At 44.7% G+C, this 71,735-nt stretch overlaps 3 protein-coding genes and 1 pseudogene across 4 annotated transcripts; 2 read left to right on the forward strand and 2 right to left on the reverse strand.

The window, feature by feature from the left end:
* Positions 1–200: 200 nt before the first annotated feature.
* On the reverse strand, positions 201–10,923 carry LOC101286154 (zinc finger protein 548-like). Its single transcript, XM_049703277.1, is given in 5 exon segments — positions 201–1,857; positions 1,860–3,383; positions 4,905–5,031; positions 6,607–6,685; positions 10,099–10,923. Coding segments are annotated over 4 exon segments (1,773 nt in total). The 5' UTR covers positions 6,619–6,685; positions 10,099–10,923; the 3' UTR covers positions 201–1,747.
* A 12,519-nt stretch (positions 10,924–23,442) lies between these two features.
* LOC101285899 (zinc finger protein 501) lies at positions 23,443–32,852 on the forward strand. Its single transcript, XM_033411869.2, has 4 exons — positions 23,443–23,699; positions 25,746–25,784; positions 27,603–27,729; positions 29,066–32,852. Exons 1-4 carry the CDS (start codon positions 23,685–23,687, stop codon positions 30,445–30,447), a joined length of 1,563 nt encoding a protein of 520 aa, XP_033267760.2. The 5' UTR covers positions 23,443–23,684; the 3' UTR covers positions 30,448–32,852.
* On the reverse strand, positions 32,421–50,096 carry LOC101286153 (zinc finger protein 304-like). 2 transcript variants are annotated; one of them, XM_049703257.1, is made up of 3 exons: positions 48,911–50,096; positions 47,450–47,576; positions 32,421–38,780 (listed from the first exon to the last, which is right to left on the reverse strand). In XM_049703257.1, exons 1-3 carry the CDS (start codon positions 48,941–48,943, stop codon positions 38,746–38,748), a joined length of 195 nt encoding a protein of 64 aa, XP_049559214.1. In that variant the 5' UTR covers positions 48,944–50,096; the 3' UTR covers positions 32,421–38,745. The 2 variants fall into 2 exon arrangements, with proteins under 2 accessions (XP_049559214.1, XP_004283304.2); XM_004283256.3 differs by lacking the exon at positions 32,421–38,780 and adding an exon at positions 43,537–45,497 and having other exon boundaries at positions 48,911–49,834.
* A 15,304-nt stretch (positions 50,097–65,400) lies between these two features.
* Positions 65,401–70,262, forward strand: LOC101285648 (zinc finger protein 154-like; annotated as a pseudogene).
* The last annotated feature ends 1,473 nt before the right edge of the window (positions 70,263–71,735 follow it).

Raw genomic sequence — 71,735 nt, forward strand, 5'->3', positions numbered from 1 at the left:
TAAGAGAAAAATCTAGAACGATGTGTCAGTGGAAGCTTGTGTATGACGCAGATGGTTCAAAATTCTTTCTTTTATAATGAATTCATATGAAACTGAATTTCAGTTTAAATTACTTAGTTTCAACTTCACTTCCCACTTTAAACAACTTATTCTCATTGTCAGAAAAAAAACCACGTTTCTTACAAACAATGCAGCTCTAATACATAACAAAGCCTTCCTTATTTTTATTTAGTGTCATTCCTTTGCACACACATGAATAATACTAAAAATATATTCATGCACTCAGTGAAAACAGTCATAACAAGGAAACCTGTAGGATTCCCTTTATATGAAATTCTAGAAAATGGAAACTACAGTGTCTACCTGGAGATGGCAACTTGGGTAGGCTTGGGAGAGAGAATACAAAGTGGCTAATGGAAACTCCATTAAGTAATGGACATGTTCATTATTGTGACTTATTTTTGTTGTTGTTGTTGCGGTACACGGACCTCTCACTGTTGTGGCCTCTTTCGTTGCGGAGCACAGGCTCCAGACGCGCAGGCTCAGCAGCCATGGCTCACGGACCTAGCCGCTCCGCGGCATGTGGGATCTTCCCGGACCAGGGCACGAACCCGTGTCCCCTGCATTGGCAGGCGGACTCAACCACTGCACCACCAGGGAAGCCCTCGTGACTTTGGTGATAGTCCCATTGTGCACACAGATGTGAAAATACATTTTACAATTTTAATATGAAATTGAGTATGTCAGTACCTCAATAAAGCTGTCAATAAATATTCCATATAAAATCTGGATCTCCTCTTTCTCTAAATAGCATCATATCAGGCAAATTTGTATTGACCATCAGAATCCTTCCCCATGTCTTAGGTCAATTCTGATTCCTTCTCAAAACAGAAGAAAATGCTGACAAGTGCTTCCACATGGGGAAATTATGCTAAGCTAAATAAGCCAGTTGCAAAGAGGTGAAAACTGTATGATTATACTTGTATAAAGCATCCAGAGTAATCAAATTAATCGACTGAGTGTAAAAAAGAGGTTGCCAGGTGAGGTAGGGAAGGAGTAGAAAGAGATGTTGTTTAAGAGGCATAGTTTCATTTCTGCAAGATGAAAAAAATTCTGGAGATTAGATGTGAATTTTTAAACACACTACACCCAACAATTTAAAAGGTAGAGGGTAAACTTTGTTACATATATTTTACCACAATCAAAGAAAAAACAATAGTTCTCAGGGACAGATTAGAGCAGACGTTTTGCTAAAGTCTTTCCACATTTGCAATACTCTCTCTGGTGTGAACTTTTTGGTGCTGAATGAGGTGGGAGTTTTGGCTGAACATATGCCCATATTTGCTGCACTTAGGCCTTTCTCCATTTTGAAATAGATGTTTAATGGAGTTGGAGTTTCACCTGAAGACTTCCATTCACTGTACTTAGAAGGCCTTCGTCTGGTGTGAACTCGATGTCTAACGAGTGGGGAGCTGTACCAAAACAACTTTCCATGCTCACTGTACTGAGAAGGCCCACTCCAACATAACTCATGAGGTACTTCTTCAGTGTTAGGAGTAGTACATAATTTACCATAACCTCTGCACTTGTAAGGTCTTTTGTTTTTTAATTGAAGTATAGTTGATTTACAATGTTTCAGGTGTACAGCAAAGTGATTTAGTTTATATATATATTATATATATATAATTCTTTTCCAAATTCTTTTCCATTATAAGTTATTACAAGATACTGAATATAATTCCCTGTGCTATACAGTAGGCCCTTTCATAAGGCCTTTACCACTGTGAATTCTCTGCTTCATGAGGTTGGAGTTGTATCTAATGAATTCCCCACATTCACAGCACTCATATTGTCTTCAGTGTGGATTTTCTGGTGATGAACAAGGTGGGACTTCCTAATGAAGGCTTTCTGACATCTACTGCACTCATAAGGCCTTTCTCCAGTATGGATTTTCTGATGCTCAACAAGTATATGCTTGTGGCTAAAGGCTTTCCCACACTCTCTGCACTCATAAGGCCTCTCGCCTGTGTGATTTCTCCAATGTTTAATGAGGTTGGAGTTGTATCGAAAGAATTTCCCACATTCGCTGCACTCGAAAGGCCTCTCTCCACTGTGAACTCTCTTATGTCTAATGAGTCTGCAGTGGTACCTAAATGCCTTCCCACATTCACTGCACTCGTAAGGCCTTTCTCCAGTGTGATTTTGCCAATGTTTAATGAGTTTGGACTTGGACCTAAAGTATTCCCCACACAAGCTGCACTCATAAGGCCTTTCTACAGTATGAACTCTTTGATGTCTAATGAGGGTGGATGTGTACCTAAAGAATTTCCCACATTCAGTGCACTCATAAGGCCTTTCTCCAGTGTGAACTCTCTGGTGTTTAATGAGTGTGGAATTATACCTAAAATATTTCCCACATTCATTACACTTATAAGGCCTTTCTGAAGTATGAACTCTCTGATGTCTAATGAATGTGGAGCTGTACCTGAAAAATTTCCCACATTCGCTGCACTTATAAGGTCGTTCTCCACTGTGAACTCTCCCATGCCTTACCAGTCTATAGTTGTACCTAAAGAATTTTCCACATTCTCTGCACTCATAAGGCCTTTCTCCATTGTGTTTTCTCTGATGTTTCATGAAGTTGGCATTGTACTTGAAGAATTCCCCACATTTGCTGCACTCATAAGGGCTCAATCCAGTGTGAACTCTCTGATGACTAATGAGTGTGGAGTTGTACCTAAAGCATTTCCCACATTCACTGCACTGAAAAGGCCTTTCTCCAGTATGGATTCTCTGGTGCTGAACAAGGTGAAACTTTCTAATGAAGGCCATCCCACATTTGCTGCACTCATAAGGCCTTACACCAGTGTGGATTTTCTGGTGCTCAACAAGGATCTGTTTTTGACGGAAGGCTTTCCCACACTGAGTGCACCTGTAATCACTCTGCCCACTATCAAAAGCTTCCCCACACTCAGTGTCCCTGTGTGGCTTCCCCGCATTGTGAGGGGTCGGCTGCTTCAGAAGGCCTATGCTGCCTGGGAAGTCCTTTCTGTCTCTGCTGCATGTCAAGGTCCTCTCTGCCGAGTGAATGTTGCTGTTGGTAAGAAATGAAGGCTGCCCCTCATCCCTTCTGGAAAGTTTGTCTCTAATCTGCTCCTTCTGGTGCTGGAAAAGGTTTGCCCCACAAATATACAGCCCTTCATCAGGGTACATTCCGTCATGCTCAGGTAGGTGCAAATGGTCTTTGGACAGTGGGTCACACATCTCATAGGGCTGGGCCTTCTTGGTGGATGGATCTGGCTTTGGAGTCCCAACCTCTGACATCCCTACAGAAACACTTTGCTCAGAAGGTGCCTCCTCATCCTGTGCTCCATGCCAACAACCTGTAAGCAGAGAAATGCCGATGAAGTGCATGATTATTTTGGTAGAAGGGGCAGCCCCATCAGAAATGACACACCGAAGACTAAAGCCAGAGAGAGGAAGGTCTGCTGTGCAGAGATGGGCCTGCATAGCTCCCATGATGAGAGAGCCCTGACAATAGGCAAGGACTGAAGGATGAGTTACTGTCTCAGTCCATTTCGGATGCTATGACAAAATACCAGAGACTGGCTAGCTTATAAAACCAGAAAGTTATTTCTCACACTTCTGGAGACTTGAACCCACAGATCAGCCTGTACTCTCCTGGATTGCAGACTTCTCATAGTGTCCTCACATGTTGGAAGGAGCTAGGAGGCTCTGTGGGGTCCCTTTCATAAAGGCACAAATCTCATTCATGAGGGCTCTTCCCTCATGACCTAATCACCCCAAAGGCCCCATCTCCTAATACTGTCACTGCATGGGGTTTTCAACATATGGAACATGGGGGAACACAAACATTCACACCAGAGCAGGGAGGAGAGGCAGGCCTCCAAGTCAACATGGCCATGGCTACTGGTGACAGATGAGCACTGTGTCGAAGGTTGTGCCCAGACCTACAAATACTTGATGCAAAAGAAATGCTAAAGTTCAAGGACTATATAAGGATACATGCAGACCTCACGATATCTTACATATAGGTCAAATGTTGAACATTGCAAAGGGAGCAATGAAACAGAACATGTGACAAGTGAGAGTCACAAAAGTGTGGTTGGAGTGTGACAGAAGAAATAAGAGTGGGGAAGAAATGAGGTGTGGCACTGGTCCAAGCATCAATCAATAGTGAACGCAGGACTGATTCCGAGCTCTGACATCACACCATTTCCCAGGACCTCACACCAAGCCCGGGTACTTCTGAGTGTCTCCTGCCATTGATGTAGTAGTGACCACACTAGACTAGCAGGTACCCAGAGTCCTCCCCATTGCTGCAGGTGAGCATTGATGTGGCACCTGAAAGAGGTTAGTCTTACGTGAAAGACAGAAAAAGAAGGGGCCAGCACATGTAGACAGAGATCCAACACAGGGCTTTCGGCATTCTAAAATTATAAGAACTTCACAGGGGAGACTGTAGTAACAATCAGTGGTTCCCCAAATTAGTAATTAGGTTGGTGCTAAAATTCCTGGCACAGAAGGCCCTAAGAAAAGTCAGCAAGAGGGAGGGGTAAGGCCTGGCACAACAAGAGTCCAAGCATCTAAACTGAGGACCCAACCAAGAACAGGCCAAGTCTGAAGGGGTCTCAGACAAAATCTAGATTTCTGACCCCTGAGCCCTATCTTGGAAGGACTCAGAGTAGAAGAGATGGGGCTCCCTGTGGAGAAAAATGACACTGTACACACAGTCCAGCCCCGGCACCAACAACACGTATGCCAGGAAACAAGGAAAGGAAGCAGTATCCGTGGTCTCAGTGTGGGGAGTACAGAGCTGCCCCCTGGGAAAAGGGAAAGAACAGAGCACAGCTCAGGGAACTGGCTGAGCTTGTGGACCTTACCTAGGGAGGTCACAAGTGCAAAGTTCTCCGTCATCACAGCATGGTACAAGTGTCTCTGAGCTTCATCAAGGAGGCCCCACTCCTCCTGGGAGAAATACACAGCCACGTCCTCAAAGACCACACGGTCCTGCCAAAATTGGAAGAGTTTGGTTCATGGACAGCTTCTTGTTTTAACTATATTTTTGTGGATTCTGTATTTATCTATTTGCCATCCATTAATTACAGGGCTAAACTAATGCCCAAATTTGTTTACATCTCCCTTGCAATCCAGAGCCCATACTCTCAACCAACTCCTTAACTAACTCTCACGAACCAGGTCAGTATTTCCCCTGCCCTAAAGCAGCCCAGGGCCAGGTAACAGACAGCTGGGGACAGTTCCCATACCCCAGGTACACAGAATTATACAAACTAGTCACCCATAAACTTTTCATCCAATCCTCCCTGCATTTCCCTCAAAAGTCTAATAAAGGCTCTGACCTTTGGTGTCCCTTAGCTTGTGCTCACGCCTCCTGACCGAATCTGGTGCTTCTAGAGGTAGCTCTGTTACATAGTGTACCTCCTCCTCTTGGGAAATATAAGTAATAAAACTGTCTTTTAATGTCATTGGCCTCTCTGTATCACGACTCACTCGTCTCCACTAGTTAAAATCCTGTGGGTGCAATCACTGATGCACTTCCCTTTCCAGGACCTTCAGCCCTCCCCCTACACATCCATCCCTGCTCATCCTCCTCCCACACGTCCCACCATGGAATATATACCAGGTCCCAGTGGCACCAGTGCCTGCTCTCTCCTTATTACCATTGATCACTGCGTCCGGCACACAGCATAAAACACATGGGAGAGGGAGCAGAAAACCACCACCTAAGGTGTGGAACTGCATGCATGGCCCTACCCCTCTCCTGCCACACAGTTTCCCTGGGGTTCCCCAGGTGTTGACCCTCAGACACATTCAGACTCGTCCCTGTCCTCAAGCGCCCAGTGCCAGGGCCCAGGGCCAACCATTCACACTCCTCCTTACCTGCATCTCACTCGTTGGACTGCACCTTCCTCATGACTCTAACCCTTCCACAGTGACAGTTCCACAGACAGCCCCAGCCCACACCATAGGCACTTCCTTCACCTCCTTATAGGGCACTCTGCACATGGAATCCAGGCAGTGAATGGAAATGCATCCAGCATTCATCTCAGCCCAGTCCTGCCCCTGAACACCAAAGTCCCCTGGGGCCAGGGCTTGCCCCAAGCCCTTCTTAGAAGGCCTCACCACCTGGCCCTGTTTTTTCCTTCCTCCCCAGCCACCCTTTTTATGTGAGACCTCATGTCCCCTTAGCCCTCTCCCTCTTCCGTGTTGCACGAACTGTCCCATAAGCAGTCAGCACCTTCTCTCCTCACATGAAGCCCAGGTACACCGACCTCCCCACCCACACTGTGACTGCACCCTAAGTCTAGCGACTCTCCTAGCTGATCCCATTTCCTCCCTCAACATCCATCTCATGTTCGCTCTGGCCTCAGAAGACTCTCACGCCTACATCCCGCTGTCATGCACAGACAAGGACACTCTGCTCCCTCATCTGTCTTTGTGATGCGCATCACCACCAGCCAGGTACCCAACCCACAGACTTAGTCCTGAGGCCCTTCATTCTCACTCCTTGTCCTCTAGTGGCATCACCACCATAAACTAGAAATGATGCCGCCTAAATCTTACCTTCGGCTTCATCGTAGTCCACACAGCCACTCTGTTGTGGCTGTCTCCATCCTGAATCCGTCCTCTGAACTCCAGCTCTCTGTGTAAAAGTGCCCACTCAACACCTCCCCTTGGGTGTCTCTGGAACATTTGTGACGTGGACAAAAACGGACTCTCCTTATTCCACCTGCAAATTCCTCCTAAAGCTGACTTTGCCCATTTTAGTTGATGAGGCATCCATCCTTCCTAACAAGTCCAGAAACATGAAGTCATCCCCAATTCTTCCTATCAGCCCACTTTCTTGAGTCCCTCACTCTCCATTAGATAAAATATGGACAGTACAATACTGTAAATCATCTATACTTCAATTAAAAATATACTGATACATTTTAAAAAATAAATAAAACACGGGCAGCTCTAGTTCAAAACACATCCAGAAAACAACCACTCCCTATTTCCATAGCCACCACTCGGATGTAGCCACCACCAACATTCACCTAGATGACTGCAGAAATTCCCCTCAGGTCTCCCTACCTTCACTCACACCGTTGTCTGTCTTTTATTCTACAGCCAGAGGGAATCTGTTAAAACATGAGTCATAGCACCTTCCTCCTCTGCTTCAAACCTTCCATACCTCCCATCAACCTGAGATGAGAGAACCAGGACCTCAGGCTATCATTCAAGGCCTGATACCTGTGAACCCCTATCCCAGCTCCCCATTCCCACCAGATATAACAGAGACCTGCAGTTCTCTGAACATCCCACCTCAGTATCACCTGCAACTGTCTGAACATTCAGAATCCTGAATGTAGTCAGGACTCTCTGCCACATCTTACCCCATCAATTGTCAGAAATGGAACTATTCTATATAACCTGGGACTAAATATAGGATCCTGGACCTGGTGAAAGCACAGGGTCTACAGAGGCAAGAGACAAAAAAGGGATAGAAGTCCTGGGACACTACCATTCCCTGAGGTCATACAGATCAGGATGATAAAACTATCAGGGTGATAATTGGGATGGGTGAGAGGTGGGACCCCTCCATTCACCTGTACAGGGTCCATAAGCATTTCTGCCACTGCCATGGGACACTGGGGGAAGGAAGCCATGTGAAATGGGTAACAGTGGCAGGATCCTACAGCAGAGCTGGACCACCACTTCTGCCCTACCCTGGTGTAATTAGATCTCAGCCTGAGAGTCTAAGCTCAGTTCCTCACAAAACAGTATTGTCTCTTACTAGCTGAGTGACACTGGAGAAGGGTTAAACCTCCCTGAGCCTCAGGGAAAAGAAAAAGTTTATGAAGATTAAGAATGCTTCCAACCTCACAGGGGTCATATTGTTATCTAACGTAAGGAGTACATACCATGTGTCAGCTATGACTGACCATAGGAACAACGGTTTTGTATATATTTTCAGTGCAACTGAAGTGATACAGTTTTGAAAACTGGGGTCTTTATTTTTACTGCTTTTTTAAGATCTCAGAGGATGTCATATATAAAACTTTACATTGTTAAGCAAATACCTAGAGGTAAATCAATGCCAAGCCAATTACAAATAGTTTGCATAAATTTAACTGAGTGAACAGGCTTATTTCTAATTACCTATGTGTATGTATTTAGAGGAATATTGATAAATTAGTGTTTAAATTAATTTTCATACATTCGTTTTGCTGTACGTGGGCCTCTCACTGTTGTGGCCTCTCCCGTTGCGGACGCGCAGGCTCAGCGGCCATGGCTCCCGGGCCTAGCCGCTCCGCGGCATGTGGGATCTTCCCAGACCGGGGCATGAACCCGTGTCCCCTGCATCGGCAGGCAGCTTCTCAACCACTGCGTCACCAGGGAAGCCCTCATACATTCTTAAGTTAATAAGTTGTGGCAAGGGGTTGAGCAGGCAGCTCAGCTATTAGTTCATTCAGCAACGAGGCCTACCCATTAAATAATCCTCAAAAGGGAGCAGTGGATCATTCCTCTTGCCCTGAGGGTTGGAGGTGATCTGGCAGTGCCCTCGTCTAGGACCCACTGGCTGCACCACTCTGGCTCACCTTCCCCTTGCTCCATCAGGAGTGGCCCTGAGAATCAGTAGAGCCTGCAAGTGGAGAACCCACACCAGCACACACTGCAGGCTCCACAGAAGGGACGTTCCTTACCCCATCCAGGCCTCCCTTCCTACAGACACAGGCCAGAAGCCCTCCTATGTCAGGTCTGCTCTTTTCTGAAGGGAGCACCAGGGATGCCAGCACCCAGCCCTCATGTCCTCCCCTCAAACTCTCGCCCCTCCCTCACCACAGGGCCCATCTCATGTAACAATCTTAAGCCTCCCTGGTGACGCAGTGGTTGAGAATCCGCCTGCCAATGCAGGAGACACAGCTTTGAGCCCTTGTCCAGGAAGATCCCACATGCCGCGGAGCAACTAGGCCCGTACGCCACAACTACTGAGCCCGCGCTCTAGAGCCTGCAAGCCACAACTACTGAGCCCACGTGATGCAACTACTGAAGCCCGTGCACCCTAGAGCCCATGCTCCGCAAGAAGAGAAGCCACTGCAATTAGAAGCCCACGCACCACAACGAAGAGTAGCCCCTGCTCACCGCAACTAGAGAAAGCCCGCGTGAAGCAACAAAGACTCAATGCAGCTAAAAATAAAAACAAACAAACAAAACAATCTTAAGCCTCCCTCCTCAATCTGATCCCCAGGCCATGCCCTGGTCCAGTCCACATCCTCCATGCCTTTGATATTTCCAACACTGTCCCCTTCCTCTACTTCCAGACTTTATGTTCACCTCCACATATGGTATCTCCATTTGGTGACATCTCCATCTTGATACACGTCAGGATCAACATGTCCAAATACAACTCATGATCTTCCCCCGGAACCTGCTCCTCGCGCTGACTTCCTCATCTCCCCAGTTTCATATGTTCAGGCAAAAAAATTTGGATGGTACTTCATTCCCTACTTTTTCTTACAACCGTATTTTATGCAGCAGGAAATCCCATTTACTCCAAGTTTGAGATTTCTCCAGAATCTCATCCCATCTCCCAATGTCGCACTACCTTCCTGGCCCAGCCCCTGCCATAATTCTCCTGGGGTCTATCTCGGTGGTCTCCTCAGCAATCTCCCTGCCTCCATTCGCATCCTATTCTCCCAATTTTTAACTTCTAACTCTGAACACGGTTCTCCCATCCCCAATCACTTCACAACCTTCCATGGATTCTACCTGCTCAGGTTGCCGTTTCAGGTGAGACACCTCGTCCCCCTCTGTCCCCGACAAAAGCGACCCCAGGTTTCCCCAATGCTTCCGACTCCGTAGCACCTGCAATCCGTGCACCGGCGGCCCCGAGGGTACTCTCTCCCTCACCCCAGTCCACTGGTGGAAAAGGGACCCCTCCCAAGGCCGCCCTCTGTTCTGGACTCTGGGGCTGACCGGCAAGGAATTGAGCGGACCCACCTCCTTCCGGATTTGGGACTCGGAGGCGGGGGTCGGACCGGGTGGGGGCTCGGGAGACGCAGCACCCACCTGAGCCGGCCTCATCAGGGCCGCCTCCGTCACCGGCCGGTGGGAAGAACGGAGCCGGGAGAGGCGGCGAGCGGGGCGGGAACTAGGGCACCGTCGTCAACTACGGGCGCAGGGGGCCTCACAGCCGCCTCTGGGCAGCGGGGCCAACTTCTCTCCTCCCGCTCTTCGCTCCGTCACCTCGGTGCCCACCAAGCGACGCCGACACCCTGAACCGGTGAACAGCCCGACAACCACCCAAACACTACCAGAGACAACGCCGGAAGTCCCGCCCCCAGGCGATGAGCACGCACGTATGCGTCCCCCCCTAAGCTTTCATTGGCTCAGTCACCGCCGCTTCGCACCGTAGCTGCTTCTGGGTAATGTAGTTTCCGCTGCCACCACTTATGTCTAAGATCTGAGCAGAACTCACTCCCTAAGTGGCTGGTAGTGGCTTTGAGACTCCTTCAGGGGCTCTGAGAGGCGGAGTTTCCTGTCTCCAACGGTGGGCGGGGCGTCCCCTTATCTTAAAGGGGACGCACCCAGATTTCTGGAGAGCAGTCCAGGAATACTTACAGAAAGTTTAGTGACGTGTTATTTCAGACTGTGAAACAGAGCAAGTTCCCAAATCTACACATCCAAAGGGACACACTATATTATAATGATACTCTATGTGCACTCATGGCTGTCAGCTATGCTGTCGCTTTTCAACAACTTGAAACCTAACAGGTCCCTATGAGACTTTCCTAGAACAGATTCCTCTCCCCCATCCCATGTCCTCTGACTGCCTGTTGTCTGTAGAAAAAGTGTAGCCTCCTAGGCCTCCCGGAGGCAGGAAAGACAGGGACAGGCCCAAGGACAGCCTCTTCATGCATAAGGATTAAGCAGAATCAAAACCACCTACTTGTTTTGCACTTAATGCGGCCATGGTGCATGGAGGAATGGCTGGGGTTTTTTTTTGGCGGTGCTGCGCTCTTGTGGGATTTTAGTTCCCCGACCAGAGACTGAACCCCAGCCCACGGCAGTGGAAGCGCCGTGTCCTGACCACTGGACAGCCAGGGAATTCCCTGGAATGGCATCTAAAACAGAAACTTTGCAACATCTCAGCAAGGAACTCTTGACGGTGAAAACCATGAAGCCAGCGTGTGCTTTGAGGTAGGAGATAGATAGGCTTCGGGGTAACCTGCTGCAACTGGTTTCATGCTGACCCTTTTGATAAACTACTGTTGGGACTAGGAGCCCTAATTGGATGAAAGATGAGAGGGTCCACCCCAGCCTCCACATTCTTGTGGTCAAGGAGATTTCCCAGCCCCACACATGCGCAGAGGGGGTTCTCAAGTCGTCCTCTAGTAACTTTGGCTACATTGTAATATCATTATAATATCATTAGCATTGCAATTTTGACACCCACCCCCAATAGGTTTTGCTTAGGTGTTCTTGGGAAAGATTCAAAATGGAGCCTGGTGGAAGCCCAAATAAGGAATTGCAGATGACACTATCGTAGGGGAGGGAAAAGGGGAGTCACCTTGGCCCAAACCCTGGGAGATTAACCCCATACTAACAACCTAAGCTGCCCCTATTGCACGCAGCTCACTCCGTGAGCTCGCCTTGTGCTTTCCCACATGTACTGTGCTTCTAATGAATTCTGTGCCTGCCTTGCAATCTTAGTCTCTTTGTTGAATTCTTTCTCCAAAGAAAACAAAGACCGAGATCACCTCGTTAGCTAAAATCATTCCCTGAGCTCCAGAGAGTAAATTTAATCACAGAAGTGAGAAAATCCAGAAGGGAAGTAAAACAGTCAAACAAGACAAAATAATAATTGTTTACTTGTTAAACAAAGTCAAGGACTTTTAGTTCCTCTTCAAGGGTTATAGATAATATTCTGAGCCATGACCTTTGAGCTCTTTTACAGATACTGAAACCTGCACCAAGTGGGAAAAATGAACTACATGCAGCCTGCAAGCACATAAACACCAGAATGGTTGGAACCAGAAGGTTGGTGATGTTGACTCCAGATTAACTCACCACCAACCAATCAGAAGAATGTCCACGAGCTGATCACACACCCTACAACCCCCTCCCTCATCCTATCTTTGAAAACCTTTCTCTGGAAGCCTTTGGGGAGTTCGGGTCTTTTAAGTACTAGCTGCCCTGAATTCCTTGCTTGGCACCCTGCAATAAACACTGCACTTTCCTTTACCACAACCCGATGTCAGCAGATTGGCTTTCCTGCCTATGGGCAAGTGGACCCAATTTTGCTTCGGTAACAGACTGAAGCTCTGTATTCGGTTTAATAACCTTCAGCATATTTGGTCCAGGACAAGAAAGAAAAGACTTCAGATAGAGCCATGGTAGGGATAATGGAGGAAGAATGACAGGAAATACAGAATTGCTTGAAAGGGTGAAACTGTGACTCTGGTTCCCAGAAAAACAGCTTTTCTGGCTGTACAGTCAGTGATTCTGTTTGAACCTAGTGAACAACACGTTTCTTCAAACAATATTTATTACTCCATATCTGAGATATTTTCCAATTCTTTTAAGAATCTGAAATCTACCTGAAAAAGAATAGTGATTTATCACATTCCATCTTCTGCTGGGACACTGTGTGATCTTTTAATAGTCAGAGCACGTGTACAAGGGGAGCATCTTGCCCCCAAGACAAATGTGTGGGATTCTAGTCTCTCCTCTTCTTGCTAGGAAGTTATTTATCACTTCACCTCAAATTGCAGCAGCAGTGTCTTCACAGGGAATTTAAATTATCTGAGAAAAACACTTGTGAAATGGAAATTACTGAAAGGTATTATTGATTATGTAGTTATTAAAATAAAGCAGCAGAAATAGTTCTAGAAAAGCATATGTGTGACATGTAAAAAAAAAAAAAGTTAAGATCTTAGCCAAGTTTAAGCAGGAGATAGTGAAGTCTGAAAAGCCAGAAAATGAAGCTGAGCCTGTGGCTTTTCTCTCCAAAATGTGCTTCTTTTTAATACTTGAAAACATGGCTCATTAACTGCTTGGAGTGATAGATTGAGACAATCTTTTGAAAGTCTTGCCAGAAACGTGAGAATGAATACGGAAGCTATGTTGTAGTGTGTATTTACTGTTCTAAGAAATGTTCAGTGAGGACCTACTGGGTTTTAGGTACAATTGTAGGTGAATGTGACACATGTGGAATAGGTTTGCCAGCTGCTCTGTGTATGCAGGAATGTTGCATATTTCCTAAAATTCTGTATTTGTCTATTTAGCATTCATTTGTGGCAAGGCCAAACAAATCATTTCTCTCTCTTGCAATTCAGTTTTCACAGGCTCTCAAACATATTGTATATTTAATATTAATATTACATATTATAAACACCCTTAGGACAAACCCTAACATGTGTTTTTTCTTCTTGCTAAATAAGGAATGTGTCCACCTAGGTATTCTGTGCTTCTTTAGCCATAAAAGCATTGTAGAAATTAAGTAACCTCCACTAAGGAAAAGTAAAAATAAGATAAATTCCCTAAGAAAAGGACATAGAAAATGGACCCAGTGTGTCTAACAGGGACCCAAAATAAAATGGAGTCGGGAGGGAGGGGCCTTCCTCCCCACCCCCGCTGGGCAGCTCCACTGTCCGCTTCTTGATTCTAAAATATTTCTAGCGCAATGATGACCCCCTTCTCTCCTTGGCCTAGGGCAGCCCGCCCCCTCCATAGAAGGGCTGTTGATCCAAGCAGAGAGGGCCAAGGGGCCAATCTGGAAAGGCCAGCAGAGGCCTCTCCCAATACTCTTGGGGACAAAATATATTTAATGGTTAAGGGACTTGTCCCAAGTCTGACAGCTAGAACAGTAGAAAGGGCCAGAGACCCTCCCACACAATCTTGAACCTACTCCAGGACTAGGATCCGAGGGCAGTTGATCTGCACCGTTGATTCAGTATAGTTCAGAACTCCGCCATGGCATAGATATTTTTATTTATTTATTTATTGACTGCACCATGCGGCACTCGGGATCTTAATTCCCCGACCAGGGATCGAACCCGTGACCCCTGCAGTGGAAGCACGGAGTCCTAACCACTGGACTGCCAAGGAATTCCCCGGATTTTTTTTTATATAAATTTATTTTATTTATTTTTGGCTGCATTGGGTCTTCACTGCTGCGCACAGGCTTTCTCTAGTTGTGGTGAGCGGGGGCGACTGTTGCAGTGCGCGGGCTTCTCATTGCAGTGGCTTCTCTTGTTTGGAGCACAGGCTCTAGGCACGTGGGCTTCAGTAGTTGTAGTACACGGGCTCAGTAGTTGTGGCTAGCGGGCTCTAGAGTGCAGGCTTAGCTGTTGTGGTGCATGGGCTTAGCTGCTCTGTGGCATGTGGGATCTTCCCGGACCAGGGCTCGAACCCGTGTCCCCTGAATTGGCAGGCGGATTCTTAACCACTGTGCCACAAGGGAAGCCCTCCCTGGATATTTTTAAAAGAAAAAAAGTTTTCTTTTCTCCCTTTTCCTGAATATATGGTAAAATTCCAAGTCTTCATCACTGCCTTTCCTTTGGAACCACATCTAAAAGAGAGTAGCTTGTCCTACACTGGTCTACACTTATGGCTAAATTTTCCTGTATTCCTAACTGTTCTGTATATGCTGCATTTAGACTTACTTATGGCAAAGAAGGCATTCTTTTAAATGAAAAAAAATCTCAAGAAATCATGAAGATATATAAAAGCTACATACACCTAAAAATCTCTGAATTCAGGTTCCATTTTCTGTTACATAGGAGTGAACAGAACTCCCACACCCACCTTTTTTAAATATAATAAAAGGGCCTTAGCATGATTGCAACTGTCATCACTACAGTAAGCTGGTTTATAGATGTTTTCCATTGAATATCACAATAAAGAGTACCTTATGCTATGAAAAAATTAAATAAAATGGAGTCAGGCAGTCATGACAGACCTGGTGTTCAGTCATGTACTCTGTGTTCTTAGAAAAACCATGACCAAAAACTGTAAGGACTTCAGATTCTGCTAAGGGTCCTACCTAGAATAGTCCCTGAGGAGAAGCTCTGATGACAGCCAATCATCAAAAACTTGAAGTCAAGCTGCATATGTTATTGAACCAAACTTGGGTCCACTTGCCCCATGCACAGTAATGCCAATCTACTGACACTGGGTTGTGGTGAAGGAAAGTACCAGGTTTATTGCAGGGCACCAAGCAAGGAGAATGGGTACCTTATGCTCAGAAGATCTGAACTCCCTGATGGGCTTTCAGGGAGGGGTTTTTAATGACAGGAGAGGGTCACAGGGTGTGTGATCAGCTCATGAACAATTCCTGATTGGTTGATGGTTAGGTAACAGGGTGGTATTTCAGAAATCTCAATTATCAATTACCTGGCTCCAACCTGTCTGGTGGTAGCATGCAGTGAACTTCCTCCACATGGTGGGGGTTTTAGTATCTGCAAAACAACTCAAGGATATGGCTCAAGATATTATCTACAGGCTTTGAGAAGGAACTAAAGGTCCTTGACTTTGTTTCATGGCTAAACTATCATCATTTTTTCTCACTTGAATGCTTTCCTTTGTTTCTACATTTTCTTACTTCTCTGATTAAATTTGTTCTTTGGAACTGAAAGAAGGCCTAAAAGGCTAAAACTTTCCAACAAGTAAGAGGCAGGGGACACAGGGGTGGGGAGTTCTCTTCATGGGAAGGCCATACAGGGTCCTGCTCCATTTCACAAGGGCTTGTGGTCAAGCTGCAAGGACCATCCATTCCCTTTACAAGTCTGCCAACTGTGGCTTTTGTAGGTTTTGCTTTTAAAAATTCCTCACCCCCTTCACCACCCCTCCCAAACGTAGTTTCATTTATAGCTGAAGGCTGTACATCTCTGGTTTGCAAACCTTGTGAACGATAAGCTGTCCTTTTGCTTTAAGATAACCCTTGGGTCTTCCCTGGTGATGCAGTGGTTGAGAATCCTCCTGACAATACAGAGGACATGGGTTCAAGCCCTGGTCTAGGAAGATCCCACATGCCATGGAGCAACTAAGCCCGTGCACCACAGGTGCTGAGCCTGTGCTCTAGAACCCACGAGCTACAACTACTGAGCCCGTGTGCCACAACTCTTGAGCTCACGTGCCACAACTACTGAAGCCAGTGCACCTAGATCCCATGCTCCGCAACAGGAGAAGCCACCACAATTAGAAGCCCGCGCACCGCAACGAAGAGTAGCTCCCACTCGCCGCAACTGGAGAAAGCCCACATGCAGCAACGAAGAAGCAACACAGCCATAAATAAACAAATAAAAGAATGATCTCTGAGAGCTGAGAGAGGCTGTGTACCTCCAAGAGTTACTGTGTTACAAAAAATAATAATAACCCTTGATTCTTTTCTGGGATTTTTTTCTAATTTAGGAGGGTAGTATAATCCCCACCCTTTACCTCCTGCATGTGACTAGGTTTCATGTGGACATCCGTGGATTGCTGAGACTCTCATTTTTAGGGTGTTGAGAGTTTAGCTAAGCTACTCCGTCGTGTTGCTACCTTGGCATCCATTTTGTTTGGCCAAGCAGCCTGCAGGGTCCTTAACCTGACACTTCCCCCTCATGAAATCACATGCCCTGTTAGCTATCCCCAACAATGCTGAGGAATATGGGACATCTTCTTTGGACAAGGGACCCAACTCAGGCTACTGCCAAATGCCCCTCCTCAAGCTGATTCTGGGAGGCAAATAATCTTCATATCCAGGGTAAGAAATTGGTGAGGTCCTTCAGACATTCCCAGGAGGCCTCGTGCAGCAATGCAAACTGAACCAAATATGGACTGACAGCTATTCTTTATCCTCTTGCTATTCCATCCTGAATAGCAAATACAAACTAGAGGTGCCCACAAAATCCGTTCACTGTTTCATTCTGTTGTCAATCCACAGCATACAGTAAATAGAACTCTATGTCCCTTAATCAATAAGAACTTTACCATCACAAACACCAGCAGTGTGAGCTGGAGAGTCCTGGGTCGGGTGACTTTGAGGGTGGAAAAATCAACCCAACCATTACAAGTCAATCAAATATACTCACTAAGAAGGGCAATCTCCACAAGCTGCCTGCAGAAGCCAGCTGGAGTCCTCTTTTCCAGAACTGGGTAATATCCCACCCAAAACAATCAGTGGGAAGGGAATGAGATATCCCAAAAATCAAGAGACGGGTGAGTCCTCCAGATGAAGGGAGGAAGCATAGCTTCCTGCCTGCTGAGCACTGTACAGATGATTCATACACACTGCGGCACCCTGCCGTGTGGCAGAGGAGGGAAGGCTAACGTAACAGATACTGGCAACAACTTATTTCTGGCAAGGACTCCAGGAAGGTCTGGAAGTGCAAGGTGTATCATGAAAGCTTCCAATATATGTGGTACTTAAGAGAATCTCCCTAGGGGACCTTGGTGATGCATTGCTTAAGAGTCCGCCTGCCAATGCAGGGGACACTGGTTCGAGACCACGTCCAGGAAGATCCCACATGCCGCGGAGCAACTGGGCCTGTGCGCCACAGCTGCTGAGCCCGCGTGCCACAGCTGCTGAGGCCCACGTGCCTAGAGCCCAGGCTCCACAACGAGAGGTCACCACAACGAGAAGCCTGCGAACTGCAGCGAGGAGTGGCCCCTGCTTGCCACAACTAGAGAAAACCTGTGCACAGCAACGAAGAAGACCCAACTCAGCCAAAAAAGGTGCTGGACTTCCTAACCTTGAAAAAATATGTTCTTGGTGACACTTGGGTAGATAAAAGGCAGAATTCTGTGTTACCTAGGGCTTAGAATGAGACAAGGGCATCAGGCAGGGCACACAACGGGCTGTACAGGGACACAGTAAGCAACCTGGAGCTGTATGGAGCACCCTATGTATAGCAAGAGGTCTGGGGCTAGCTAGGTCTCTGAGGCTCCCCATGGATGACGTGGCTGGAATAATTTCATGGTGTCAGGGGCATAGAGGCTGTCTCCAGTTGCCTGGTATCCTGACTCTAGGACATAAGGGATGGGGTATAGCAGTCCAGAGTGTGAGTGCCTGATATAGACAGTGATTGGGTGTGGACTTAATCAGCTGCTCCAAAAGGGGAAATGACTAGCATCAAGCCAGGGACTCAAAACTGGAGCAAGACAGTATTTTCATAAAACTATATATCAAAACACTGTGGTACTGTCATAAAGACAAACATTTAGACCAATGAAACAACAGAGTGCCCAGAACTGGAAGCCAATATATTTGATCAAATAATCGACAAGTGTACTAAGACAATTCAATGGGAAGAGGAAAGTCTTTTTTTAATATTTATTATTTATTTATTTATTTGGCTGCGCCAGGTCTCAGTTGCATCACGTGGGATCTTCGTTGAGGCATGTGGGATCTTTTAGTAGCGACATTTGAACTCTTGGTTGCAGCATGTGGGACCTATTTCCCTGACCAGGGATTGAACCTGGGCCTCCTGCATTGGGAGCGTGGAACCTTAGACACTGGACCACCAGGGAAGTCCTGGGAGGAGAAAAGTCTTATCAACAAATTGTAGTAAAGTGGATATCTGCATTCAAATGAATGAAATTGGACCCTTACCTTACACCACACCCAAAAATGAGCTCAAAATGGATCAAAGACCTAACAGTAAGATATAAACCCATAAACTCTTAGGTGAAGACAAAGGGAAAAAGCTTCATGATCCTGGATTTGGAAATAACTTCTTGGCATTGGAAAAGCATAGGAAACAAAAGCAAAACTCGATAAAATTACAAACTTCTGTGCAAAGGACACAATAGACAGAGTGAAACGACAACCTATTGAATGGAAGAAAAACATTTGCAAATCATATATTTGATAAGTATCTAGATATACACAAAGAACTGCTACAACTCAACAATCAGAAAATAATCTGATTTTAAAAGGGGAAAATATAGCCATTTAAAAAAAGAATATACAGGACTTCCCTGGCGGCTCAGTTGTTAAGAACACGCCTGCCAATGCAGGGACACGGGTTTGAGCCCTGGTCCTGGCAGATCCCACATGCTGTGGAGCAGCTAAGCCCGTGAGCCACAACTACCGAGGCTGCGTTCTAGAGCCTGTGAGCCACAACTACTGAGCTTGTGTGCCACAACTACTGAAGCCTGTGCCTACAGCCTGTGCTCCGCAACAAGAGAAGCCACCGCAATAAGAAGCCATGCACCGCAACGAAGAGTAGCCCCCACTCGCTGCAACTAGAGAAAGTCCACGTAACAACGAAGACCAAACACAACCAAAAATAAATAAATAATTAATTAATTAATTAAAAAAAAAAAGAATATACACAATTGGCCAAGAAGTATGTGATCATTAATCATTAGGGAAATGCTAAATAAAATCACAATGAGACACTACACATTCATTAGGATAGCTACTAGTAAACATGAAATGGAAAATAAAATTATGTTGAAGAGGATGTGGAGATACTGGAACTCTGTGGACCTTTGATGGGAACATAAAATGTACAGCCAATAAAGGAAACAGTTCAAAATACTAAAAATAGAATGACCGGGACTTCCCTAGTGGTGCAGTGGTTAACAATCTGCCTGCCAATGTGGGGGACATGGGTTTGAGCCCTGGTCCGGGAAGATCCCACATGCCGTGGAGCAACTAAGCCCACGTGCCACAACTACTGAGCCCACGTGCTGCAACTACTGAAGCCCACGTGCCTAGAACCCATGTTCTGAAACAAGAGAAGCCACCACAATGAGAAACCCGCGCACCACAACAAAGAGTAGCCCCGCTCGCCGCAACTAGACAAAGCCCGTGTGCAGCAACAAAGACCCAATGCAACAAAAAATAAATTAAATAAATTAATTTATTTAAAAGAAATAGAATGACCATATGATCCAGCAATTCCACTTCTGACTATACATCCAAAAGAATTGAAAGCAGAATCTCAAGGAGATATTTGTGCAGTCATTCTCACAGCTGCACTCTTTACAACAGCTAAAATATGGAAACTAAGGAAGTGTCCATCAATGGAAGAATGCATGAGGATGTGGTATATGCATACAATGGAGTATTATTCAGCCTTAAAAAGGAAGGGAATTCTGAAACATGACACATGATAGATTAATCTTGAGATTATTATAACTGAAGTAAGGTATTCACAAAAAGACACAAACTGGGGACGTCTCTGGTGGCGCAGTGGTTAAGAATCCACCTGCCAATGCAGGGGACAAGGGTTCGATCCCTGGTCTGGGAAGATCCCACATGCCACACAGCAATCAAGCCCGTGTGTCACAACTACCGAAGCCCGTGTGCCTAGAGCCCATGCTCCGCAACAGAAGTCACCGCAGTGAGAAGCCCGTGCACTGCAACGAATAGCCCCTGCTCACTGCAACTAGAGAAAGCCCACGTGCAGCAACGAAGACCCAATGCAGCCAAAAATAAATAAATAAAAAAATAATAAATTGTAAAAAAATCACTTTAAAAAATATAAATAAAATGAAATACATAAAATAGCAAGTTTTATGTATGTGTGTTTTAACACAGTAAGAAGGGGAAAAAAACCCCAAAGTACATAATATGTACTTCACAATGCCATTCAGAGCAGACTTTTGGCTGAAGTCCTTTCCCCATTTGCTTCCTTCATAAGTTCTCTCTCTGGTGTGAATTTTTTGGAGCCAAATGAATGAGAGTTTTGGCTATAGACTTTCCAACATTCACTGCACTCAGAAGGCATTTCTCCAGTGTAAATTCAACAATGTTTAATAAGGCCAGAATCATATGTAAAGAAGTTCCCATATTTGCTGTTCTTCTTTTTTTTTTTTTTTTTGGCTGCGTTCAGTCTTTGTTGCTGTACGCGGGCTTTCTCTAGTTGCTTCGAGCAGGGGCTACTCTTCTTTGTAGTGCACAGGTTTCTCATTGAGGTGGCTTCTCTTGTTGCGGAGCACCAGCTCTAGGAGCACGGGCTTCAGTACTTGTGGCACGCGGGCTCAGTTGCTCCGATGTATGTGGGATCTTCCTGGACCAGGGATAGAACCCGTGTCCCCTGCATTGGCAGGCGAATTCTTAACCACTGCACCACCAGGGAAGTCCCCCATATTCGCTGTTCTTATAAGGCCTTGTATCAACATGAACTTGCTGGTGTGTAACAAATCTGGCGTTTTACTACAAAATTTCTCACATTAGCTGCACTAATAAGGCCTTTCTCTAGTGGTATTTGTCCAATATCTCATGAGTGTGGAGCTGCAACGAAAGAATTTCCTACATCAAAACACTCATAAGACCTTTCTCCAGTATGAATTCTCTGATGTCTAATGAGTGACATGGTACCTTCACACACACATAAACTGACACATATACTTGAGCTGTTTTGCAGAAACTTAGACCCCCACCCAGGTGGAGGATGCTGACCACAACCGTTATATTCCAGAAACATCACCCTCTTACCTCAACACCAACCAATCAGAAGAAGGTCCACGAGCTGCATCCCTCAACCCTCTAAATGCCCGTCCCTAAAATCTATCAGGAAGTTTGGGTCTTTTGAGCTACAGCTGCTTGTTCTCCTTGCTCGATACCCTGCAATTAACACTGTACGTTCCTTCACCACAACCCAGTGTTAGTAGATTAGCTTTGCTGCACAGCGGGCTAGTAGACCCAAGTTCAGTTTGATAGCAGACATTAGACATTTAAAAAATATCTGCTACCTACAGCCTTGCGGTTTCAAGAGTCCCCCTTGTAACTACGCAGACATTTCCAACTCCAGTCAATCCTTGCTTTATAAGCACCCTTACCTCATGACAGCTCCAATTATAATTCTTCATTAAAAATTTATGGAACTAACTGTGACCTTCTGTTTTTTGCCTTTATAACCTTCCTCCATTTTGTAGTCCAGGGAACCACAATTTTAGTGCTTCTCAAAACTGTGTCTCCCAGGCTGCAGTCCTAACAAGCCCCAAATAAATGTGTCTTAACTTCAATCAGGTATTCGTTTCCGAAATTTTGGTTAACACTCATAACACATAAAAGTATTATGCAATAAACTATGTTGTCATTAATTTTTACTGTCCATCTCCTTTGACCAGAAAGTCAGACTCATGAGGGTAGGGATATTTGTCTCTTTGGATCTTGATGGGTCCCATGCAGCCAAAATAGTGCTTGGAATGGAGTAGGCACTTAATGAGTGCTTGTTAAGGAGGGTATAAATATGATGGCACAGATGCCCTGTTTTTTTTAGCATTCTGGCAAAGATATCTGCTCTCTCTATGTCACCCTTCAAGCTGGCATTGTTTGGTATACTAAAAAATGATTTAAATAAATAAATAGTAAATCAACTTGGAGAGCTATATCCACAGATTAGCCAATTTTCTTGTGTACCTACGCGCTCAGCTTCATTCACTCATTCTCAGACTTCAGTGTTCCTTCAGTCTTCACTGAGATCCTAACCTCTTTCACACGGTCAAGAGCTATTTTGGCCACCACTTTTGAACAACTAAATAATGATTGATTTCAGCAATTTCAACATTTCACAAATATTTTCCTGAGATAAGCTCAACTCTCCATGCATTTTCACTGCACTTGCAGGTGAAATTATATTGACTCCCCAGCAAGGAAAGGAGATCATGTAATCCAATCCTTTATCTCTGGGTTCAGATGCTCCCTTTCCAAATAAACTATGAGTCACTCTCCTGACAGAAAGTTACATATGGTAAGTCCCTCTTCCTTTTCAGATAGGTAGATCTTAGCTTCTAGAGAAGAACTGAATACATATTAAAATGTGGAGCAAGAAATATGTGTCGGTCCCTGAATGGGACAGTGTCACAGGCTTTCCGTTTTTTTGTGATGGAATCAGAGACACAGCGCCTGGTCCACCTGCTTCTGGCTGCCCCACATCCCTCCTCTGTCTTGCCCGGCATGGCCCTGTCTGAAGTCTTTACTTTCTTGACACCGACCTAACACAGTGAGGCTCATAAGTTGAGTCTAAAGCTTCAGCTTACATGTACTGGAAGATCAACAAGACAATGTTTATTGGACTCCAGCTCAACATGGATGCACTTTGTGTCTGAGCGAAAATCCGGTATCATGTGCCCATTTGGTTTTGCCGGTTTGGGGAACATCTGAAATATTATTGTCACTGTACCTCTCTGTGATCAGCACAGACTACATTTCAAGGAAATCTGGGTGCGTCCCCTTTAAGAAACGTGAAACCCCGCCCCGTGCTCACAGCCTTTGTACTTCCCAGCAACCCTCCGGGTGAGGCGGAACATTTCTCTGGAGGTTGGGGGTCACCGCCTCTTGCCGGGGACGGGAGCGTTGTGAACTACATTACCCTGAAAGCACTGCGCCGCGCGTCAGAGGCACTGGACCAATGAAGACTCGGGAAGAGGCACTTCCGTTCTGGAGGACGGCGTTTGGGCGGGCCTTCCGGCGTGGATCGGCGACATTTTGTAAACACGGATCTGTTCACTGGTGGTGAGGTTGAGGACGCTGGTCTAGCCCGAGATCAAGGAACTAGGAAGCTGCTGTGCCAGCTGCTCTGAGGCAGCTCTGAGGCGGGTCTAAGGCTCGGCGTGGGCGCCATCCAGCCTGACTCTGTTGCGGGGCCGGGACGGGGGCTGAAGTGCCCGGGCCCCACCTTCGCACACAGACTCCCTTGGCGGCGGCAGCGCTGATGGGTCCGATTCAGGTAAACGCTGCGCCCTCAGGGCCCTCCCCCAACTCTTCTCATTCTGCACTGTTTCTGATCTTACCAATTTTTTCTTACGCGTGTTCTATGTTTATATTTATTCGTGCCCCCAAACCTTGGTTTTCCGAATTTTAAAATAATGACCTGCGTGGAGAAAAATTGCACAGAACTTATACATACAGTTGAATAAGCAGCTCTAAAATTAGTATCTGTTAAGCGCTGAGGTCAAAAAATGCGATCCCAGAAGCCGCCAGTGGGGTCCTTCAAAACAATTATACCCATCCCTCAAAAGTTAAAGTATTGTCTGTTGTTTAAAGTAAGCGTTTCCTTGCTTTTCTTGATAGTTTTGCCAACTATGTGGAAAATATTCGATGGCTGTAGTTTAGTTCCGGTCGCTTGTTTTAAAACTTAATTAATGGAATCGTATAAGTATTATGATGTGTTTTTCTTCATTTGCACAATATGGTGTGACCTTACGCATGTTTTTCATGCAGGGTATCTATTTTCCTTTTTGTGTAGTATTCTGTGGATATGAATACATGAGTAAAATGTCTGTACGTTTTCCTGTTGAAGGCCTTTTTTTGCCTATGGTTTTTTGTTTGGTTTTTTTTTTTTTTTCGGTTTGCTTTCTGTATCTATAAGCACTAGTACTGTAGCCATACTTGGAATGTGTTCTGGAGTATATAAAGCACACATCTGTCTAGTTTATATGTTAAAATTTTTATTGTATTTAAATTAACATTTCCACTTACTCATCTTGTTTTGCTGTGTTACTAATTTTAACTTAGTTCTTTGAATGAAAATTATACTTAAACTATTTCATAATTATATTTTGACACACACTTATGCCTTACATAAACTTACTTTTTTACAGTCTGCACACACACAGAGGGTTTTCGTGTTTTAAGAGATTGTGCTCTTCCACTAATATTTATTTTACTGTTAAATAATTTTCCTCTGGTGATCTTGTAAGAGAAAATGATTAAAATATTTTGTTAAAATACTTGTTTTAAGAGGGCTGAAAAGAATCATTGTAAGGATAAAAAGTCATAATGCTTCGAAACCCTAGCAGGATATTAAGAGCTCAAGAAGATATTTCCATGTCTATGAGGATGGAATAGAGGCTAGGTCCTATATCTTATTTCCTTTCTCTTAAGTTTAAAGAGTCCAAAATGAGGTCCAGTTATCCCCAACTGCTGGAGGCCAAGCACTTTTACTGATTCTAGGAACAACCCCTTTATCAGAGATTCATTTTGAATGCATAGTCAGAAAAATGGTGGTTCTGTTCTCTTCCACCAGAGAGAAAAGCATGTAGGAAATTACAGATAATCTGAATATTTATGGAAAATTTAACACCAAAGAATATGGATAAGTATTAAAAGTACATATTCTTAAATTATACTATACAATGTTATAGTAATTTCAAATCAGAATTTAATCTATGGATTATGTAAACTGGGATTTTATATAAAACAATAATTTTTAATATAACCAGAGTAAAATTTGAAAAGGAAGTATAAGAACTCCTGGCCACCTGTTAGGGCCAGCTACAAGCTATGGGAAGAGAAAAATATGATATAGGCAAGGGACAAACAGATAGAAAAAGGGAAACAAATGGAAGTGTCTGGAAGTGTAAGAAATAGACCTGTACGTAAAATGAGACTAAATTTTGATATTTGTTGCTCAGGGCTTTAATAGTGCTATATGACCTGCCAACACCACTTCCTCGCCAACACGATCCCTTATTCTTCTGGCTCACTGGGCTTCAGTCACACCACCCTCGTGGGTGCTGCTCAAACACACCAGGCATGACTCTGACAGAGAGGATTTTCACCTTTTTGTCCCACTTCTGGGAAGCCTTTTCTCAAGTTATCCATGTGACTTTATGGCACAACTCTATAACATTTTCTGCCCTCTTTTACATGCTTTATTTTTCCCTTGAGCATTTATCTTCGACTTCAGTATTAAACGGTTCACTCATTAATCTTCTTTTTCGTCTATGTTGCTGATGGGAATTAAAGTTACATGGCCCTGCTCTTCCCACAGGTTCCACACTCAGCAGAACCACTTATGGACACTGCACTGGTGAGTGTCAGGTGTCCTGGAACTCTTTTGCTGCCACCCTTCCTGGCCTTGGTATCTCAAGACCCTAGAGAAACCGTAAGCCCAGGTTTCTAAGTCCAGGCCAGAGGTTATATGGACAGATACCCATTTTTGGCAGCCAGTGGACTGAGATGTGAAAGGTTGTCTTAGGTACAGGGGTTAGTATGTACAAATGCTTGGGGATGAGAGTGAGATGGGAGTGTTCTAGGACTTCTAGGTCTCTATTAATGTCTGGTGAGGATGGAGAGCAAGGGGGCCAGAGTCAGGCCTAAAGTGGTACTTTGAGAAGTTGCACCTAGAATGGTACTCTCAGAAGTCTGTTCTGAGAGTGATAGCAGCCATGGTATATTTGGAACAGAGGAGAAAAATGATCTTACTTAGGATTTAAAAGGCTACCCCTGGGTGCAGAATGCAGAACAGACTGGGGGAGAGGAAGACAAGGAGATTATCAAGGAGGCTGTTGCAGTCATCCAGATAAGCATTGGTTGTGGCTGGACAGGGTGGGTGGATGTGGAGGTAGGAGAAACACTTGGCTTCTGGATTTGCTTTTAAAGTAGGGGCTGACCAGATTTTCTAAGGTAGAGGGATCACAGATGACTCCAGAGTTTTTTCCCTTTGCATCTGGGAGTGTGGAAGTACCATCAAACTGAGATGCAGAAGTCAGTGGTAGGAGTCCTTTTTACCAAGAGTATTAGGATTTGGGTTTTGGCCATGTTGAGTTTCAGCTGTTTCAGTGACTCCCAAGTAAAGAAGACAAGTGGACAGCTGAACATGCAGATCTAGAGTGCTGGGGAGGGTTCAGGATGCATTAGGGGACAAGGGAGGAAAGGGGGGCTGTGGGTGTCACAAAGACATTCAAGGAACAGGACTGATCATCAGTGACACAGAAGGGGGTGGTGAAAGTCCAGCAGGTGGCCCAGGTTTTCATGGGAGAGTGGCTGTGAAATTGATGCAAAGGGAAAGCAGAAATGGAGGTGAAGTGATAGTGAAGTCAGGCTGCTATTATTTCTCCTCCTATGCACTCACCAGACTTTTGTGGTGGAACTTGGGGAGTTTCTGTCACAGTGTCAGATGAGTTTACCTTAGGTGTGTCAAGTGGGTGTGGATTTTAAATGGGTGTTTAAAGGTTCTAATTGGTGAAGAGACATAGTGAGGAATACAGAAGTGGAACCAGACCAGGGGTATTTAGATCTGCATGTTTTGACTGAGGTTAAAGTCAGGAACAAGGCCTGGTGGGGAAACCTTCAGAATAGGGCTGGGGAACCACCAGTGGAGAGATGGGGTACGGTGGGATCCAGTTGCATTGGCAGGCACTTTCTGATGCCATGTGCAGAGGATATGTGAGGAGGCAGGAGACATGCCAATTTTGTGGGCCGGGTGGTGGTGATGGGGATCAGATGTATGAGGAGTTAGCCAGTGAGTAATACGCATGTGGAGAAGGTGTGTGACCACGTTGCCCCAGGGCCCTCATACAAGGAGTTTGAGAGGACAATGAGCCCAAGTTTGTTTGTGTCTAGGTAACGTGATCCTGGGGACTCTCAGGCTGTTGTCGCGCAAGAGAGGGAGGGGGCCCTGCATACCAGGTCCACAGCTTAGATGGCATCTATCTGTCCACCTGCCTGTTGTTGCTGAGAGTTCTACCTAGTGCTCAAGGAAGCACGAAGAGTTATTCAGTACCAGTGCCCTCTGAGTTAGGGAGCTGGGGAGGATGATGAACCCAGAGTGAGTATGGGTTAGGGGTACTTATGGGGTCCTGGGGAGAGAGGCTGCTTATGGAGACATCTGTCCCTGTCATCACAGGGCTCTGTGACCTTTGAGGACGTGGCTGTGTACTTTTCCCAGGAGGAATGGAGGCTTCTTGATGAGGCCCAGAGATTCCTGTACCATGATGTCATGCTGGAGACCTTTGCACTTGTTGCATCATTGGGTAAGGCCCTCACACCTATCCCAGCATCCTGGGCAGGCCTCTGCCTTTCCCCTTTTTTCCAAAGGCAAGTCTGTTTTTTCACAGCTAGACAGTGTGCACATCTCTATTACTGCTTCCCTGTCATCTGTGCTGTCGGTGCTAAGGCTAAGTGTGTATATGACCTCCTTTCACAAGTAGACCTAATGCCAAGTGCTCTGAAGTTTTTTCAGTGAAGGTTTTCTGTGTCAGATAACTTGGAATTAGTCCAGTGGGTTTCATTAGTCTCAGCCACTCCCTGCTAAGTTGACTGTAGACCCATGCCACCTCTGTACTCCATGTTCTGCCCTTTTCTGGCTGTCATTTTCTGGGGCCTGACAGTACCAGGAATTGCTCGGACCCGACATGGTCACTTTTTGTGGGGTCCACCTGGCTGTTGCTGTGATATTCTCCTCAAAGATTCAATATGTGATACTGTTTTTCTTTCCTTAGATTGTTTTGGAATTGATTGCCCTTGTGGGCCAGTGTTGACCGCTCACCTGTCCTGTCTTTCCCTTAGGACTTGCATTTTCTAGGTCGCATGTTGTCTAAGTGAAGCTGAGAGGAGAACCCTGGGTACTTGACAGAGTGGACATGACTCCAGGCACAACATGAGGGGCTCAAAGTGAACCTGGGTCTGGTGATTGGCATCAGGGGAAGGATGTTATATTATGGTTGGAGTCAAGTCATATCAGGAACATGTCCTGTGCCTAGCACTGTTTTTGTGCCAAGGACAGTGACTGTGTACCTCATTTCTATCTTTCCTACCCATTCTTGACACTTTACTACTTCTGTCATATCTACTCTGACTTCGAACCCAGGATTATCCCTCACTTCTCTGTCTTCCATTCCGCATTGGTCCTCTCCATCCTCACTCCTCTGTGCTTTTCAGTATTGCCTACACTTAACGTGTCATGAGTCCTGCACCTATCCTCAAAATAGTCCTTGAACACCAGCTACTCAGTGACAATTGGATTTTCCTGGGCCTGGACACAGCTTTCCATACAGCACACATGTGTCACCAGCAACCAAGGCCCTGGTGAAAACCGTTCCTGGAGGAGTGAGTTGTGGACCCCAGCTCCTCCGTGTGCTCCACCCCATCCTTGTGCCTTTTGCCTGGTGAATCCTCCCTGTTCTGTTACGTGGAGAGGCACAGTCCTGCACAGCTGCACTTTCTTTACCTGCCCCCAGCTCCCTTGTCCTGAAAACAGTCCCATGGATTATTTCCTTGGTATGTCAGACACATATTTGATATTTGTGATGGGGCTGCCTCCTTCTACCAAAATCTACATGAAGTTCATACATATGTCTGTGCTTTCAGGTTGTTGGCATGGAGCAGAGGTCAAGGAGACACCTTCTGAGCAGAATGTTTTTGTAGAAGTGCCACAAATAAATACTTCAAAGACAAACCTGTCCACCCAGGAGGCCTATCCCTGGGAGAGGTGTAGCCCAGACTTAGAAGGTGGTTTGCATCTAGCTGAGGACCTCGGAACAAACCCTGGCCAGAAACTGTGTGGGTCAAGTGTGAAATTTCACCAGCACAGTGGAAAGAAACTCTTTAGAAGAGATGTGGGTAAGGCCTTTATGAACAGCCACATAATCCATGCATCCAAGAAGTCTTACACATGCCAGGAGGCTGGGAAGAATTTCCCTGGTAGCTCTAGCCTTCTCCAGCACCAGGTCACTCCACAAAAGGACGCCGAATGTGTGGAAGCCTTTCACAACGAACAAAGGCACTATAAGTGCAGTGAATGTGGTAAAGCCTTCTGCCGCAAGTACAGGCTTGCTCAGCACCAGAGAGTCCACACTGGAGAGAGGCCTTATGAATGCAGTGAATGTGGGAAAACCTTCAGCTATAAACACATACTTATTCAGCACCAGAGAGTCCACACTGGAGAAAGGCCTTATGAGTGCAGGGAATGTGGGAAAGCTTTTAGCAACAAACCCACACTTGTTCGGCATCAGCGAATTCACACTGGAGAAAGGCCTTATGAGTGTAGTGAATGTGGCAAATTCTTTAGCCAAAGCTCCAGCCTCAGTGAACATCAGAGAATTCACACTGGATCACGGCCTTATAAATGCAATGAATGTGGAAAATTCTTTACGTCCAACTCCAACCTAATTAAACACCGTCGAGTTCACACAGGCACAAGGCCTTATGAGTGCAGTGAATGTGGGAAATTCTTTAACCAAAGTCCCAGCCTCATTAAACATCAGAGAATCCACACTGGTGAACGGCCATATGAATGCAGTGAATGTGGGAAACTTTTTAGCCAAAGCTCTACTCTCATTAAGCACCAGAGAGTTCACACTGGAGTAAGGCCTTATAAATGCATTGAATGTGGGAAACTTTTTAGCCAAAGCTTTGGCCTCACTCAACACCAGAGAATTCACACTGGAGAAAGACCATATGAGTGCACTGAATGTGGAGAATTCTTTAGCCAAAACACCCAACTTACTCAACACCGAAAAGTTCACACTACAGAGAGGCCTCCTGAGTGTAGCAAATGTGGAAAAGTCTTCAGTCAAAGGTCTGCTCTGACTGAGCACCAGAAACTTCACAGCCCAGACAGAGCCTTTGAGTGCAGCAAATGTAGGAAAGCTTTCAGCCGAAGGTCTAACCTCATACGTCACCAGAAAGTTCATACTGGAGAAAGGCCTTCAAATGAGATAAGGAGAACAGTGAATGAGCTGTCTCCTTAGTTAATACATCATACTGAATAGGCTCTGTGAGAGAGTCATCAACTGGAAGTTGAATGCCATACATCTGAACAGCCCTAGTGTGTAGATTGCCTCTGAGTACCAGGTTCAGAGGAAGCTTTTAAGGAGCTACACACTACTTTCTAACCTGTGCAGGGCCCTTGCCAGACTAACGTCAGTGTGAGTTTCTGTGGTAAAAATCATCTTACCTCTACCAAGTGGCAGTCACCTCAGTGTAATCAGGGTAGGTAGACCTCTGTTTTCTCGCATCCTGTGGAGGGAAGCATGAGTAGCCTGAGCACTTGGGTGTTACCATTCTCTTGTGTCTAACTGACTAGGCCATGGACTTAACCAGCTTTGACCAAGGTGACCCAGTCTGGGTTCTGCTGGTGGCTTACAGAGGGTTACCTTTTTCAGTGGCATTATTTCATGTCATACTCTGGATGGATTTTTCTAGCTCTATGTCACCTGTTTGGGAATTTTGTATACCTCAGTGGGGATAGTATCATGGCAGAGAATAGTTTTCATTGCAGTTTGTGTCTAATTTGCATTGCTGTCCAAGGCCTCCTGCAGGGCTTTGTGGGAATAATGTTGTGAGCTGGATATCAGAATTTTTGGTGGGTCCTTACATCACCCTTAGATGAGGTGAGTTGTGAGAACCACCAGTGTTTTTTTGTTTGTTTGTTTGTTTCTTTTTGTGTCGTACGTGGGCCTCTCACTGTTGTGGCCTCTCCCATTGTGGAGCACAGGCTCCGGACGCACAGGCTCAGCGGCCATGGCTCACGGGCCCAGCCGCTCTGCAGCATGTGGGATCTTCCCGGACTGGGGCACAAACCCGTGTCCCCTGCATTAGCAGGCAGACTCTCAACCACTGCGCCACCAGGGAAGCCCCACCAGTGTTTTTTGGAGCAGCATGAGTTGTTCTCTTTTTCACAGAGGATGTCACATCATACCCCCTGTACTGTTCAAGAGAAGAAGTTCTCTAAGTCCAGCTGGAAAAGAGCCATGAGCCATAATGTCCAGAACGTCGTAGGCTGGTGTTGCTGAGCGTTAGATTACAGACATTAGGTGGGAACCATATTTGGTACAGAAACACTCAGGGAATTAGTAGGAAGTGAGAGACAAGCAAACAAGTAAGGATGGGCCTTTTCTAAAGCTGCATCCAGTAAAGCAACTGTACTCTGATAAAAAAACAAATTGCTGTAATTTGGGATCTTTAGGAAAATAAAAAATAAAGTTGCATTCACAAATGTACCGGGATTATGGCCATAAAGGATAAAGTTTTTGCAGAAATCCTTAGGAGGTACAGGGCTGTTTCTCTTCTCCTGAGGTCCAAGTCAGTGTCAGACTGAATACTGTAAAGGTTTTAGGATCCCACAGCATCTCCAAATTGTTTATCTCAAGGCCGTTGCTGCAGTGAAAAGAAAAAATGAGGAAGGGGAAAATCGTGTAATCCTGGCATGTTATTTTTATGACTCGGGAAGAGGTCCTGGATAACTCAAGTAGAAACACCTTTCATTGCTATAAAGACAGGTGTCTTTATTGCTACTGTGACAGTCCCTCCCATGAGACAAGAAGAGTTGATGGAGTTGATGTGTTGGTTTCCAGAGTTCTACTTTTCCAAAAAGGAGATTCAGATTTTTATGTGAAGCCAATTTTTATTAAAACTTAATCAAGCTATATCGTTGGTAGGCACTCAACTGAATATACTTAAAATGTACAGCTTGGTAAGTTTTAGTATGTGTAAAATCACAACCATCATTATAATAACAAACATCCATCAGTTCCATATCTACCTTGACATCTCTCCATGGGCTCCCAGGCAACTACTGTTGACTTTCTTTCACATTCAATTAGTTAATGTTTTCTAGAGTTTTAATATCATTGGAATCTTAATGTGTTTACTTTTGTATTTGCCTTTTTCTTTCATGGTGCATGATTATCTTGAGAATCATCCAAGTTGCTGATGTGAATAGTTCTGTTTTTTTTTCTTTTTGCCATGCCACAAGGCTTGTGGGATCTTAGTTCCCTGACCAGGGACTGAACCCAGGCCCTGAGTGGTGAAAGCACGGAGTCCTAACCACTTGACCACTAGGGAATTCCATAATAGTTTATTGTTTTAATTCCTGAAAAATACACTGTTTGGATATACCACCCTTTGATTGTTTATCCATTCATCTGTTAAATGATGGGGTTTTGTGGTTTGTTTCTGGTTTGGCTATCACAGATAATCTTATTATGAATGTACATAAAATCCTTTATATGAATATATGGTTTCACCTTCTAAAGTGAATGACTGGACCCTTTTGCATTCCCATCAATTGTATGGGAGGATTCAAGTTCCCCTATATCCTTCACCTGTACTTGGTTGTTATATTAAATGTATTAAATATTAACCTGTTTTAAAAGTGTGTAGAGTTATCTTACTGTGGTCTGATGACATTTCCCTAATGGTTCATCATGTTGAACATTTTTAATGTGTTCATTTGCCAGCTGTGTATCTTAGATGTTCACAGTAGTTATTTTCCAACTAGTAGTGAATGTTGGCTGATATTTCCCTTTTTATAATAACTAAGAAGACAATAAAAGAAATGTGTTAGAACTTGAGTTTTCTGAAGTTACTTTGCTGGGTGGAATGTTTGTGCTATTCCCAGCGTACAGTCCCCATTAACTTATTCTCCATTACTTTTTTTTTTTAATTGATTTTTGGCTGGGTAGAATCTTCGTTGGTGGGAGCTGCGGCGAGCGGGGGCTGCTCTTCGTTGCGGTGTGCAGGCTTCTCATTGCGGTGGCTTCTCTCGCTGTGGAGCACAGGTTCTAGGCATGCAGGCTTCAGTAGTTGTAGCTCATGGCCTCTAGAGCACAGGCTCAGTAGTTGTGGCACATGGGCTTAGTTGTTCTGTGGAATGTGACATCTTCCCGGACCAGAGCTTGAACCCGTGTCCCCTGCATTGGCATGCAGATTCTCAACCACTGCACCACCAGGGAAGCCCCGTTACTTTCTTAAGTCTAGACAAGTAATAAAACAATGAATCGACCCTTGGTTGTAGTGTTTGCCAATTTCCCTGGTACACATACTCCAACTGTGGCAATTTCAAGTTGTGAACATGAGGTTGTTACCAAACCAGGTAGCATTTCCAGAGGTGCACAAGCCAAACACTGAGACACCAAGGTTTGTGGGAGAGAAAAAATTCATTCACAGGGCAGCCAATGGAGGAGACAGGAGAGCAAGCCTGAGATCCACCTCCCTGGAGTTGGGGTCCTTGAGTTATTTATGGGATAAAGACACACGGTGGTCTTAGGTGTGGGGAAAGGTGATAGGGTGTGAGAAAATGTGAGGTGATTGGTGTGTGCGGATGTATCTGCATTACATGTTTCTTCATGGGATGCATGTTCAGAAATAGTCACTTTGCATGATCTGAGGGTGGAGTTTTTGGCCATCTGATGTCCAAAGGGCATTCACTGAACACTTGTGCAGGCCAAATTTTACGGGTTGGTAGTTACAATCAGTCTTAACTAGCTCAAAGTGTGTAAGAGCTGACTCTTAAGTTCCTAAAATAACAACTGGGTGGACTTCCCTGGTGGCACAGTGGTTAAGAATCTGCTTGCCGGGCTTCCCTTGTGGCACAGTGGTTGAGAGTCCGCCTGCCAATGCAGGGGACACGGGTTCGTGCCCCGGTCTGGGAAGATCCCACATGCCGCGGAGAGGCTGGGCCCGTGAGCCATGGCTGCTGAGCCTGCGCGTCTGGAGCCTGTGCTCCGCAACGGGAGAGGCCACAACAGTGAGAGGCCCACGTACCGCAAAAAAAAAAAAAAAAAAAGAATCTGCCTACCAATGCAGGGAACACGGGTTCAAGCCCTGGTCCGGGAGGATCCCACACGACGTGGAGCAATTAAGCCAACGCGCCTAGAGCCCATGCTCTGCAATGAGAAGCCACTGCAATGAGAAGCCGGTGCACCACAACGATGAGTAGTCCCTGCTCGCCACAAGTAGAGAAAGCCCGCATGCAGCAACAAAGACCCAAGACAGCCAAAAGCAAAAACAAAAACAAAAACAACTGGGGCTCCCTTTACTATAGTGATCCATACATCAGAGGTGTTATTTACAGGGGTCGTTAGGGAGTCTTGTGATATTACTTAGGCCATATGAAGCTTGGAGCATATGCAACTAAAGAGAGAAAAAAGCTAAAACAAGCTTAATCAGTGAAGGCAGTTTACAAGCAGAGGGGTTTTGACAAGCTGTTCCATTATCTGTGGTTCTGTAAGACAAACTCAAGGATTTCTGTTACTCACCAGCTTCTGTTAACCCTATGGGGCATGGTTTCAAGGTCACCCAGTGTGGACTTGGGAAGATGTGAAGTAGCACACCATTACAGTCTGTTTCCATTATACAGATACCCATAAATAACACTGAGAACATAGATTAGGATAAAATGTAAAAGAATTCCGAAGGGACAAGTTTTGAGTATTTTCACTTGACCTGTGTAAAGGATGACATCACAGGCCTGAGCTGTCCAGTCTATTCATTTCAAAGAAATGTGTGGCACTTACTTGCCCAGCTCCTGCGAGACAATCTCCAAGCTCTCGATACATTCACTAATAAAAGTGTCTTTATTTACCTGGCCCTTGGGTTGTGCTAGGCAGTTTATGCTAATACTGTGATTTATGGTGGGGGGGCCTTAGGTCTCTGTATCAGTTTGACATTTGGAGAAGCTAGGGAGTAAGGTCAGCCACACAGGTGTCCCTGTGTGTGACAGATACTCCAAAAGAACCCTGGACAACACCAAGGCTTGTGTGAGGTTCCCTGGTTAGCAGTACTCCATGTGTGCTGTCACAAATTGATGCTGTGAGACTTAAGCGAGGGGGCAACTGGAACCTGGCAATGTGGTCCCACTTGGACTCTGTCCTATAGCGCCATCTTCCTTTACCGCTTTTAATCTGTATCCTTTCACTGTAATAAACTGTAGCTACTGAGCTTAACTTTCTTTAACTTTCTTTCACCTGTAACAGATATGTTTCTCTAGAACTATTTTTTTTTTTGGCTGCTTGGGTCTTTGTTGCTACTCGTGGGCTTTCTCTAGTTGCAGCGAGCTACTCTTCATTGTGGTGCACGGGCTTCTCATTGTGGTGGCTTCTTGTTGTGGAGCACGGGCTATAGGCGTGGGCTTCAGTCATAGAGCCAGTGATGGTGTCCCATCCAGTGACCAACACATATTTCTTACTCCACATTTTGATATGTATTCAGTTTTTTATTTATTTATTTATTTATTTATTTATTTATTTATGGCTGTGTTGGGTCTCATTGCTGTGCACGGGCTTTCTCTAGTTGCATTGAGTGGGGGCTACTCTTCATTGCACTGCGCGGGCTTCTCATTGTCGTGGCTTCTCTTGTTGCAGAGCACCAGCTCTAGGTGCACAGGCTTCAGTAGTTGTGGCACACGGGCTCAGTAGTTGTGGCTCACGGGCTCTAGAGCACAGGCTCAGTAGTTGTGGTGCACGGGCTTAGTTGCTTTGCTGCATGTGGGATCTTCCCGGACCAGGGCTTGAACCCGTGTCCCCTGCATTGGCAGGCGGATTCTTAACCACTGCACCACCAGGGAAACCCTCTAGAACTATTTTTCCTAATTTAATTGAGTAACTACATAATCACTGTTAATAACTTTCTGTAATATTCATTTCAAGTATTTTTCAGAGATGATTTCAACTCCCTGTGCATTCAGTGTTGCTGCAATTTCAGGTTACTTGATAAATCAGTTCCCATCAAGGAGATGGGATCATGGAATCCCAAACCTTTGTCTCTCGAGTGGGATGCCCCCTTCATACCCAGGCTTCGAAGGTTAGAAGGTCACAAGCTATCTTGGCAGGAAATGACATGTGATAATTCGCTCTCCTTTATGGATAGGTTTCAATCCTTAAATATGCCTGTTTCTGAAAGTCTGCCGATTCCTGAATACCAGACTTCCCAAAAACTCATATGAGACCTGCTCTGGCTTTTTTTGAGGTGACTGCCTGACAATTAGAACTCTCCCTTACAGGCAGGCAAACAGGAATTTCCTTTTTTTGTTGTTGAGTCAGATACCAAGTTCAATTCACTGTTAGTTCACAAGTTTGCAAACCTTTCAACGGTTCAACCTGTTAAAACTTATGATAGTTATGAGTTTGGACTTGTGACAAACTGATACACACGTGAGATTGAAAAGGCAATATTTTCTATTCTTGCTGAACTTGCTGTTATCTATATTTTACATATACTGAATACAAAAATGGAAAATGCAAATGTAAATTTTGTGATGAATTTCCTGAAGAGTGAATATTCACTAAATGTGGTAAAAGTCCTCTCCAAGGTCTTTGTATGATACGCAGTTGTTCATTCAAAATTGAAAATGATGGACAGGTTACTAACTGTTAAGCATGAGAGATGTATGATTTCCTCAACTAGTGTCAAAGCACGTGAAAAAATAATTTTTAAGACAAATTCAGATTAAGAAGGTAAAATAGTAATAGGAGAAGTTGTAAGGAGCTTCCACACTGAGTATCATCAGTCCTCCAGCTCACACTACTGTTGAGCCTGTGTCTCACTAATCAACGTTCAGTGGAGAAAAGGAACAAGATAAACTGGATATATCCACTGTAGAAGCTATGTTACAACATATTATGTTTATTGTGGAAGTCCCACTGAGATACCGTCTGCACTGCCTGTCACCGCAGACCCCAGCCTTCCACCAGCTGCAGTACCCACATATGTCCCTTGTGCCTTGCTGCTCAAGGTCAACTTGAGTCCGTGAAGACATGGTAAGTCAGCAGTAGGTCTAAACTCTGCTCTGTGTTGAGTTTCGTGGCTTTTCGTTCTCAGTTTGACACCTGGATTTTATTGTTAGTTCCCTGTTGTTTGAGATACTTGGTGGATCATGCCATTCCTTTTCATACCGTTTTTGATGTCCTTTGAGTTATATTTTTTGTTTTTTGGGTTTTTTTTCCTGCGCTGTCTGGATCACACAGGGAAGTCCTGTGTGCCTGTGTTTCTGAATAGCATAACTATCCTAAGGATGATTTGGGCCTTCAATGGCCACTCTGGGGGACACTTGATTTGAACAAAAGGGTTAATTTGAAAGACACCTTTGAAAATAAAGGAAAGAGTTCTCAGGCCCAATGGATAGTATTTTTTCTTAGTATGCAGAGGACTCCAAATTAAGTTCTGAAATAAAAGTTACATCACTAGGGCTTCTCTGGTGGTGCAGTGGTTGAGAATCTGCCTGCCAATGCAGGGGACACGGTTTCGAGCCCTGGTCCGGGAAGATCCCACATGCCGCAGAGCAACTGGGCCCGTGAGCCACAACTACTGACCCTGCGCGTCTGGAGCTTGTGCTCCGCAATGAGAGGCCGTGATAGTGAGAGGCCTGCACACTGCGATGAAGAGTGGCCCCCACTTGCCACAACTGGAGAAAGCCCTTTCACAGAAACGAAGGCCCAACACAGCCAAAAATAAATACACGTGAAAAAAAAAAGTTTAAAAAGTTACATCACTAAAAGATTTTTTGGCCAAAACTAATGAGCAAGTCGACAAACTTCAGCAGGAAAAAAGTAGACTCATTCCCCTGTAAATCCACCCTCTCTTTGTCCTGCAGTAGCCTCCCACATCCAGTGCTCCCACCCCCTTATCCTTCTGATCTCTCTCCTTAGCACCTCTCCCCCTACTCTTTCGCTTTTGCTCAGACCCCCTACTGTAACTGAGCAAAAGCCAAACTGACATTGAGTGTTTGCAGCAAAGTAAGGGTTTGTTGCAGGGCACCAATCAAGGGAGTGGGAGACAAGTCTGACACCCACTGCAATTGGGTCTTTGAGTTGTGGGGTTTTAGAGGGGAGGAACAAAGAAGCTGGGTTTAATCATCTGGTGACATTTCTTAATCATAGTTTCAGGAATAAGGATGCCTATGATTTATGAGTCTCTTGTCTGGTGGTCCATGACCAGGAAAAATCGACTGTATAGTAATTTAATCATTAAAACAAAAATATTTTTAAACTATAGGAGATTTTCAGACAGACTAGAAAGAATTCCTAATTTCAACAGTTGGGAGTCACAGAGGTGCTGATGTTAAGAGCAGCTGTTTCATGTCATTTTACCAATGGTGTTAAATGTGAAGGTGGAGACCTAATTCAAAAATAGAACTTGGAATAATTAGCCCCGGGACATCCCTGGTGTTCCAGTGGTAAATAATCCGCTGTACAATGCAGGGGATGCGGGTTCGATCCCTGGTCAGGGAACTAAGATCCCACGTGCCAAAACTACTGAGCCTGTGCACCTCAATGAAGATCCCACACGTGCCACAACTGAAGACCTGATGCAGCCAAAAATAAATAAAGTAAATAAATAATAATTTTAAAAAAGAATAATTAGCCCCTTTTGAACTACAAAGCCTGGCAGCTCATATTTACAAGACAGGATCTGAAGAAAACATGTGTCCTTGCAGATCAGCAGGGACTATGGGGTCCACACCCCAACCAACCACCTATTGAAAAGGACACTTGTAAATACTGTCAATAGAAGAGAAACTGGAAAAAAGCGTCTCCCATCTTATGAAGAAAAACCAAGTTACTTCAAATAACTCACAGATTTTCCCCATTTCAACAGTAACACTTGGACCATTGACTGAAAAATCACAAGCATTCCTCCTGCTCTGTGATACCATCCCTGTAAATTTAATAGAAAAAGACTTACTAAACTACACGCTGCTAATTATCCTATGGGTAAAAGGAGAAATTACAAGGGAAATTTAAAAAACATAAATATTTTGAACTAGATGAAGATAAAAATGCTACATATAAAAATTGATGTAGGAACTCCCCTGGTGGTGCAGTGGTTAAGACTCCGCACCCCCAATGCAGGGAGCCCAGGTTCGATTCCTGGTCAGGGAACTAGATCTCACATTCATGCCACAACTAAGAGTTCACATGCCACAACTAAGGAGCCCGTGAGCTGCAACTAAGGAGCCTGCCTGTCGCAACTAAGACCTGGTGCAACCAAATAAATAATTAAATATTTTTTAAAAATCCCCAAATCTACAAAGCCATTATCACTCATCTATATAGATATAAAATACATTAACAAAATATCAGAAAACTGTCTCGGCAACATACACAAAGGAGTATACAACGTGATCTGGGGGATTTGTCCCAGGAAATGCAATGTTGGCTTAACATCTGAATATCAATTAATGGAATAAACCATATAATAAAATAAAAGACAATAAGACCCCCACACACAGCCACACGATTATTATCTCAATAAATGGAAAAAACTGGAATGGAGAGTGTAGAAATAGACGAACACAAATACATTCAAGTGGTTTTTGAAAAGGGAACAAAGGAAAAGGAATGGAGAAAGAAGTCTTTTCAACAAATAGGCTTTAAAAAGTGATCCAGGGACTTCCCCGGTGGCGCAGTGGTTAAGACGCCACCTGCCAATGCAGGGGACATGGGGTCGAGCCCCGGTCCAAGAAGATCCCACATGCCACGGTGCAACTAAGCCCGTGTGCCATAACTACTGATCCTGCACTCTAGAGCCCGTGAGCCATAACTACTGAGCCTGTGTGCCACAGCTACTGAAGCCAGTGCACCTACAGCCTATGCTCCACAACAAGAGAAACCACCACAATGAGAAGCCTCCACACTGCAATGAAGAGTAGCCCCTGCTAGTCACAACTAGAGAAAGCCTGCACGCAGCACTGAAGACCTAATGAAGACAAAAATATAAATAAATAAATACATTTATTTAAAAAAGAAGAAAAAAGACTCCATGCTCCCAATGCAGGGGCTCCAGTAGGGGAACATAAAGATAAAGATCTTTATACACATAAAGATCCCACATACCGCAAGTGCGCCTGCGCACTGCAACTAGAGAAGCCTGTACGCCACAGTGAAGACCCAGTGAGCCAAAATAAAATTAATTAATTAAAAAAAATGCTAAGAGATAGTAAAATAGGTAATAAATTATGTATCCTGTTTATAAAATAAAGAAAGAAACAATAAAAAAGTGACCTAGGGAATTCCCTGGTGGTCCAGTGGTTAGGGCTCCATTTCCAGTGCAGGGGGCATGGGTTTGATACCTGGTAGGGGAACTAAGATCCCGCAAACTGTGCAGCACAGCCAAAAAAAAAGTGATCCAGACACACATCTTATACCTTTTACAAATATTTTCTCAAAACTATAAAACACCTCGAAGATAACATAGGAGACAATGTAAGTTACCTTCGGTTTAGCAATCACTTTTTAGATGCAGCACCAAAAACACAATCCATGAAAGAAAAACATAGTAATCTGGACTTGACTAAAATTTAAAATTTCTGCTCTGCAAGACACTGTTAAAAGAATATGAAGAGGGACTTCCCTGGTGGTCCAGTGATAAAGAATCTGCCTTCCAATGCAGGGGACATGGGTTCGATCCCTGGTCGGGGAACTAAGATCCCACATGCCACGGGGCAACTAAGCCTGCACGCCACAGCTGAGCTCACGCACCTCAATGAGAGAGCCCGCGTGCTGCAAACTACAGAGCCCATGCACCCTGGAGCCCGCATGACACAACTAGACAGAGAAAACCCACACGCCACAACTAGAGAGAAGCCTATGCACCACAACGAAGAACGTGCATGCCACCACAAAGGATCCCACGTGCTGCAACTAAGACCTGATGCAGCCAAAAAAAGCTAGCCATCAAAAGCTTATTAAAAAAAGAAGAATATGAAGATATTCATCATATATTATTAGGGAACTGCAAGTGAAAGCAACAACAATATACTATTACCACACACCTGTGTGAATGGCAAAAGTCCAAAACACTGACATCAAATGCTGATGAGGATATGGAGCAACAGGAACACTCACCCACTGCTGGTGGGAGTGCAGAATGACAGCCACTTTGGAAGAGAGTTTCTTACAAAACTAAACATACTCTTACTATATGACCCAGTAAATCATGCTCCTTGGCTTGAACCCAAACAAATTGAAAACTTATACCCACACAAAACCTACACACAATGCATAATGCAGGTTTATTGATAAGTGCCAAAACTTGGAAGCAATCAAGATGTCCCTCAGTCAGTGAATGGATAAACAAACTGTGGTATAGCCATACAATGGAATGTTATTCAGTAATACCTTATACACAAATCTTCATTGGAGCTTTATTTGTAACAGCCAAAAATTGGAAACAACCCAAACATCCACTAACAGGTGAATAGATAAAAAACAAATGTGGTATATCTATACAATGGAATAATTCTCAACAATACAAATGAACAACTGATACATGCAACAAGATGGATTAATCTCAAAATAGTTATAGTTAGTGAAAAATGCCAGAGTCCCACTTCCCAGAAAGTATATACCATAGGATTCTGTTTATATGAAATACTAGAAAGTGCTTGCTATTACTTGTGAATTGTGAGAAAGGGGGTTAGAAAGGACTGGAAGGAAAGGATTATAAAGGGACACAAGGAATATTTAGGTTGTGTGGGATATCTCCATTATCTTGGTTGTATGGTCTTATCAGTATATACACACATGGTGAAACATAACACGTTTTACACTTTACATATATTCATTTTATTTCATGTCACAATACCTCAATAAAGATGTTAAGAACTCAATGTTCCCCATAAAAATCCGTATTTACCATTCCTCTTGGAAAGTCACATCTGGCAACTGTTCTGGTTCAACCATATCCCTCTCCCCACAATTTAGGAGGATAAGCCCTTCCTCAATATCAGCAAAAACTAGAGAGCAATGAAGTCCACATCCACTACTGTCATTAGGAATGTTGGCTGGGTCAGACAAGCCCGATCCCTGGATCTCCCTTTTGTCAGTGCTGGGGTTCCTACCTGTGCCTGTGATGGCCATAACATCAACAGCCGAGGGAGGTACAGAAATCTGCAAACCTTTAGATTATCTACTGTGACAGTCCGTTGGCCACAGGAGACTCAGATATCTGAAGGTCCTTAGAATTTCTGTACCATTCATGCCATACAGCCAAAATCACATGGACATTTACAGATGCCTCCGTTAGAATAGGCACACATCCTCTCACTAGCCACAGTCATCCTCACTCCAGTATCTCAGCGTTTCTATACCAACTATGATTCCCATATTGCCCTAAAAGGCTAAAGACTTCCAGTCAATGATACTTGCCTATGGGATTCTGGACATCAAGGACTGGCTCCTGTACAGGTCCAGGAGACAGAAATCCCTCAAAAGCGATGGGGAATATGGGACATTCCCTAGGAAAAAAGGACCCAATTCATGTTGCTTCCACAAGCACTGGAGATTTCCACACCAACTGTGCCCTCCTCAGAATGAACTCTGGGCTCACAGGAAATCCTGACTTCTAAGCCACAGGATTAGGTGCACAAAGCTCTTCAGTCTTTTCTAGCAAGCCTTGGGCAACAATGCAAACTAGGCCAAACTAGACTGAGAGGTATTCTCTGCCATCCTACTGTTCCTTCTGAGGCACATAAAGTTGGTGCCAACAATAGGTGTTCCTCCCTTCAGGCTGGCGAAACCCAATTTTTTTTCAATCCATTAGACACAATGAACTGACCTCCCAAGAGTAAAAGCTGCCACAGCAGGCCTTTATCACTGCACAAACCAGAGTAGCATGGGGCAGGGAGTTCCAAAGTTGGGTGACTTGAAAGCAGGATAAATAAGTCACAGCTATCATGTTACAGTCAACATTGTCAAGGAAATCTTGTCTGGTAATCACCAGCAGATTCCAGTTCAGATCCTTTTGGCCAGAGATAGATCATGGTCACTCAGAACCCCGTCATGGGGAAGGAAATGAGGATCTTCAATACACTCAGAACATTCATGATCCCCTAGAGGGATCAGGAGAGACAGCACAGGGCTCCACCTTTCCTGAGCATATTGGAGTAACTGACAGACACTGTGGAAACTTAACACCAATGAGATGGCTTCCACCACAGGCACTGGCAGTGATATAACTGTCAAGAGCCCTGGACAGTTGAGGAAGTGCAATGCACCTCATGAGAGCTTCTCACCTATGTGGTACTTGTTGGGAATCTCCCCAGGGTGGATGTACGATTGTACAAGGTTGACCTGCTGGCTCCCTCACAAAGGGCACTCACAGAGCTCTTCTCTGGTGTGAGTCCTAATACCTTGAACAAGAATACAGCACATTTTCTGCATTCATAAGGCCTTTCTCTAGTGTGAACTTTCTGGCTGCTAAACAAGTGTAACAGATGCAGCTAAAGGGCCACCAAAGATGTTGCATTCATGAGGCCCTTCACCAGTGTGAACTTTCTGGTGCCGAACAAGATGGGAGTTTCTGCTATAGGCTTTCCCACATTCACTGCACATGTAAGGCTTCACTCCAGTGTGAACCCTCTGGTGAAGGATGAGGCTAGAGTTGCGGCTAAAGAATTTCCCACATTCACTGCACTCATAAGGCCTTGCTCCAGTGTGGACTTTCTTGTGCTGAACAAGATGGGAGCTACTTATGTAGGCTTTCCCACATTCACTACACACATAAGGCCTTGCCCCACTGTGAACCCTCTGGTGTAGAATGAGGCTGGAGTTGTGGCTAAAGCATTTCCCACATTCACTGCACTCAAAAGGCTTCGCTCCAGTGTGAATTCTCTGATGCACAATGAGGTTGTAGCTATGGCTAAAGAATTTTCCACATTCGCTACACTCATAAGGCCTTTCTCCGGTGTGGATTTTCTGGTGCTGTACTAGCGTGTCTTTACGGCTGAAGGCCTTTCCACACTTGCTGCACTCATAAGGCCTTGCTCCAGTGTGAATTATCTGGTGCTGAACAAGTGTGTCTTTGCAGCCAAAAGCCTTCCCACATTTGCCACACACATAAGACCTTGCTCCTGTGTGGACTCTCCTATGTTTAATGAGGCTGGAGTTATGGCTAAAGAATTTTCCACATTCTATGCACTTGTAAGGCCTTGCCCCAGTGTGAATTCTCCAGTGCTCAATAAGGTGAGAGCTTTGGCTAAAGAATTTCCCACATTCACTGCACTCATAAGGCCTTTCTCCAGTGTGAACTCTCTGGTGCTGCACAAGGTGGGAGCTTCTGCTGTAGGCTTTTCCACATTCACTGCAGTCATAAGACCTTTCTCCAGTGTGAACTCTCTGGTGCTGAACAAGCGTGTTTTTGCGGCTAAAAGCTTTTCCACATTCGCCGCACTCATAAGGCCTTTCTCCAGTGTGAATTCTTTGGTGCTGAACAAGGTGGGAGCTTCTGCTGTAAGCTTTTCCACATTCACTGCATGTATACTGTCGTTTTCCAGTGTGAAATTTCTGGTGGGTTTTTAGGTGAGACAGGTGAATGAAGGCCTTTCTACACTCCTTACACACATGTGAAATTTCTCCACTATGAATTTTATTGTGATGAGTAAGAGCCGATTTCTCCTTAGACAGATGTCCACATGGTAGGCACCTAAAAGCTCGCACTTCAGCCTGAGTTATCTGGTTGTCATGGAGAGTGAAGGTGTTCAGGAAGGCTTTCCCATTGTCACTGCAATTAAGAAGCATCAGTTCATCACGGTCTCCCTGGTGTCGCCCGAGTCTGGAGCTTTGTGGAAAGGGCTCCATGAACTCAGCCCTTCTGCATGGACTCATTCCATTGTGAGTACTTTGGTGCTGGAAGAGGCCAGAGCTATCTGGCAAGTCCATCCCTTCCTCCCTGCAAGTAAAAGGTCTCCCTAACATGTGGACAGCACAGCTCTTCACAAGTAAGGCCCCATCATCATCCCTTCTGATGGGATTCTTCCCACTATATTGCTTCTGAGGCTGATAAAAGTTTTCACTGAACAGGAATCCTCGCCCAGAGGGATCACATGTGTACTGTTTCTGTGCAGTGCATGATCTCTGGTGTTCAGCCAGGTGCAAAATGTCTTTCAAGAGTGGGTCACATATCTCACATGGGTGGGCTTTCTGGATAAATGGACATGACTCAGGAGTCCTGACCTCTGATACTCCTACAAGAATGCTCTGCTCAGAAGGGGCCTCCTCATTGTCTGATTCACACCAACAACCTGAAAGCAAAGAAATGCTAGTGAAGGACATGTTGATTTTGGTGGGAAGCAGCAACTCCATCACATATGTATGTGTGACACACCAATGAATGAGTCCACTGGCTTTTGGCAAGATGAGGGAGCCAGGATCAGGGTGAGGAAGCATCCATTGTCAGTCCTGGGCCTCTAAACGTCACAGTATGGAGGAACTCTAATGCTGGGTTAAGACACAGTGATGGTGGACAGTACCAGAAGTAGAGGCAAGGTCTCCAACTCACTCCTCTACAAAAGGGTTTCAGCAGGGCCTCAGCTGCTGGTGTCAGGTGAGCTCTGTGCAGAAGGCTGCGTCCAAGCCCAGGAAAATCTGATTGCAAGTAAGTAGCTGGTTCTTAAGGACTACATACGGATATGTGCACAACTCATAACACATTATAGTAGCCAATGTTGCAGAGCAATGTGGACGGAGAAGAGGAGAATGAGTGAGAGACACAGAGGCCAGAGAGGTGGGGAAACAACAAAGGGATGGAAGACAGAAGAGAAACATCAAGTGCCAAGAATGGGGAAGGAAAGGGAGAAGTGAGGTACTGCTATGTGCCTTGGCAAGAAAACACTGGTGAACACAAAGCAGGTTCAGTATGATGTGAACTCAGCCCTAAGATGGCTCTCTTTCAGCTCCCATGCAGCAGGGCGAGGCCCTCTATGGCCTCTCTCACTGTGGCTGGAGTCAGGGCTCCCTGTCAGGCACCCGGGGCTTCCTGCCCCTCTCCACCTGGGCAACTACATGGGATCCGGAAGTTGGAGGTTGTAAAAAAAACAAAACAAAACATAGGGGAAACTAACACAACATTATGAATCAACTATACTGCAAGAAAAAACAAAACAAAACATAGAGCAGATGAGTGACCTAGACAGACCCATCCCACAAAAAATAGAAAATGTTAAAAAAAAAAAAAAGACAAAAAAACCCGAAGGAGGATTCAGCGGAACATCCCTGTGTCTTCCACAAGCAGTGACCATGTCAGTACCTACAATTTCTGGCATAGTCATGCACCAGGAAATCTCAGCCAGAAGATGGGGGCAGAACATGGACACAGAGGCATTATGGACATGGAAGGGCCCAAGCCAGACAGAATCTGTGAAGCAGAGTGAAAGAGCCCTGAACTCCTAACCCGATCCTGAAAGGCTTTTGGCATAGGTGTCGGGACTGCTCAGCAAGGGAGGGGACACCACACACGGCCCAGCCTTGGCACCCACAGCACCTACTCTGGGAAACAAAGAAGGGAAGGAGAAGAGTCACTGATCTGGCTGGACTGAAAGAGCTGCCCCAAGGGAAGTGGGGAGAAAGCAAACCCCAAGGACACTGGAGTGGGCATGAGGGCCTGTGGAAGGCAGCCTCTCCGATGGCCCCCAAGAATGCCTACCTCCCAGTATTCCTGCCCCTGTGTAGGCCGCTTCCCTTGACCATAGGCTGGACTGATTGACCCATTTTTAAGGAACAGAACAGGGCAAAAATGATGGGATCATTTTCTACAGGTCAGGTTAGAAAAAGACCAGCCATCATCCTGGACGTTCTCTCTTGCACACTTGCTCAGAGAAGGCACTTTCCATGTTATGAGGTGCACTACAGAAAGGCCACCATGACAAGGAATCGAGGGAGGCCTCTGACCAAAGCCAGTGAGGAACTAACGCTCACAGTTCAACAAGCCGCAAGAAATTACATCTTGGAAACACAAAACATGAGTGAGTTTGTAAGTGGATTCTTCCCGAGAATGGCCTTCAGATGAGAACACAGGTTTGGCTGACAGCTTGACTGAAACCTCATGAGAGACCCTGAGCCAAAAGCACCCAGGTAAGCTGTGACAAGCGAGGTTCCTGGTACACTGAAAGTTACATAACGCATTTTAATTGTTTTAAGTCACTAACTTTTGGAGTAATTTACCATGTACCAATAGATAACTGAAACAGGGACTTACCCAGCGAGGCCACAAGTGCAAAGTTCTCCAGCATCACATCACGGTACAGGAGTCTCTGAACTTCCTCAAGGAGCTCCCACTCCTCCCGGGAGAAGTACACAAGTACATCCTCAAAGGTCACACAGCCCTGCCACGAAGGGGACAGTTGAGCTCACAGACAACAGGAGTCCCCACTCTACCCATTAACCTACCCACCCCCGTGTCCCTATCCTCCCCAGCTGCCCAATTCAGAGGCGATACTAGACCTTAACACCACTATTGCCTGCTCTCTCCTGTCTCTCTGATCGCTGTGTGCAGCCCAGAACAGAACCAAGCATCTGAGCAGATATATTAATATATTATGGAAGCTATGGGCCTTGCATGAGGGGCACCAAACACTCTCCGGCTGGCATCCTCCAGAACATGCCTCCCAGACACAACTTTGAGGCCATCAGTCCACACTGCTCCCAACATGTACATCACTCTGAACCACCTTCGTCATATCGGGACCACAACCCATTAACACTGACAACCTTCTGATCCACACCATATGCACCTCCAAGGCAACCTCCACTCCTGAAGTCACTCTGCATACAGTATCCAGGAAGTACTCATATGTCTTTATGACAAGCACCACTGCCACCCAGGTGCCTAAGGACTCCCAACTCAACCTTACCTCCAAGCATTTACACATGCCGTTCCTGGGTCTAATACACTCTTCCAGTCCTCATCCTATTGGCTGCAAGAAGCAGGAACCTCTTCATATAACTCTCGATCTAAATTTAGGATGCTGAGCTAGAAAGGACCCCTCCGATAAAGCTCCCAGACTCAAGTGCAGGGGACAGGGCAGGTGAAGAGTCCCAGAATCTCACTATGTCTCATCAGAAAATCTCCAACGACCCTAGTTTAAAAACATATACAAAATCCATACACCTCTCTAACCTCCACTGCCACCACTCTGGTCCACCCACCATCAACACTCACCTGGACTGTTGCAGTAGACTCCATCCTGGTCTCCCTGCCCACCCTCAGGCTTCTCCAATCTTTCCACTCTGCTACAAGAGGAAGCCTGTTAACACCTATGTCAGATCACTTCCCTTCTCTGTTACACATCTTCCATGGCTCCCGCCACCACCAGAAAAGAGGCCCAGCTCCTCAGGCTGCCATTCTAGGCCTGATCCCTGACTGCCTGCTCTCTATTCTCAACAAACATAACATAAACCTGCGGTTTCCTGAACACTCCTAATTCATTCTCACCTCCAAGTGTTCGTACCAGTTGGCTCCTGGGCCTTGGAAGCCATTTCACGCCTCACCCCATCAACACTGGGAAAGGGAACCTCGCCACATATCCACCGTCAAGGACCGCCCTTCACCGCCTTTATACTCAAGAAAAGGGAGCGATGAAGGCGAAGTGCTGAAAGCTCTAGAACACACCATCCCCTACACCTGAAGCGGTGAGGGCTTGAGGGACCCTCCACTCACCTGAGCTCGGTCCATAAGCCCCGCGGCCGCCATGGGATCCTCTGAGCAGAACCGGGTCGAGAAACTGGCGACTGGAGCGGGCTCTGCGGAAGCAGCCGAACCCCCACCCCACACTGGGCGGAGTGGCCTCGGGACGACTGTCGCACTCAGAGCCTCAGGCTCCCCCTTGTAAAAAAGCGCTCAGGCTCAGGGTGCCGCCTCTGGAAGCGGACGAGGACGGAGGGCGGGTGCGAAGGCCTCGGAAAGAGCACAGCCCCGGCCAGCACCTCCGCGCAAGGCGGCCCGTAACACGACGGGGACCATGGATCCTAACAACGACGCGGAGGGAGATCCTATCCTTTCTACTGTCCTTCCCTGTTCGCTTCCGAAGAGCCGCATGGAAGGCGGACCCCAGCAAGGCCTCCCAGCCAACCTCCTCAGCCACTCCCGACAGCCTTGGCGCAAGCAAAACACGTCACGGCCGCGACGCCGGAAGTCCCGCCTCTGCCGGCAAGGGCGGCAGGAAACGCCCATCTTCCGGACTGTCATTGGCGCAGCGCGGATGCGCCGGGCACAGACTTCTGGGTAAAGGAGTTTGTGTCCTCATACCAACTTTCCGGCTCTCCACGACAGCGGTGCGGAGTCTGGTGGAGGGAGAAAGATCGGGGAGGAATTTGGTCGCGGAGGGCCAGAACCCCTCTTAAAGGCGACGCGTCCAGATTTCCGTGGTCACCTGTGACAACGCCGCGTCCTCCGCCGTCTCCAACAGGTGGAGCATTCTTTCATCCTGGGAGAACTGCTTCACCTCTCTTGAGTTTTGGGGACTGAGATTTAAATTGAACAATGAATATCCCTCTCTCGTGCAGTCTTCGTTTAAAAACATGAAATGTTCCTCTAATTCGTTCATACCCAAATTGGGTCAGCATCACTGTGAACTTACTAATAATGCAAGTTCTCGGATCCAACCTACACCTTCTAACACAGAAACCCCCGCGGGTGGGAGCTCTCATTAAAAGTCATGAGCACCTCCTTCCCCCAAAGTTCAACTAAAATGGGAATATACTACAGCCTACCTCATGGGAAGTGAAATGAAAAGTGCTTACCACAAGGCCTGCTGCTAAATACACACAAGCTATTATTGTTATTCATCATCTCCACAAGATTCTCACACATACAGCTATAGGAGGATATCAGAGGCTCCTCTTCGCAGAATCACTGATTATGTCTTTTAAAATATAAAATACAATCATTCCCTGAGTCAGCAAGTAGCATTATAGGCAATGGTTAAAATTTTTGCATAAAGCACACCTGTATACCTTTAGTTTAACTTTTTTTTTTAACTTTAGCTGCAGGAAGTTTTCATAAACTACAGGTAACTCTATTGTCAAAGTGATAAATTTTTACAGGACATATTATTCAAAACTTAGAACTATCAAGACTAATTGTCCTTAGGCTTAAGTGGACAGTGGAATTAGTATAGTTTCATATTATGGTTTATTTCATAAGATGACGTCATATTTCATGTCTAATTCACAAGAACAAAGGCTCAAACTCCTCCTGCCTTCCCATTGAACTCTGAGAGCAGGGAAATCCAGGCATAAATGCATGATCATGAGATGGCCCAACCTGATATCTAGTGCCTCAGGGTCACCAGGTATGGTCCTCCTTCTCATGAAGATATTATCTTCCCATCACCTGGACCTGCAGCTCCCAAAGGAGCAATCAGTAACTCCTGGGGAGGTGTGAAAACTGGAACCAGTGAGACCCAAAGAGGCAACCCCAAGAAGGAGCATAAATGAGAAGATAAATCAAAGAAATATTTTACACGATCACTCCTGCCCATTTTAATTGGCCAAAATTCACTTGCATGGTCCCAAATTAAGTAAGGGAAGCTGGGACATGCCTGTCCTCTTCGGTGTCCAGAAGGAGAAAACAGTATTGGTGAACACCTAGTGACTTTCTAGCACAATCCATTGATTTGATCACCAGATGCCCACTTTATTATTCATTCTCTACATTCTACACTCTTTTTATTTATTTATTTTTATTTTTTGTGTGTGTGTTTGTTGTTTTTACATTCTACACTTTTATATCCTCACTGAAGTGATATCCAAAACTCTATGCATTCACTGACTGCATTGCAAAGTTAGTATCTCTACGTGATGTCTTCTGCAACATACATGTACCTCCACTCACACTCAATATAAAGTTATGTGTCAGGGACACAGTGGAAGGACATAATGAAACCGTTGGAAGAAATAACCGCCATCAGGTTTCTGTATGCAACAAATGTATCTTTGAAGAAAGTAAGTAAAATATGACTATCTGAGACCAAAGGTGAGAAATTTAATGAAAAAAAAATAACCAACACGAATACTTTAAAAACTATGTTTAAGGTTGGAAGAAAGTGATCCCAGGTGAGTGGTCTGCGATGATAAAAGGAATGAGAATCTGGGAGGGGGTGCATTTGTGTATGAATACAACCACTCATTATCTGTATAAAACATTAATATTTCATTTTTGGAGACAGAATGATGGAATTACCTTGCATATCCTCAATAGCACATAAGCTGAGATGAGCAAATTAATGTTTAAATCTCTTATATTTTCCAGAAAAAGATCAAAGATGTTAATAATGCTACACTACGTGTTAAATACATTGTCACTTTTCAGCTTAAACACTAATAAACAGAATATATACACTGCAAATCTGAAGAAGGAAAAATTGAAATGTAAAGAAATATTCAATAGAAACTTTACAAAAAGAAGTGTATAGATCAACTGAGGCAAAGAAAAGCACACCCACAGAAGATGTATTTAAACACAACTATATCAGCTATCACATGAAATGAGTATGAAGTAAATGCTTACATTAGCAGTCAATACTTTTTGATATTAAAAATATCCAACAGGGCTTCCCTGGTGGTGCAGTGGTTGAGAGTCCGCCTGCCGATGTGGCGGATGCAGGTTCGTGCCCCGGTCCAGGAGGATCCCACATGCCGCGGAGCGGCTGGGCCCGTGGGCCATGGCCGCTGTGCCTGCGCGTCCGGAGCCTGTGCTCCGCAGCGGGAGAGGCCAACAACAGTGAGAGGCCCGCGTACCACAAAAAGAAAAAAAAAAAGAATACATGAAACAGTTACTGATCTAAACACTAAATGAACCGACATCCCTCAAAATATGTGTGTAGGTAGGCAGTTAATGAACATGTTGAATTAGTTAAATTTATCCAAACACTTAATAATTGGTCTGCATGTTAATATACCTTTAAGTATTTCCTTATGATGAAAAATTTTATGTATCACATTCAGACTAGTCAGTCCTAAGCTATTCCCCTTATTCTCCACATTTTTACTGGGAAAAACCCAATAAAGGCTCTGGTCTAGGTCTCCCCTTGCGCCTGCTTCTGCCTCCTGCTCAAATCTGGTGCTTCCTCACATGGCCCTGTTTGGCATAGTGTTCACTGTACACTTGAGAAATAGAAATCATAGAAATCTTTTTCAACAATACTGACCTCTCCGTGTGCTCATGTACTCATTTACGTCCATAAATTCAAATCTGGTGGGTACAATGGTTCATACACTTACCTCTTCAGGATCTTCAGTTCATCCAGTTAGGATGTAGAGAATAAGGGGAATAGCTTATGATCGACCAGTCTGAATAATTCAGGTGGATTTTACAGCTTCAGAGCTGTCCCTAGCTGTCTGGTATCTGGCCCTGGGTTGAGTTAGGGCAGGGGATATATTGACTTGGTGTGAGAGTTAGATAAGGAGGTGGTTCAGACCATGGGTTCTGAATGATAGGGAGAGACATAAACACATTTGGCTTTTAGTTTGGCCCTAGGATTGATGGATGGAGACTAGACAAATACAGAATGGAAGGAAATACAACACACAAAGCTGCTCATGGTGTGAACTAACCCATTTTTTACAGGGCCTTGTGGTCTTTGAGGACGTGGTCATATATTTCTCCCAGGAGGAGTGGGGACTCCTTGATGAGGCTCAGAGGCTCCTGTACCATCATGTGATGCTACAGAACATTGCACCTTCGTCTTCCATAGGTAAGGCCCTCTCACTCACCCCAGCATCCTGGGCTGGGCTCTGTTCTTCCCCATTTTCCCAGGGGCACCTCTGACCTTCCCACAGTGAGACCATGGGTACTGCTTTCTTTCGTGGTTTCCTGGCATGTGTGTTGTTGGTGCCAGGGATGGGCTCTGTGCAATGTAGTCCTTCTCTCCCAGAAGTCCCATCCCTGCTGCTCTCGGGTCTTGTAAGACAGGGCTCAGGAGTCAGAACTCTTGAAGTTTGTCTGAAATATCCCACCAGCCTTGCATGTCCCTGGTTGGGTGACTCTGTTTAGAGGCATGGAACCTCGGTGTCCCAGGCCTTCCCCTGCCTTTTGCTGACAGTCTTTGGAGCCTGCCTATGCCAGGAAGTTCAGGCATTGACCTGGTCACTACTTGTGGGGACCACAGGGCTGTTTCTTTAAAGAACCTCCTTTGATATCCTTGTAATTTTGTTTTATTTTATTTTGTCTTATTTATCTACAAAGTTTCACTGTTATTGTTGAAGTACAGTTGATTTACAATGTTGTGTTAATTACTGCTGTACAGCAAAGTGGTTCAGCTATACATATATGTACATTTTTTTCTTTACATTCTTTTCCATTATAGTTTATCATAGGATATTGAATATATTTCTCTGTGCTATGTAGTAGGACCTTGTTGTTTATACATTTATATATAAAAGCTTATGTCTGCTAACCCCAACCTCCCAATCTAACCCTTCCTCATCCCCCTTCCCATTGGCAACCACCAGTCTGTTGTCTATGAATGAGTCTGTTACTGTCTTATAGATATGTTCATTTGTGTCATATTTTAGATTCCACATATAAGTGACATAATATGGTATTTGTATTCCTCTTTCTGACTTACTTCACTTAGTATAATCATCACTGGTTCCATCCATGTTGCTGGAAATGGCATTATTTTGTTCTTTTTTATGGCTGAGTAGTATTCCATTGTATAAATATACCACTTCTTCTTTATGCATTCCTCTGTTGATGGACATTTAGGTTGTTTCCATGTCTTGGCTATTGTAAATAGTGCTGCTGTGAACATAGGGGTGCATGCATCTTTTTAAATTATAGTTTTGCTGGGATATATGCCCAGGAATGGGATTGCTGGATCCTATGGTAATTCTATTTTTAGTTTTCTGAGGAGCCTCTATACTGTTTTCCACAGTGGCTGCACCAACTCACATTCTCACCAACAGTGTAAAAGGGTTCCCTTTTCTCCATACCCTCTCCGCATTTGTTATTTGTAGATTTTTAATGATGGCCTTTCTGACTGGTGTGAGGTGGTACCTCATTGAGTTTTGATTTGCATTTCTCTACTAATTAACGATGTTGAGCATCTTTTAATGTGCCTATTTGCCATCTGTATTTCTTCTTTGGAGAAATGCTTATTTAGGTCTTCTGCCCATTTTTGGATTGGGTTGTTTGGTTTTTTTTATTGTTGAGTTGTATGGCTGTTTGTGTATTTTGGAAATTAAGCCCTTGTCGGTCACATAGTTGGGGAAATATTTACTCCCATTCTGTAAGTTGTCTTTTCGTTTTCTTTATGGCTTTCTTCGCTGTACAAAAGCTTGTAAGTTTGATTAGGTCCCATTTGTTTATTTTTGTTTTTATTTCTATTGCCTTGGGAGACTGACCTAAGAAAACATTGATATGATTTATCTCAGAGAATGTTTTGCCTATGTTCTCTTCTAGGAGTTTTATAGAGTCATGTCTTATGTTTAAGTCTTTAAGCCAATTGAGTTTATTTTTGTGTATGGTGAGAGGATGTGTTCCAATTTTTTTATGCGTTTATCAGCATCTCTCTTATTCCAGGTTGTCGGCACAGTGCCCAGGATGAGGAGGCCCTTTCAGAGCAAGGTGATGTTGTTAGAGAGTCACAGGTCAAGACTCCAAAGCTAGATCCATCCATCCAGAAGTCTCATTCTTGTGAGATATGTGGCCCACTCTTGAAACACATTTTGCACCTGGCTGAGCACGATGGGACACACCCCGAGCAAGAGGTGTACACGTGTGTGTCAAGTCTTTCCCAGCACCAAAAGGAGCTGAGTCGAGGGCTTCCCTGGTGGCGCAGTGGTTGAGAGTCCGCCTGCCGATGCAGGGGACACGGGTTCGTGCCCTGGTCCGGGAAGATCCCACATGCCGCGGAGCGGCTGGGCCCGTGAGCCATGGCCGCTTAGCCTGCGCATCCGGAGCCTATGCTCCGCAACGGGAGAGGCCACAACGGTGAGAGGCCCAAGTACCACAAAAAAAAAAAAAAAAAAAAGGACCTGAGTCGAAAGAAACTCCCCCGATGGGATGAGGGGAGGAATTCATTTGTTAAGAACTGCAGCATTCACGTGGCAGAGAGGACCTTGACGTGCAGGATGGGAGTGAAAGACTTTCCAGCCAGTTCAGGCCTTCTCCAGCACCAAGCCCTTCACACAGGAGGGAAGCCACACAGCGACATGGAAGGCAGGGCGACATTTGACAGTGGACAGAATGATTACAAGTGCAGTGAATGTGGGAAAACCTTTAGCCACAAACACATACTTGTTAAGCACCAGAAAAACCATTGCAGTGAAAGTGGAAAGACCTTCATCAGAAGGTTCCACCTGGTTCAGCACCAGACAATACATACTGAAATGAACCTATATGAGCACCTTGGATGCGGAAGATTCTTTACACAAAGCTCTGGCCTCATTGAACAGCAGACAGTTCACACTAGGCCAACACCTTATGAGTGCAGCCAGTGTGGGAAGTGCATCAAAGACAACTTCACACTCATTGTTTATCAGAGAGTTCACACGGGAGAAAAGCCATATAAATGCAGTGAATGCAGGAAAGTCTTTAGGTACAGCCTCACACTCAAAAGACATCAGAGAGTTCACATTGGAGAAAGGCCATATGAGTGCAGTGTGTGTGGGAAATTTTTTGTAGACAGCTCCATGCTCATTATTCATCAGAGAGTTCACACTAGGGGAAGGCGTTTTGAATGCACCAAATGTAGAAAATTCTTTAGGTACCACTTCATGCTTGAGAAGCATCAGAAAGCTCACACTGGAGAAAGGCCTTATGAGTGTAGTGTATGTGGGAAACTCTTTAGGCACAACTCAAATCACATTAGGCATTAGAGAAGTCACACAGGAGAAAGGTCTTATGAGTGCAGTGTATGTGGTAGACTCTTCAGCCAAAACTCCCACCTCATTCAGCACCAAGAAGTTCACGCTAAAAAGTATTGCAAACAGGGAAAGACTTCAAAGAAAAGTCTGATCTGATTTAGCACTGGGAAGTACTGCTATGCAGGTGTTTAAAAATTTTTTATAGTGTGGTAAAATACATGTAACATAGAATTTACAATCTTAACCATATTTAAGAGTAAGTTCATCAGTAATAATACATTCACATTTTGTGCAAGCAAATATTCAGAAGTCTTTTCATCTTGTAAAACAGGAACTAAACACATTAGACAGCAACTCCTCATCCTCCCTTTCTTATCCCCTGACAACAATTATTCTAATTTAAGTCTATAAATTTGTCCACTCAGGGGAGCTTATATAAGAGTCATAAAGTTTTTCTCCTTTTATGGCTGGCCTACTTCACTGAAGACAATGTCCTCAAGGTTCAACCACTTCCTAGCATGTGTCAGAATTTCCTTCCTTTTTGAGTGAATAATACTCCATTTTATGTATATGTTACTTTTTCTGTATCCCATCATCAGTTGGCTCTTGGATTGCTTTCCCTATTTGCCTATTGCACTAATGCTGTTATAAGCATGATTGCACAAGTATTTCTTTGAGCCCTTGCTTTCAGTCCTTTTTAGGTATATTCCCAGATGAGAATTGTTGCATCATGTGGTAATTCAATATTTAATTTTTTTTAGGAACTGAGGGGCTGTTTTCCATAGTAGCTGTACCATTTTACACCAGTGCAGCTTGAAGGTTCCAATTTCTCTGCGCCCTCAGCAACACTCTTTATTTTCTTCTCGTTGTTTTATTTTTTGTAACACTATCCTAAGGGACACAAGGTGATTATTTCACTGTGGTTTTGATTTACATTTAATGATTTTGAACATTTTTTTCATCTGCTGGTTGGCTGTTTGTATTTGATCTTTGGGAAAATGTCTCTTCCAATCCTTTCCCCATTTTTTAATGGGGTTATTATTTATTGTTGTTGTTATTTAGATGTTGGTGTTCTTTATATATTCTGTGTAGTAACTCCTTAACAGATAAATAGTTTGCAAATATTTTCTTCCACTCTGAGGTTGTCTTTTCACTCTCTCCATTTGGTCCTTTTTGCACAGAAATTTTAAATTTCAGTGTAGTCCAATTTATTTCTGTTATTGTTGCCTGTGTCTTTGGTATCACGTCCAAGAAATTATTGTCAGTGTCGTGAAGTTTTTTCCTGTTTTCTTCTAAGAGTATTACACTTTTGAGTCCTAATATTTGGGTCTTTCATTCATTTTGAGTTCATTTTTATATATCATGTTAGGTAAAGGTGCAACTTAATTCTTTTGCGTGTGGATATCTAGTTTTTTCAACACCATCTGCTGAAAAAACTCATTTCCCTTTGAATGGTCTCTGCACCCTTTTAAAACATCTGAGCATGTGTGTGAAGGTTTGTTTCTGTGCTCTTTATTTTATTCCTTTCTCCTCTATGTGTGTCTATGTCAATACCACAGCATTTTGATATATATGTTTAAAGTTTTTAAATAGTGGTTTGACTCAGTTTTGAAGCCCTATCAAGTGGACTGTCTGTTCCCCTTCTAGAACAGCTGATGAAGCCCACACCCCCAACCACTTTTCTTATTAGGCTCTCATACTCTGGACTACCAGACACCAAGGTGTCAGACAGTGATAGCCCCTATGTTCTGGAACCCTTACAATTATTCAAAATAGCCAGTCCGCAGACAGCTCATGAAACCTAGCTAATCCCATCACTCTTGTCACACATAAACTGCCCACCACAGCTCCAGCTTGCTGTCATCCTGTCCCTGGACACAGCCCTCTGTGTTGCCCTAACGTCTTTCTCTCATTCTGAGCTGTAATTAACAAACAGTTCTGTCTTTCATGTATCCCAGTGTCATTGTTCTGTGTGTTCCACCATCAAGAACCTTTTGATCTTACAGAACAACTCCACACCCAGCAGGGTATTAGGAGTACAGCAGATGTTGGACAGTCTTCAGCAACTAGTCCGTCTCCATTCAGCACCAGGAAGCTCACACTGGAGAAAGACGTTACACGTGCAGCCACTGTGCTCTTGGCTTTTTAACATAATAACAGATGTAAGCTCTGGAGATTAGCCCCTGTGAGGGAGATATCCCCCAGAAACTGCATCTCGTACATCCAGACATCCTCACTAGGGAGATTCACAGTAAGGGCCAAGTTTGCGGGAAACTTTGGTGAACCCTGTTGCACTTTCAGACCTGCCTGGGGCCGTCAATGGAGTTCTTTCACTGCCCATGTGTATTACAGAAGCTACCCTCCCGCTATTAGCTGGAAGGGAGTATGGTCACTATAGTTAATAATACTCTATTGCCAGTTTGAAACTTGCTAAGAGAGTAAATCATAAAAGTTCTCAACATAAAAAACTTTTGTAACTATGAGGACAATATGAAGTAGACATTGTGGTGATCATTTTGCAATATAAACAAATACCGAATCATTATGTTGTACAGCTGAAACTAATAAATATTGTATGTTAATTATATCAATTTTGGGATTTCCCTGGCTGTCCAATGGTTAGGGCTCCCCACTTCCACTGCAGGGGCCATGGGTTCGAGGTGGTCAAAAAAAAAATCTCAATTTTGTTAAAAAGCAGGGAGAACAGATTGCTGTGCTCTCTTGCTTTATCTAGAGTATTTGCCAGCCATTTGAGCACTTTGGTGAGAACTCATACCCCACTTGATTTGTTTGGGTGTGGACATCACCCAGCTTGGACAGAGGACTGGATCTGGCTTCGGTTGGCAGTTTTCAGAGGTTTCCCATGTTCAGGGTCGTTATTGATTGTCTCCTGATATTCTTGACAGATTTTTTCCAGCCTCCAATTTACTTACCCTAGGAACTCCGGGCTCACCTTGCTGGGTTTTTGTTTTGTTTGAATTTTATTTTATTTTTTTATACAGCAGGTTCTTATTAGTTATCCATTTTATACCTTGCTGGTTTTTGCAGCAAAGGTCTTATTGAGTTTTTTTTTAAATTGAAGTATAGTTGATTTACAATGTTGCGTTAATTACTGCTGTACAGCAAAGTGATTCAGTTATACGTATATATACATTTTTTTTAATATTCTTTTCCATTATGGTTTATCATAGGAGATATATATATATATATATATTTTATTTTTATTTTTATTTATTTATTTATTTCCTTTGCGGTATGCACGCCTCTCACTGTTGTGGCCTCTCCGGTTGCGGAGCACAGACCCCAGACGCGCAGGCTCAGCGGCCATGGATCACGGGCCTGGCTGCTCCGCAGCATGTGGGATTTCCCCGCACCAGGGCACGAACTTTTGTCCCCTGCATCGACAGGCGGACTCTCAACCACTGCGCCACCAGGGAAGCTCTATCATAGGATATTGAATATAGTTCTCTGTGCTATACAGAGGGTCTTGTTGTTTATCCATTCTGTATATAAAAGCTTTTACATCTGCTAATCCCAACCTCCTACTCCATCCCTCCCCTAAGGCTTATTGTTTAAGCTACTTTTATTCTTGGGATTCTATTTACTGTATGTTGTGAGGGAGAATAGAATTGGGTTCTACCAGAATAATAAGTACAGAGTTCTGGGGCTCTCAACTTTGTGTGCTCCGAAGGAAATAGAAGGAGGACAAACAACAGCTCTCAGGGTAGATTTTGCCTAATTGCATTGTTGCCTGAGGCCTCCTAGGAAAGTCTGAAGGACCCCTGCACCACAATCTCATGCCCAGGATGTGAGGATTATTTGTAGTTCCACAGTCACTTGGGGCAGGTGGTTTGGAAACAACTGTAAGGCCAACTGGCCCGAGGCAGGGGAACACAATCAGACTCACAGGTTGAAACTGACCTGGAGACTTTCCGGACCACCCAGTTCCAGGAACTGACCTGGGGACTTTCCACCCTGCCCAGCGTTCCCGTCTTTCGAGGGGCGGGACTAACGGTCCCCCACGATACCCGAAAAGACCACCAAATAAGGAATACCCTGCGCCCTCCCGGATTCACCACATCCCTTTCCCTTCTTCCCCTATAAATTCTGCCCAAACCCTCGCCCAGGCGCCACTTCTCTGGCCCCTTTCTCTCCGACCAGTGAACCTCGCCCGAGAGCGTACCCAAATAAAGCTTGTTTAAGCTCTCCTCCGTTTTTGGTGCCGTTCCTTACAACAACAGTATTTGGCAGTACCATGAAATGAGGCCCTTGAATTTAGTGGATGTCCCATGGCATAATTGACAGATATTTGTCTCCTGAGACCCACCTAAGGAGCTGTGTGTCCTGAGGAGAAAAATCATGCAGGTATATGCATGTAAGACTTAACAAGGCCCAGGGTGGGTAACATATTCTGTACAAAAACAGTGATTGGATTAACTGGAACCGGGGGGAGACTTCAGCAAAGTAGAGTGGATAAGCCCCTTTCAAAGGGGTATCTGTAAATGTTCCAGAAACTGGCTAAGTGGTAAGAAAGTGTACATAACTTGGGACCTACAGTACAGTCCACCGAAATCTGGGTATATCCCCTTTAAGAACCTGAAAACCTGCCCCGCCTCAGAGTCTCAGGGTACTCCGCAACTCTCGCGTTGGGGCGGGACCTTTCCAGGAAGTGGGGAGCACCGCCCCTTGCCTGGGCCTGGGGTGCTATGAACTACGTTACCCGGAAGGCACTGAGCCGCAGGAGAGAAGCACTTCCGTTCTAGAAGACGGCGTCTGGGCGGGCCTTCCGGCGTGGACCACGGGCGACGTTTTGTTAACTCGGGGAGCTAACTTGTTAACTTGTGGGGAGCTTCGGAACAGTGGGCCGGCCTGAGGTTAGGGATCCGGGAAGCTGCTGTGTCCACTGATCTGAGGAGGGTCTAAGGCTCGGCGTGGGCGCCATCTAGCCTGACTCTGTCTCGGGGCCGGGACAGGGGTCACCGTGCTCGGGACCCTCATTCACCCCTACACTCCGCTGTTGGCGGCGGAGCTGATGGGTCCAATCCAGGTAAATCCTGCGCCCTCCGAGCCCTTGCCCAACTCTTCTTATTCTGCAGTATTTGGTTCTAAATCGAGGTTCTCTAACGAGTGTCCTATACTTATTTGTCCCCCCCAAACCTTGGTTTTCCCAATTTTGAAATATGAACTGCGTGGGGAAAAAAAATTGCAGAGAACTTACACGTGCAGATGAATAAGCCGCTTTAAAATTAATATGTGTTCTCCGCTCAGGTCAAAAAATGCGATATCAATAGGACCCCATAAGGCTCCTGTGCGGTCCTTCCAAAACAATTATTTCCATTTCTCCAAGGTTAAGGTGTTATCTGATGTTTCAAGTAAGCATCTTTCTTGATAGTTTTGCCAACTATGTGGAAAATATTCGACGACTGTAGTTTAATTTCTCTCGCTTGTTGTAAGACTTTTTATGAATGGAATCATATAAATATTATGTGTTTTCCTTCATGTGCACAGTATGGTGTGACTTTACCCATGTTTTTAATGACCATTCATTTTCCTTTTTGTGCAGTATTGAGTATATAGTACTCAAGATATGAGTATGAGTAAAGTGGTGTATTTACAAATTCTCTATGCGTTCTGGGGTATATAAAACATGTATTTGTCTAGCGTGTATGTTAAAATTATTGTATTTAATTGAGCATTTCCACTTTTTTTTCTTAATGATTGCTTTTATTATTTATTTTTGGCTGCATTGGGTCTTCATTGATGCGCGTGGCCTTTCTCTATTTGCGGCGTGCAGGGGCTACTCTTAGTTGTGGCGTGCGGGCTTCTCATTGCGGTGGCTTCTCTTGTTGCAGAGCATGGGCTCTAGGCGCAGGCTCAGTAGTTGTGGCGCACGGGCTTAGTTGCTCTGCGGCATATGGGATCATCCTGGACCAGGGTTCGAACCTGTGTCCTCTGCATTGGCAGGCAGATTCTTAACCACTGCGTTGCCAGGGAAGTCCCGAACATTTCCACTTTTTGGTCTTGTTTTACGCCATCTTACTAATTTTAACGTAGTTCTTTGAGTGAAATTGTTATACTTATTCTTCATCTATACCATCTTTATATTTTGATACACACTTATGCGTTACATAAATGTACAGTTTTACAGTATTCACACACTTAGATGGTTTTTCTAAGTGATTTTACTCTTCGAGTAATATTTATTTTACCGGAAAATCATCTTTCTCTGGTGGTGTTGCAAGAGAAAATGATTAAGATAGCTTGTTAAAATTTTTGTTTTAAGGGGGACGAAATGAAAATCATTGTAAGGATAAAAAGTTACAATGCTTCGAATCCCTAGCAAGATGTTAAGAACTCAAGAAGATATTTCCATCTTTCTATAATGAGGATGGAACAGAGGTCAGGTCCTAGCTTATCTCCTTTTCCTAAGTTTGAAGAGTCAGAAGTGAGGTCCAGTTATCCTGAACTGCTGGAGGCCAAGCACTATTACTCCAACACCCGCTTTATCACAGATTCATTTTCAGTGTGAAGCAAGTAAATGGTAGTTCTGTCCTCTATCACAGGATGAAAAAAAACTAGTAGGAAATTACAGAAATCTCTCTGACCGTTTATGGAATAAAGCATGGATATATCAAAGAATATGGATAAATATAAAAAGTACATATCCTGGAATTCTATTGTATAATGTTATGATAATTTCAAATCAGAATTTAATCTATGGATTATGTAAGCTGGAATTTTGTATAAAACAATAATCTTTAATATAACCAAATTAAAATTTGTAAAGGAAGTATAAGAACTCTTGTTGGCCACTTGTTAGGGCCACCTACAAGCTATGGGAAGAGAAGAATCTATTATTGCCAGGGGAGAAACAGAAGAAGGGAATCAAATGGAAGTGTCAGAAACAGACCTGTACATAAAATGAGACTTAATTTTTGATATTTGTGACTTAGGACTATAATAGTGCATTATGACCTGCCACAACCATTTCCTCGCCAACACAATCCCTTATTCTTCTGGCTCACTAGGCTCCAGTCACACTAACCTCGTGGATGCTGCTCAAACACACCAGACATGACTCTCATAGAGAGTCTTTGTACTCATTCTTCCCATTTCAGGAAAGCTTAAGATGTCCACATGATTTTATGGCACAACTCTATAACACTTTCTGACCTGTTTTACATGCTTTACTTTTTCTTGAGCATTTGTCTTGCCTGAAATAGTAAATGGTTCACTCATTAATATTCTTTTTTATTTGTATCACAGATGGGAATTAACGTTACATGGCCCTGCTCATCCCACAGACTCCACATTCAGCAGAACCACTTATGGACCCTGCACTGGTGAGTGTCACGTGTCCTGCAACTCTTTTGCTGCCATTCTTCCTGGCCTTGGTGTCTCAAGACCCTCGAGAGCCCTACGCTCAGGTTTCTAAGTCCAGGCCAGAGCTTATATGGAGAGATTCCCATTTTTGGCAGCCAGTAGACTGAGATGTGAAAGGTTGTCTTAGGTACAGGGATTAGTATGTACAAAAGCTTGGAGATGAGATTGAGTTGGGAATGCTCTATGACTTGTATGTGTTAGTTAATGTCTGGCAGGAACAGAGAGCAAGGGGGCAAGAGTCAGGCCTAGAATGGTACTCTGAGAAGGTAGGTTTCTGTTCTGAGAGTGATGGCAGACATGGAATTTTTGGAACAGGAGGGGAAGTGATCTTAGGTCTTAAGAGGCTATCCTGGGCTGCAGTGTGCAGAAGTTTCTAAAGTAGGGTCTGACCAGATTTTCTAATGTGGAGCAGTCACAGATGCCTCCAAAGATTTTTCCCTGTGCATCTGGAAGTGTGGAAGTGCCATCAACTGAGATGGGGAAGTCAGTGGTAGGAGTCCGTTTCAGTGAGACTATTAGGAATTGGATTGCAGCCAAGTTGAGTTCCAGATGTTCCAGAGGCTCCCAAGTATAGGAGACAAGTGGACAGCAGAACATGCAGATCTAGAGTGCTGGGGGAGGTTTCAGGATGCATTAGGTGACAAGGGAGGAGAGGGGGGCTCTCACAAAGACAGACAAGAAAAAATAGTGGTCATCAGCAGGAAGGTAGGGGGAAGGGAAAGTCCAGCAGGTGGCCAAGGTTTTCATGGGAGAGTGGCCGTGAAATTGATGCAGAGGGAAAGCAGAAATGGAGGTAAAGTGATACCAAAGTCAGGCTGGTGCTTATTTCTCTTCCTATGCACTCACCAGGCTTTTTGGTGGAACTTAGGGTTTTTCTTTCAACGTCTGGGGAGCTGCCAGTGGAGAGTTAGGGTATGCCGGGATCCTGTTGCATTGGCAAGCACTTTCTGAGTGCCATGTGAAGAAGGGTATATGAGGAGACAGGAGACATACCAATTTTATGGACCAGATTGTGGTGATGGGGATCTGATGTATGAGGAGTTATCCAGTGAGTTATATGCATGTGGGGAAGGTGTGTGAAGTAATTGCCCGAGGTACTAGGAGCTTAAGAGAGAAGGATAGGCCTAAGTGTGTTTGTGTCTGGGAGGCATTATCCTGGGGACTCTCAGGCTGTTATCTTGCAGGAGAGGGAGGGGGCCCTACATACCAGGAGCACAGACTTAGATGGCATCTATCTGTCCACCTGCCTCTTGTTGCTGAGGCTGGATCTAGTGATCAAGGAAGCATGAAGAATTATTAGGTACCACTGCCCTCTAAGTCAGGGAACTGGGGAGGAAGATGAGCCTAGAGTGAATATGAGCTGGGATTAGGTGTCCTTATGGGGTCCTGGGGAAAGAGGCTGCTTATGGACACATCTGTCCCCATCATCACAGGGCCCTGTGACCTTTGAGGACATGGCTGTGTACTTTTCCCAGGAGGAATGGAGCCTTCTTGGTGAGGCCCAGAGACTCCTGTACCATGGCGTGATGCTGGAGACTTTTGCACTTGTTGCATCATTGGGTAAGGCCCTCCCACTTATCCCAGCATCCTGGGCAGGTCTCTGCCTTCCCCATTTTTCCCAAAGGCAAGTCTGTTTTTTCACAGCTAGGTAGTGAGCACATCTCTATTACTGCTTCCCTGTCATACATTCTGTAGGTGCCCAGGCTGGGTGAGTGTATACTACCTCCTTTCAGAAGTAGCCCCAGTACCAGAGGCTTTGAAGTTTTCTGGGTCATAAGACTTGGAAATAGTTCGGTGGGTTCCATTAGCCTCAGCCACTCCCTGCTAAGTTGACTCTGTAGACGCATGCACCTCTGTGCTCCAGGTTCTGCCCCCTTCCAGCTGACATTTCCTGGGCCCTGACTGTACCAGGAATTGTTGGGACTCAACGTGGTCACTATTTGTGGGATCCACTTGGCTGTTGCTGTGAGACCCTCCTCAAAGATTCTTTTTGTGATATTATTTTTCTTTCCTGAGGTTGTTTTGGGATTGGTTGTACCCCTGGGCCAGTACTGACCACTCACCTGTCGTGTCTTTCCCTTAGGACTTGCATTTTCTAGGTCCCATGTTATGTCCAGCTGGAGCTGGGAGGTGAACCCTGGGTACATGACAGAGTGGACATGACTCCAGCCACAGCATGAAGGGCTCAAAGTGGGCTTGGCTTCAGTGATTGGCATCAGGGAGAGGAAGTGATGATATGGCTGTGTTCAAATTACATCAGGAACATGTCTGGTGCCCCACAATGTTTTGGAGCCAAAGCCATTGACTGTGTACCTCATTTCTGTGTGCACTGCCACCATCATTGGATCTTTTGCTTGGTGAGTCTTCCCTGTTCTGTGATGTGGAGAGGCCCAGTCCTGCACAGAAGCCCTTTCCTAATCAGACCCCAGCTCCCTTGTCCTGAAAACTGTCCCAAGGATTTTTTCCTTGGCATATCAGACACATATTTGTGATGGGGCTGCCCCCTTCTACCAAAATCTGTATGAAGTTCATCCGTATTTCTCTGCTTTCAGGTTGATATGGAGTAAAGGTCAAGGAGACATGTTCTGAGCAAAATGATTCATAGAAGTGCCACAAATAAATACTTCAAAGACAAACCTGTCCACCCAGAAGGGCTGTCCCTGGGAGATAGGTAGTCTGGAATTAGAAGGTGGTGTGCATTTAGCTGAAGAGCTGGGAACAAATCCTAGCCAGAACTTTTGTGGGGCAAGTGTAAAATTTCACCAACACAGTAGAGAGAAACTCTTTAGAAGAGACACGGATAAGGAGTTTATGAAGAGCTGCACAGTCCATGCAACCAAGAAGCCTTTCTCATTCCAGGAGCCTGGGAAGGATTTCCCTGGTAGCTCGGGCCTTCTCCAGCACCAGGTCACTGCACAAAAGGACACCAAGTGTGTGGAGGCCTTTAACAATGGACAAAGGCACTATAAGTTCAGTGAATGTGGGAAAACCTTCAGCCACAAACACTCAATTGCTCAGCATTAGAGTTTCCACACTGGAAAGAGGCCTTATGAGTGCAGGGAATGTGAGAAAACCTTCAGCCTCAAAAACTCACTTGTTCAGCACCAGCGAGTCCACACTGGAGAATGGCCTTATGAATGCAGTGAATGTGGGAAAATCTTCAGTTATAAACACAAACTTGTTCAGCACCTGAGACTCCACACTGGAGAAAGGCCATGAGTGCAATGAATGTGGGAAAGCTTTTAGCTACAAACTCACAGCTGTTCAGCACCAGCGAATTCACACTGGAGAAAGGCCTTATGAGTGCAGTGTATGTGGGAAATTCTTTACTCAAAACTCCAGCCTTATTGTGCACCAAAGAATTCACACTGCCTCACAGCCTTATAAATGCAGTATATGTGGAAAATTCTTTACCTCCAACTACAACCTTATTGCACACCGGCGAGTTCACAGGGGCACAAGGCCTTATGAGTGCAGTGAATGTGGGAAACCTTTCGGCAACAAACCCACACTTGTTCAGCATCAGCGAATTCACAGTGGAGAAAGGCCTTATGAGTGCAGTGAATGTGGGAAATTCTTCTGCCACAGCTACAAACTTGCTCAGCACCAGAGAGTCTGCACTGGAGAGAGGACTTACGAATGCAATGAATGTGGGAAAGCTTTTAGCAACCAATTGACACTTGTTCTGCACCAGTGAATTCACACTGGAGAAAGGCCTTTTAAGTGCAGTGAATGTGGCAAGTTGTTTAGCCAGAGCTCCAACCTTATTGTGCACCAGCGAATTCATACTGTAGTGAAGCCTTTTGAGTGCAGTGAATGTGGGAAACGTTTTAGCCAAAGCTCTACTCTCATTAAGCACCGGAGTTCACACTAGAGAAAAACCACATGAGTGCACTAAATGTGGAGAATTCTTTAGCCAAAGCACCCAGCTTACTCAACACCAAAATGTTCACACCACAGAAAGGCCTCACAAGTGCAGCAAATGTGGAAAAGTTTTCTGTCAAAGGTCTGTTCTAAGAACGAGAAACTTCATAGTCAAGATAGGCCCTATGAGTACAGCAAATGTAGGAAAATTTTCAGTCAACAGTCTAACCTCATCTGTCACCAGAAAGTTCATGCTGGAGAAAAGACCTTCAAATGAGGAGAGCAGCAAATGAGCTGTCTCCTTAGTTATACATCATACTGAATAGGCTCTGTGAGGGAGTCATCAACTGGAAGTTGAATGCCATACATCTGAACAGCCCTTGTGTGCAGATTGCCTATGAATACCAGGTTCATAGGAAGCTTTTCAGTAACCATGCTGTACTTCCTAACCTGCCCACAGCCCTTTCCAGACTTAATGTCACTGTGAGTTTCTTACCTCTTCCAAGTGGCAGATCCCCATCCTGGGCATCAGTCACCTTACTGTGGTCAGGGTAGGTAGACTTTTGTGCTGTCCTGTCCCCTGGAGCAAAGCATGAATAGCCTGAGCACTTGGGTTTTGTTATTCTCTTCCATCAACTGGCTAAGACAGGACCTAACCAGCTTTGACCATGGGGATCCAGGTTGGATTCTGCTGGTGGCTCACAGAGGTTTACCTTCTTTGGCGGCATTGTCTCATGTCATGCTCACAATGGATTTTTCTAGCTCCAGGTCACCCTTTTTGGAAAATGTTTGCTCTGCTCTGTGCCATAATAAAGACTATTATTTAAGCCCCCTTTCATCTTGGGGTTTGTTCACTGTTAGACTGATGTTGAGAACCATATTGGACTGTCAGGATGAAAAGGAACAGGTTTTGTGAGTGTTGCAAACTTTGTATACCTCAGTGGGGATAGAATCATGGCAGAGAATAGTGTTCACTCCAGTTGTGGTCTAATTTGCATTGTTTTCCAAGGCCTCCTAGGGTAGACTGCAGGGCTCTGTGGGACTAATGTTGAGTCCTGGATGTCATAATTTTTGGTGGGTTCAGAGGTCATGCTGAGATGAGGATAGTCACGAGAACAACCAGTGATTAGGGAGCTACATGAGAGTGGAAGTCGTGTAGTCCAGGCACGTGATTTTTAGGACCCAGGCAGAGGCCCTGGTTAACTCAAGTGGAAACACCTTTCATTGCTCACCTGTCTTCATTGCTACTGCAATAGAATCCCTCCCAAGGACAAGGAGAGGGGGTGGGGTTAAGGTGTGGTTGGCAGAGTTCCACAGAAAAGATTCAGATTTTTATGTGAAGCCAATTTCTATTAAAACTTAATTGGGCTTCCCTGGTGACGCGGTGGTTGAGAGTCCGCCTGCCGATGCGGGGGATACAGGTTTGTGCCCTGGTCCAGGAAGATCCCACATGCTGCAGAGCGGCTGGGCCCGTGAGCCATGGCCGCTGAGCCTGCGCATCCGGAGCCTGTTGCTCCACAACGGGAGAGGCCACGGCAGTGAGAGGCCCGCGTACCGCAAAAAAACAAAAACAAAACTTAATTGAGCTATATAGTTGGTATGCATTAAAATGAACATACCTAAAATGTACAGTTTGGTAAGTTTTCATACTTGTAAAGCCATGGATCCATCATCATAATAACAAACATCCAACACCAATATCTACCTTCTGACATGTCTCCCAGGACTCCCTGGCAACTACAATTGATTTACTTTTCCCCCCACTCAATTAGTGTTTTCTAGACTGTTAATATCATTGCCATCTTAATGTTCACTTTAGTATTTGTTTTTTTCTTTCATGATGCATAATTATTTTGAGAATCATCTAAGTTGCAGGTGTGAATAGTTCATTTTCTTCAAAAGGGGTCTTGTGGTTTGTTTCCAGTTTTGGCCACCACAAATAAGCTTACTATCAACATGTGCATAAAATTCTTCATATGAATGTATGGTTTCACATTCTAAAATGAATGACTGTACCCTTAATGCATTCCCATCAACAGTATGGAACCATTCCAGTTCCCCTATAGTCCTCACCAGTACTTGATTAGTATGGTCAGTAGCTAAAATATTGCCTGTTTTAAAGTGTGTAGTATAGTCTGATTGCATTTCCCTAATTCATAATGTTGAACAATTTTATTGTGTTTATTTGCCAGGTGTATGTCTTCTTTGATAAATGCCTGCCTGTTCTTTTATTTATTAACTGAGAAGACAAATGTGTTGTAACTTCACTTTTCTTCAGTGACTTTGTTGGGTGGAATAAGTGTTTCTGCTATTCACAACATTTAGTCCTCATTATTAACTTTCTCAATTACTTTTAAGTTCTAGACAGTTAATAAAACAACCAATTGAGCCTTATTATGTTTGCCAATTTCATGGTATAAATACTCCAATTTTGAGCAGAGGCAAGGTGCTTCAGATATTTAGGGAATAAAAAGGCATGGTGGTCTTAGGCGTGGGGACAGGCAATCAGAGGAAGAGAAATGGTGAGGTAGTCAATGTGTGCAGGTGTATCTGCATCATAGGCTTCATCATAGGATGCATTTTCAGAAATGGAGGCACTTTGCATGATCTGAGCGTGGAGTTTTTGGCCATCTGATGTCAAAGGGTCATTCACTGGACACCTGTGCAGGCCAAGTATTAGGTGTTGGTGGTTCCAATCAGTCTCAACCAGCTCAAACTGGACAAGAGCTGACTCCAAGTTTCCTAAGAAACAACTTGTGCCCCCTTTACTACAGTGACCACTAGGTCAGAGGTGTTACCTACACGGGTGATTAAGGAGTCTTGTGATTATTACCTGGGCCATGTGAAGCTTGGAGCCTATGCAGCTAAAGGGTGTGGGGGGAACCACCAAAGAGCTTAATCACTGAAGGTAGTTTACAAGCAGAGGAGTTTTAATAATGCTGTTCCCTTATATATGGTTCTGTATGCCGAGCTCAAAATTTTTAGTTATTGGCTTCTGTTAACCCTGTGGGGCACATTTCAAGGTCATCCAACGTGGACCTGGGAAGACGTGCAGTAAGCACACCTTTCTACTCTATTTCCATTATACAGATGCCCATAAATAACCTTAAGAACACAGAAAAGAGTAAAATGCAATAAAACAGGAAGAATGTAAGTTTTGACTATTCTCACTTGACCAGTATAAACAACTACATCACAGGCCTGAGTTGTCCAATCTCTACTCAATCCGAAGAAATGTTTGGCACTTACTCGCCTAACTCCTCGGTGATAACCTCTAAACCCTTGAAACATTTGGCCTAATAGGAGTGTCTATTTACTTGGGGTTTTGGGCCATGTCAGGCAGTTTATGCTAATACTGTAATTTATGGCTGGGGGGGGGCAGAGGGTACTTAGGTCTCTCTGTATCAGTTTGACATATGGAGAAGCTAGACAGTAACTAAGGTCAGCCAAACAGGTGCCCCTTGTTCTATTATATATACTCAAAAAACTGGACAATATCAAGGCTTATATGGGTTTCCTGTTTAGCGTGTTGTCACATATGGATGCTGTGAGACTTTTAAGCCAGGGGGCAAATAACTGGAAATGGCAATATGGTCTCTCCTGGACAGTCCTATTGCACCATCTTCCTTTGCTGATTTTCACCTGTATCCTTTCACTGTAATCATCCGTAGCCCTTTAATTTAACAGCTTCTGTGAGTTCTTCTATAGAATCTGAGGGTGGTCTTGGGCATGCCAGAACGTAATTGTGTTTTTAAAAGGCTTTGTTAAGTAAAATTGGCTTGGGCTTCCCTGGTGGCACAGTGGTTAAGAATCTGCCTGCCAATGCAGGGGACACGGGTTCGACCCCTGGCCTGGGAAGATCCCACATGCTGCAGAGCAACTAAGCCTATGTGTCACAACTACTGAGCCTGTGTGCCACAACTACTGAATCACGTGCGCCTAGAGTCTGTGCTCTGCAACAAGCCACGACAATAAGTAGCCCACGCATAGCAACGAAGAGTAGCCCCCGCTTGCCGCAACTAGAGAACGTCCGCACACAGCAACGAAAACCCAGCACAGCCAAAATAAATTTATTTTTTAAAAAAAGTATAATTGGCTTAAAGCATTTTAAAAGCACATGGTTTGATAAAGTTTTTGCACATACTTACATTTCTGAAGCCAAAAGTTTTCTCCTGCCATTTATAACTCACCCCCCCCCCTTTAACCTATAGACCTGATACTAGAAAACACTCTTCCTTCTTGCAATAGGTGTTTTAGGATTTGCCCTGTTTCTCAATTTCACCTATACTGGATCTCATACTATTTGACATGGTGACCAATGTTGGAGAGATAATAAAACAAAATCTGCCCAGCCAGAAAATCTCCATAAAGTAGAGAAAGAACATACTTTTACTGTTCCACGAGCACGAAACTAAACTGTGGTGCAT

Source organism: Orcinus orca, chromosome 20 (assembly GCF_937001465.1).
Source record: "Orcinus orca chromosome 20, mOrcOrc1.1, whole genome shotgun sequence".
Lineage (NCBI taxonomy): Eukaryota > Metazoa > Chordata > Mammalia > Artiodactyla > Delphinidae > Orcinus > Orcinus orca.

Bases quoted from the DNA above. Each gene is read 5' to 3' on its own strand.
- LOC101286153 (XM_004283256.3), bottom strand. From the start codon at position 48,943: ATGGCGGCCGCGGGGCTTATGGACCGAGCTCAG. The intron at 47,577-48,910 runs GTGAGTGGAGGG...CCTTCGTGGCAG, and splicing joins GGCTTATGGACCGAGCTCAG to GGCTGTGTGACCTTTGAGGA. The intron at 45,498-47,449 runs GTAAGTCCCTGT...CTTTGCTTTCAG, and splicing joins TGCACTTGTGGCCTCGCTGG to GTTGTTGGTGTGAATCAGAC.
- LOC101285899 (XM_033411869.2), top strand. The intron at 25,785-27,602 runs GTGAGTGTCAGG...CTGTCATCACAG, and splicing joins CACTTATGGACACTGCACTG to GGCTCTGTGACCTTTGAGGA. The intron at 27,730-29,065 runs GTAAGGCCCTCA...CTGTGCTTTCAG, and splicing joins TGCACTTGTTGCATCATTGG to GTTGTTGGCATGGAGCAGAG.